The sequence below is a fragment of the Molossus molossus genome, unplaced genomic scaffold (assembly GCF_014108415.1).
Source record: "Molossus molossus isolate mMolMol1 unplaced genomic scaffold, mMolMol1.p scaffold_m16_p_13, whole genome shotgun sequence".
Lineage (NCBI taxonomy): Eukaryota > Metazoa > Chordata > Mammalia > Chiroptera > Molossidae > Molossus > Molossus molossus.
The window spans coordinates 83,881,826-83,953,914 of NW_023425348.1; the positions used below are offsets into that span (position 1 = coordinate 83,881,826).

Sequence of the window (72,089 nt, forward strand, 5' to 3'; positions counted from 1 at the left end):
TGTGCTGGTTATTTGCTGCCTACCCTTGTTAAATTACCTCTTTGTGCCTCTGTGGAAAACATTAATACCATCTCATATGGTCATTATGTACATTCGATCTTAAGTCTTTTTTCACTCATAGGTGGGATATAAAATATAAAGCAACAGACAAACAAATCAAACTCTTAAACACAGACAAACAGCATGGTGGTTACCAGCGGGCCAGGGGTTGGGGAGAGGATGAAGAAGATAAATGGGTCAGATACGTGGTGACAGAGGAGATCCAACTTGGCTGGTAAACACAATGCAATGGACAGATGATGCGCTCTAGAATTGTCCACCTGAAACCTGTATAACCTTATTAACCAATGCCACCCAATCAATGTAATTTAAAAATCCTTTAAAAGTCCTTACCAGGTAGTTCAGTGGTTGAGCATTGACCCCTGCACCAAGAGGTGGCCAGTTTGATTCCAGGTCAGGACACATGCCCAGGTTATGGACCCGATCCCCAGTGGGGGGCATGCAGGAGGCAGTCAATCGATGTTCTCTCTCATCGATGTTCCTCTCTCTCCCTCTCCCTTCCTCTCTCTAAAAAAACCAATAAAGAAAAAAAATAAAGCCCTGGCCGGTTTGGCTCAGTGGTTGGAGCATCGGCCTGCAGACCAGAGGGTCCCGGGTTTGGTTGCCGCTACGGGCACGTACCAAAAAAAAAAAAAAAAAAAAAAACAATAAAGAAAAAAGTTCTTACCATGATTAGTAACAACTCATAATAATTTTTCTCAATTTTTTCAATGACTATTGCTGTCATAGAATTTAAATTATTAGATATAAGGCAAGAAAGAGTAGATCCTGATTCCACTGAGTTATTAGTCTATTGAGAAAATAAGAGAACATTAATATTTAAAACAGACACGCACACACACACACACACACACACCCCTCCCAAAAAACAGAACGAAACTCAGATTGCCCGTGAAAGGAGAATAAAGTGGTCTGGAGAGTTTAGGTATTGGGAGTGTGATGGGATGATTGGGGGTATGAAATGCAGTTGTAAGAAAGACAACATAATGAAGAAATAGGGACATTTAAGTTTGAGCTTAAGTATGTTAAGAAAAGGCTGAGTACCTTTCATATTAATAAATAATTAGCCTTGGAAACGGAAGCAGAGGGAGGCCCTTAAGGAATATAATGAATGTGTTAGGTTTTATTCCCTGCATAGAGAGTCATAAAGCTACTTTTTGTTGTTAATCCTGACCTGAGGATATTTTTTCCATTGATTTTTACAGAGAGTGGAAGGGAGGGAGGGAGAGAGAGAGAAAAACATCAATTCGAGAGAGACACATCGATGGTTGCCTCCTGCATGACCTCAACCAGGGCCAGGGATTGAACCTGCAACCCAGGTATGTGCCTTTGACCGGAAATCAAACTCATGACTCTTAGGTGAATGGGCCAGTGCTCTAAGCCACACCAGCCAGGGCTAAGCTGCTTTTAAGACCTTCTATATTTAATATACAACATCATAGTTTTAAAGCAATTAAAAATAATATATATTTTTAAAAGCCAAAGCAATAGCAAATTAAAATCTCTAGTATATGTTTACTAGCCTTGTCCAAGAATTGCCACAGATCGCCACTGGGAAGGCGTCCATGTGGCTCTCATGCCCTTAACACCGTCCTGACTCTGCAGGTTCTCCAGGTGCCCTGGAGCCCCGTGCACCTGGGAGCTGGACCTTATTGTTCAGCCTTGGAGGGAAAAACAGTGAGAGCCTTTGACGTTTCCCCCGCAGTTTGTGCTGTAGTTCCCAGTCCCGTTCTGAGTATCCAGAAAGCTACTTCCAAGAGATACTTATTTTAAATATATTTCGAAAGCTGGATGCAAACATTGAGACTTTTTCATTGATTTCTTCCCTCCTAAGAGAACTATTTATTTGATTTAGAATCGATTCCCCTTCTCCCCCCTGTTTTTTGTCATGCGTTCAAGACCACAATGATATCCCTTCAAATATTGGGTGGAATTCATTGATAGTCAATATGTAAGTTCTCACTTTTCCCGTTTTTATTTTTGCATGCCCGAGTTTATGTAAAGTCCTGTCTGCGTAGCAATACAATCATCTATCCTCAGCTGCTGCTTTTCTCAGGAAATGATATTTCCATGAATATTTGTTCTAGAAATGTATCTGCTTGGTAACTATTTCTTTTATCACTGTGATGGGCTTCCAGTTCATGCTAAAATTTGGTATTTTAATAGTTTCCAAAACAACTTCAAGAAGTCTGTTCTAACAGGACATAAACAAGGGAAATGCTGTCTTAAAATCTGGTTTCAAACGTGAGACTGTTGGATGCTAGAGCAAGAGGCTCCGAGAAACTGTGCAATGTTTTGTCCTCCTCTTCAGACACAAGAGCAATGACACACAACTATAAAAGTTTGACACATTATCAAATAATTGAAGGAGACAGCAATAAGAATAATAAATATTGTAAGAACAAGGATAATTAATAGATAATTTTGATAAATTATAAGTAATGTAGTAAGTCACTTGACTTAAAAACATTAGTTATTTGCAGCTGAAAGAACCCATGAATACTAATATTCCTTATTTCTTTCAGAGGAAATAGATATCCAGGTATCTATAAAACAGCACCGAGGTTACCTGTTCTTCAAGGGTAGTGAGGGCACTATAATTCTCAGTCCTTTCCAGTGACGAAATCTGTGATTATCTTTGTGTACTTTATTAGATTTTCCACTCAAAATAGATCTTAGTGGCTTATATCATGGTAGATGCGTCATATGGACCCCACATTTAAATTTCTGTCTATTTTCCATAATAAGAACATACCACATCTTATTTCTGTTCTATTTTCCAAATTTAAGTAAGTCTTTAATAAATATACTTCTGAATGCATTCTGGGTAGTTATGCTCATCAAATTTTATATGCATAGACTTTAAAATTTCCTTTTTATGAAGTCGATGAGTGAGAATAGTATTTCATTATTGTATAATTTGCATTTTCCTGATTCTAATGAAGTTGAATATACACATATATACATATAAAATGTGCATAATACATCCAAAATTTCTGTATGACAAATTCCATATGAATTAACAATTATAAAAAGTGACTAAATGGGAGTAGATATTTATGAATCCGGCAAATCAATAATGCATAGGTAAGTAACTCAGTTTTCTAAACGGATAAAACCTTTGACTAGGGAATACACAGAAAGAAAATTCCAACTGGCCAAAAGTATACACAAAATATTCAACTTCGCCCTGGCTGGTTGGATCAGCAGTTACAGCATCAGCCCACGGATGGACAGAAGAGTCACGGTTTTGATTCTCAGTCAAGGGCACACACCTCAGCTGCAGGCTCGATCACCAACGTGTGGGGCCAGTCGATGTTTCTCTCTCACACATCAATGTTTCTCTCTCTCCCTCCCTTCCACTCTATCTAAAAATCAATAGAGAAATATCCTCAGGCGAGGATTAAAAAACAAAAAAGTCAGCTTAGCTCCTCTGTATATTAACTACTTTTGAATTTTGAAATCAGCTTTTTAAATTTTATTAGAATTTGTTTTAATTATTGACTGCATTGGTTAATTTGGAAAGAATTGACATCTTTTTATGTCGATATTCTTTAACCATAAACATGGTATATCTTTTTACTGCTTCAATATTTATATATCTTTAAGTACAATTCAGTATTTAAGTAGGGAATTTAATTTTCAAGGCTGGAATAGGTAACTCACAGTTAAAAGAATTTTTAATGGTTTATTTTAAACAAATCATACCACAGCTCAGGACAATTGCAATTGGAATTTTGCTTGTGGACAGTGACAGTTCCAGAGATTTTGCAAGAAATTAAGTCACAGGATGTGAACTTCGGGCTGATGAATGGAATTCCAATAAAAAGTCCACAAACTCTCAAAAATCCTATTAAAAATCTCTTTGTATGTCAAATGTTCATTTTCCTAAAGCAATTTCATAGGAACTCAGATGAAATAAAAGGCATTGTTTAGTTAGTATTCTAACCCTTCACAAACAGGCTAATTTTATCAATGTGTAGGATTTATTTTTTATAAAACTGAGCTTTGAGTTTAGCAGTTTTGTGATACATTTTAGATCGGGTTGTAGAAAGGAAGTGAGAGATGTCATGTAATATTTTGTACCACAGAAATGCTTCCTTTGACTAAAATATTCCAGGACTCAGGCCCATGAGTGTGCAAGAAAGTGGTTCACTTCAAAGAGCTACAAGGAGGGGAAACAGATGGAGTGAGAAAGACTTTCTGGAGGCAGCTTGTTCCTCCAAGGGTGCTGTTTTAAAAGGAAGCACCAGAAAGGATGACTCAAGAATGCAAATGGTGAGAACTCCTGGGTTGGACTGGGAAGCGCACTGGAAAATAAGGTCAGTCCCAGAAAGCCGTAAATGCACGAAAAGCCCCTACAAAGGGGCAACACTTTACCCAAAGGTCTGCTTGTTGCTCTTTCTCTCTCTGTTAGAAAAAAATGTTCATGAAAAGAATTAACACATTTTTAAGTTGAATTTATTGGGGTGACATTGGTTAATAAAATTAGATAGGTTTCAGGTGTACAAGTCTATAATACATCATCTGTACATTGTATTGTGTGTTCACCACCCCAAGTCAAGTCTCCTTCCATCACCATTTATCTCCCTTTCCCTCTGGTAATCACCACACTGTATCCGCATCTATGAATTTTTAATTTTTATTTTTGCTTAATCCCGGGTACCTTGAAAAAGGTGCAAAAGTTCTGAAGGCACTTTTTGAAATCGTCACCCAGATGTCCAATATTTACAATTATGAGCTCACTGAAGTCTAAGGACATTACTGACCTTTTGGGATTTAGCACAGATCTAGTTACTGGACAGGATTAAGGACTCCAGTGACTTCACTGCCTTTGAAAAACAGATAACCTTAGCGCTAGTATATATACACCAGAGATTTAAAAATCACTCTTAAGACGTAATACTAAAATTACATCTCAAAATTTGCCTGAAAAAGACTGTTTCATCTTTTAAGTATTCATTATGTTGTTCATGGTGCATGTGGGACTTTGGGATTTGTCATGATTACAATCAATCGATTATTTGTTCTATTATTGTTACAGTCTGTTTGTCCCAATGAACTACTCTACTTGTGGGTAGAGAACCTATGTATTTTATACACTGCTTACCCTTAGCACCGATTATTGTGGTTATATCATAATACAATCAATGCATGCTTATTGGATAGATCAGTGACTTTGAAAATGAATGAATCATTTTAGAAAATAAATTAATAAATGAATAATTTTAGATACATTAACCTCCCCCTCTAACTGGTCAAAACCAGTAGAAGCCATGGGCCACGACGACATCATGGAATTCATCCTCCTGGGCCTTTTCCGCGGGAGGATGTGACGGTCACCTGCTCTGTGCTCCTCTCGCTGGGCTGTGCTGCAGTTCTCTCAGGAAACCAGCAGGGGCAGCTGCCCCAGTGAAAAGCCCATGTACTTTCCCCTCAGCTACCTGTCCTTCACGGATGTCTGCTTCACCTCCGTGGTGGCCCCCAAACTGATCACAGACTTGCTGGCCCAGCGGGAGACCATCTCTACAACAGCTGCATGGCCCAGATGTTTTATGCACACTTCTTTGGTGCCACTGAGACCTTCATCTTGGTGGCTGTGGCGTGTGATCCGATGCAGCCATCTGCAGACCCCTCACTACATGGTCATCGTGAGCAGACAGGTGTGCTATGTCCTTGTGATGGCCTCTGTTACCAGGGCATTTATCCATTCAATCCTGCATGCACTGATTATTGTACTGATTATTATCCAACTTCCCTTCTGCGGCCCCACTCAGATAGACCACTGTTTCAGTGCTGTATTCCCCCAGCTGAAGTTGGCCTGCACCAACACCAGCCTGTTGATTATTGTAATCATTACCACCACAGGGATGCTGTCCCTTTTGGCTTTTGTTGCCTTGGTAGTTTCCTCCATCATCATCCTGTCCAGCCTGAGGACACGCTCCTCCAAGGGCTGCCCCAAAGCCTCTCCGTCTGTGGCTAGCACAGCACTGTCACGTTCATGTTCTTCTCGCCCCTCATCTTCACCTATGTTCCCATGACCGAGTCTGGCAATCATGAAAAGGTTTTCACCCTATTTTATACCACGATCACCCCCATGTTTAACCCTCTCATCTACATGCTGAGAAACACGGACATGAAGAGAGCCACGAGGAAAGTGTGGTGCCGAGACAGGTTACTTGAAGGAAAACGAAGCCTGTGGTGTATGAGCCCTCGGCAGGTCTCCTGTGCACAGAACTGTTAATATCAACAAGTACAGTAGGCGCCGAGAGCTGGTGTGCCGCCTGCGATCATCTTTGGTTGCAGGCTCTCAGAGGGAAGTCCATCGGCCACCTTTGTTCTCTCCCTCTACCTCTCCAAACCTGCATACAATGGGGGTGGATTAAACCATCTCCAGGCCCCCTCTAGCTCTGACACGCTGGGATTTATGTCTGGCATTCTGGAGTATTCTGTCCATCATAATCCCAGACAGAGTGAGCCTTATAGCAGTCTTAGCAGGGCGAAGTGTAAAGACTGCATGGCTTGGCAGTCCCGCTCTGCCCTAGGAAAGAGATACCTTGACTGAGACGCCTCTCACAGATAGTCAGGGGTTGTAAACACTTTCATTTTATGAGGTTTCCATTGCAATAAAAATGTAAAGCAATGCCCAAATATTTATGAGTATTGCTGTATCTTTACAAGTGTTGCTGTTTCCATGAACAAATCATACTTCTAAAACAATGCAATGCAATGTAATTGTACTGTTTGCACAATTCTTACAGAAGCTATTGTAATTCATTCTTAGAATCCTACCAGGGGTGTGATCCTGCAATTAGAAGTTTCCAATGGGTTGATGAACATCTTTTTTTCTATCCTATACATGTAATTCTATGATTTTATTTATAACCTCATCTTAAAATTCTCCATGAGTGTATAAACTGATGATCTTTGTAAATGTGCAACATGGAAAATGTCCCATTCTGTGCAAGGCCCTGAGCTTAGCGAGACATAACGCTAAAGAGATGGATGTTTCTGGGTGCATTTTGTTACTCCTAACAGCTCCTTATGCAAATGGAATATGTTGAGGTTTTCTAAAACTATGCATATCTGTCTCATTTCCACTCAGGCAGGTCCTAATACTAGAAGAAATAAAGAAGATTGAACCAAGAAGCAGAGATGGCTAACTGAAAACAGGCATTGACCAAGATCATCTTTGGTTCATTGATGTATTTCCTTCATTTATACAAGAATCCTCCAGCTTTGTGACCTGGAAGGAACTTTTGGCATTACTTAGGGTCATCCATTAGCACAGTGTACACCCAAAGTACTGAGGTCTACAGGGTGGATACACCAAGATCCTAAATATGAGAAACACAGACCTGACATTTTCTGGTGCTCATCTTCACCACAGTCCCCACTAAGAAACTGTATTGTGTATACTTAATGTTTTATTGTTTCTCATGCAACAGGAATCCAAGTTTTCAGGTGAGGATTACCTTTGCAGAGATTAGCCATAGGTCGATGAAGATTTTTTTTTTTTTTTTTTTTTGGTACGTGCCCTTAGTGGGAACCGAACCCGAGACTCTCTGGTCCGCAGGCCAATGTTCCAATCGCTGAGCCAAACCGGCCAGGGCTGATGAAGATTTTTAACAATAGTTTCTCTTTCCCAAAAATACCCTGGCATGTGTTCTGCCTAAAAATTAGGGAGCTTTGAGCAAAGGGGAGGCAGAAAAATAATGACGTATACCGAAAAGGAGGTAAAGACAAAAGCAGATCAAGTCAGGATTTAATTTTGATGTTGACCTTGTGGTGATTACCTCCTGGTGTGATTATCCAAATCGAGAAGGTGAAGATGAACAGAGATGTTTATAGCTGCATGGGCAACTGTCTAATTCTGGTGCTTATTATTTTTAAAAATATATTTTATTGATTTTTTAGAGAGAGATAGAAACATCAATGTGAGAGAGAAACATTGATCGGCTGCCTCCTGCAGGTCCCCGACTAGGGATCGAGCCTGCAACCCGGGCACGTGCTCTGACCTGGAATCCAACTGGGACCTCTCAGTCCATGGAATGATGCTCAATCCACTGAGCCACACTCACCGGGCTCTGGTGCTTATTTTAATAAACCTATTATTGATATGTGTGTAAGCCACATCCTATGGTAATGAATTAAACTTGCTTATTGTGACAAATTTGCTATTTGGTTTCTTTCAAAAGAAGACAGACCATTTAGAAGTTTTTTTGAACATGGCTCATATTTATCTGTTGTAAACTCTCTTCTTATAATTTATCAACCAAAGAGGGGTGAAAATGAATCTAACCAAATGTGGTTAATATTATGTCCTCTTTTCCTACGTGTTGTCCATGGACATAATAGTGGGAGGAGACCGGCTGTGCAGGCAGGTATTGGGAATTTGTGCTTTATGTCCATAACCAAGGTTACATGCTGTCTTCCATGCCCATGGCTTTTCCTACTGCTCCTTTCAAAATAGTAAATACACTGAGGTTTTATTAATTCAAGAATGTGTCTCTGGATTTCCACTTCTACAGTTTGGTCATATTATTGGATCAGTCAGTTCAATAATGCCATGTAGCAAGCCATTTCAAAACTTCTGGCTTACACAACAAGCATTTAATTCCTGTTCATGTATCTTTGGGTAAATGGGTTTAGTTGATCCAGGTTGGGCTTTACTGGGCTTAAGTGTAGACCTCAGGGTAGGTTTGATGTACTCCATGTAGCTCTTATTTTCACATGGGAAAACACAAGTGCTATCTTAGTCTTTGCTGAAATTGAAATTTTGTGTTCTGTATCCGTTCTGTACCATTGACTTATGGGGGTTCAGTGTTGTAGCTAGCTCTCAGTGTTGTGTACTTCACTTGCAAATTTTTTATACTGAAAATGTAGAATAAAGGTAATTTTGAAGATTTGAATAAAGTGATGAGGTGGCATTACACAAAAAAACCCAAACCAAAACAAAAAATCCAAAACACAGCTGGTCACCATGCAGGAGCTGGACACATTGGAACACTGTCAAAATGAGGCTTTCCCACTCTGGCGACTGACATGTGAGAAATTATTTAATATCCTGGATATGTTTAAATGAGAAAAGGGATGATATATGGAGAAACATCAAAGCTGTCTTGACATATTCAATTGAAAAGTGCATGGAAACGTTTAAAATATTTTATGCTACAACCACTGATTAGGAGTTACAGGGAGACGTATTTTTACTTTTTCCACTAGGAAATAAACTAATTTGTTCATCTAGAAAATGAGAAGGGTTGTCATTAATTTCATCAGTAAAGACTCTAATCAGTCATATGTTCCATCTCGTAACAACAAGGTTTTAAAACTACAAAGCTGGCAGTCAGTGTTGTGATCATACTTCTGTGAATTAAAATAGTGTTGACCAGACTCAACCCCACTGAAACTGGGCAGAGTCTGAGATCTCAATTCTTGGTCATCTCTTCCCAAGGAACCAAGAGGAGACTCTCTGAGCTCCTCTGGTTGGAATGGACTTTGAGGAACTTTTGTGAACAAGAATAAGTTTATAAAGTCACCAGTGGAAACTTGAATACTATTTTATATGTTTCACTTCTTGGTCTTTGAGAGTGAGGAGTCTCTCAGTTTTTCCCTTCTTAGGGACTTCATACCTTTAATATCACTAATACTCCTTGATAGTGAAGACTTTAGTACAAAGATATAAAACCCAGAGTATTGTAGAGAAAAGTTATCAGATTGATAACATTTATTTTTTCCATAGTTTTCTAAACTCAGTTCAAGTTTAGCTTCTTTTGTGTTGGTTAGCAGAACAGATAGGGTATCTATCCAAAGGTAGGGCTCTTTGTATTTCACTGAGTCATAGCCCTCTTGTGCTTTAGAACATCAAGTATTATCTAGTCTCAGTGTTTCCAAATCTGAGTGCCCACATGTGCCATGGACTGCATAAATTTACTAGACACCTAGCTAAAAATACAGATTTTTATATACCCTTTAACCAGGCTTACTGCATTGGAAACTCTTAGAATACATACTATTATCTCTTCAAAAATCTCTTAAGATGATTCCAATGATCAGCCAAAGTTGAGAAGCACTAATCTAGTATTCATTTTAAAATTGACAAATGGAGTTCCACAGAGTCCCAGTGAGTATATGTCCAAGCTGGGGCACTGAACAGAGATTTATGTGGTTCCAGAATGAAGGTTTCTTAATTATAGCTTTTAATTCAGATGTCTTGCTGCCTTTCACTCTTTCCTGTCTTTAATTTTGTGAATGCATCAACATCAGAGATGATTTTTTAAAGTACTATGCACGGTACTTCACATATAGCTCACACATGCACAAACATAGACACACACACACACACACACACTCTCTACAACCATTAACACATACACAGGTATGGGCAGTAACTTAAATAATCAGATTTGTGGGAAAGACATTGAAACAGTTGCAAAGATAATTAATGATGTGTTCATTTGCTATAGAAAAATCAAGCTCAGTTTGAGTGAAGAAGAAATGTAATACACAAAAATAAACTCAAAATGGATAAAAGACTTAAATGTGACCGGTGAATCCATAAAAATTCTAAAAGAAAATGTAGGCAACAAAATTTCGGACATCATACGGAGCAGAATTTTCCTGATACATCACCTAAGGCAACAGAAACCAAGGGAAAAAATGAACACATGGGACTACATCAAACTAAAAAGCTTCTGCACAGCAAAAGAAACAATCATCAAAATGGAAAGGTAACCCACTGTATGGGAGAACATCATTGCCAATGATATATCAGATAAGGGGTTAATTTCCAATATATATACAGAGTGCTCATACAACTCAACAAAAGGAAGACAAAGAACTCAATTTAAAAATGGGCAGAGGAGCTGAATAGACACCTCTCCAAACAGGACATACAAATGGCCAAGAGACATATAAAGAAATGCTCAACATCACTAATTATCAGAGAGATGAAAATTAAAACAACAATGAGGTATCACCTCACACCTGTCAGAATGGCCGCCATCAACAAATCATCAAACAACAAATGTTGGCGATGGTGTGGAGAAAAGGGGACTCTAGTACACTGCTGGTGGGAATGCAGACTGGTGCAACCACTATGGAAAACAATATGGTGTCACCTCAAAAAATTAAAAATTGAACTTCCATTTGACCCAGTGATCCCACTTCTAGGAATATACCCTAAGAAGCCTGAAACACCAATCAGGAAGAATATATGTACCCCTATGTTCATAGCAGCACTATTTACAATAGCTAAAATCTGGAAACAACCCAAGTGTCCATCAGTAGACGAATGGATAAAAAAGCTTTGGTACATATACACAATGGAGTACTATGCAGCATTAAGAAAGAAAGATCTCTTATCCTTTGAGATGACATGGAGGGACCTGGAAAGTTTTATCCTAAGCGAAATAAGCCAAGCAGAAAAAGACAAATACCACATGATCTCACTTATATATGGGATATAATGAACACAACAGTCTGAGGAATACGGTAGACCCAGAAACATGGAAGTAGGGCACAGACTGACATCCTTCAGAAGAGGGGGTGGGTGGGAGGAGCTAAACCACAGAACTTATATGCATGTATGCATGACCAATGGACATGGACAACAAAGCCAGGGATGGGACAGGGGTGGGGTGGGGAGAGGGGTGCCAATGGGGTGAAAAAGGAGAAACATCTGTAACAAAAAAATAAATAAAAAATTAAAAAAAACAAAAACAAAACAAAACAAAGAAGAAAAGAAATGTAGCAACAGGGCAAGTATCAGTTCACATAAGAAAGACGTGTCTGTTTGTCAGAATGAGTCTGGAATCCATAGCTGGAAACCAGGTTCTGGTAGAGCTGCTTGGTTCAAACCCTGGAGAAAATGCAGTTCCCAGCCATGCATTTTGGCCAATTGTGCTTCCCTGTCAGCTGAGTCACTGTTACCTGTTCTTCACAATGGCTTCATTTTTATTCAGTTTCTTTAGTTTTTTCCTTTTAGTCACTTTACATGAATAGGATAGCAGGCTACAGACTGTAAGTAAGATTAAAGTCAGTAGAAACATATTCATGGGATGTTACAATTAAAAGAGGAATCTTAGAGGTAATCAAACAATTTATTTCTGCCCTGGCCGGTTTGGCTCAGTGGGTAAGAGCATCAGCCCACAGACCAAAAAGTTGAAGGTTTGATTTCGGTCAAGGGCATGTACCTTGGTTGTGGTTTGGTCCCCGGCCCTGGTCAGGGTTGTGTGGGAGGCAACCGATCATTGTGTCTCTCTCACATTGATGTTTCTCTTTCCCCCGCCCCATCTAAATATATGTGGAAAAATGTCCTTGGGTGAGGATAAAAAAAAAAATTATTTCTTAATTGTTTGGGTAAAGAAAATGAGTCCTAGAGAAAGGAAAAAATTTCTCCAAGACCAGAAGACTAAAAGGATGAAATTGATTTTTTTAGAAAGAGGAAAGGAGAAAGATTGAGGGGGGTGGGGAGAGAGAGAGAGAGAGAGGGAACACACAGAGAGATTATTTTATTGATTGGCTGCTTCCTGTATCAGCCCTGACCAAGACTGAACTGAACTGCAACCTTGGCCTATGGGGCCACACTCTAACCAACTAAGCTACCTGGCCAGGGCCCAAGCCTTTCATTTTTCAAGCCTGTGTTTCATCTCTTTTACCTTCTGCAGACACTTCTCCATTCCAACATTATTCGGTTTAATTTTCACTCTGTTTTGGAGGACTTACATAAAAACACTTTAGTTCAGATCTCTGTCATTTTCCATGCATCCTTTCATTCACACAACATATACATAGTGAGTGCTTAGCATGTACCAATTACAGTTCTAAACACTAGAAAACAGCCTAAAGAACTTTACAATAAACTCTCTTTCTTGAAATAAAATGGCAAAAATGGAGAGAAAATAGTGGTGCTGAGTATAATCATGGTGAGCTTCTGAGTTTAAATAAGATTTCTCTGGTCTAAATATTTCAGAAAATTATGATTATGAAACATTAGAACAAATATAATAACAGTAACGATAAATTGTACCTTACTTTTGTAGAATGTGTTATTCTCTCATTTTTCCTCCCCCAAACCCCATGAGGTTGCTTTTATTGTCTTCATTGTACAGATGAGAAAATTTAAGATCAACCAGCTTAAATGGTTACTTCCAACTGTTATCATTAGCTTCCCAGAAAACCCTCCTGCCCCATAGTTTCCTCATTACATTCTTTACTTCTGCATTTCTCATTGTATAAATCAGCGGATTCAACATGGGGGTGACAATGGTGTAAAACACAGCCACCATCTTGTCTTCTGGAAAGGTAGTATCAGGGCGCATGTACATGAATGTACAGGGGCCAAAAAAGATGATGACCACGGCAATGTGGGAGCCACAGGTGGAGAGAGCTTTGCACCTGCCTTCCGCCGACTGCTTTCTCAGGGACACCAGGATGACCGTATAGGAGATTAGCAGGATAACAAAGCTTCCCAGAGTGATGCTACCAGTGTTGGCTGTCACAACAGCACTAACAACATATGTATCTGTGCAGGCAAGTTTCAGCACAGGGTGGACATCACAGAAGTAGTGATCGATCTCATTGGGCCCACAGAAGGGTAGTTGGACTACCAGGGCCACTTGGATAATGGAGTGTAGGAATCCTCCTAACCAGGTCCCCAGCAACATTTTATTGCATCTGTCCTGGTCCATGATAGTTGTATAGTGCAGAGGTTTACAGATAGCCACATAACGATCATAGGCCATTACAGTAAGGATGAAGATCTCCGTGCAGCCAAAGAAATGTACTACAAACAGCTGCAACATGCACCCTTCATAAGAGATAGTTTTGCTGGTGGCTAACAGGTCCACAATCATCTTAGGTGTTGTGGCTGAAGAGTAACAGATGTCCACAAAAGACAAGCCGCTGAGAAAGAAATACATAGGAGACTTGAAAAGTTTGCCCACGTAAACTATTAGCATGATGAAGAGGTTTCCCAGCAGAATGACCACGTAGAAGAGAGAAAATACCACGCAACAAGCTTCTTCTACCTCTAGGTTTTGAGAAAGACCCCAGAAAACAAATTCAGTTACATTGTTTATTTTTTCCATGGAATTAGTCAAGCAGGTCAAGTTCCCAAGAGACAATGAAATTATCTGAAAGAAAAACATCACAGCCACCAACAATATTTATTTCTAACTCAAACAAACACTCACAGTTGAAAATAGGAAAATGGGTACTTACTGCTGCTTGGCAGGCCTCCGTGAAGATTATGGAGCGTGCACATCCTGAGCATCCTTCCTGGATATGGAAGTCCATTCCTTCAGTTTAGATGAGGAAACAAAATCCGTGGAGGGAATGCCAATTTAACCAAGAGCCTCACCTCCCTCTCCTTTCATTAAGTTTCCTTCTGATTTGTTTCTAAAAATTTACTTACTTCTTATTCTGTAGAAGGCATTCAACCTAATTTTGAAATAAATTTTGTGCTTGGGGATATGGTAACACTGATATATCTGGGAAAGTTTGTCTTATTTTTGACACGGAAACAAAAATGCTTGCCCTCATTTCCTCTCCTGAGTACACCCTGCCATGCGTGTTGCATGCCGTTGAGAAAGGACGACCCCTGCGTCTTGTTCTTCTTATGAAACAGTAATCTTTGTGTGTAGAAATTTATGGTCTCCTATATAATATCATGCTCTTATAGTCAAGATAAGGCTATGAATGTGGTGTAGTAGAAAGAGGACCAAAATTATACAAACCTGATTCTGAGATAATGGTGCTGTAACTCCAGACACATCATTTCGCGTCATGGGGCTTCTGTTATCCCATTTGTGAAATGAGAAGGTTTTAATTTCACTGCCACTGATCATATGAACAGTTATTTTTACCATGATTTAATCTCTTCTGTCAGCCTAGAATAGTCTTAAAATCCTGATAAGGAGTCAGAGATAAAAGAAGATAAAGCAATGAAAGAAACCACTGGAGACAAATCAGGACCCGGTTGATCTGAAAGAAAGGGAAGTGAAGTCTCAGGTAATTTCTCTGTCTTCAAACCCAGTTTTTGAGGATTCCCCAGAAATTACTTTGACTGATATTATAAACATTTGTCTGTTAACTGAAACACACACACACACACACACACACACACAATGAAGGAGGTACTCTGACCTTAATCCCAGCATTCCCTCAAGCATTATTTTTTAAAAATTAAATTAAACCAATGTCACCAGTGTGACATTGGTTATAAGATTTTTCAGATTTCAAGTGTACATTTCTATGGTTCATGATCTGTATATTGCAGTGTGTGCTCAACACTCAAAGTAAAATCTTCTGTCACCATGTATTTGACCTCCTGTACCCTTTACTACCACCCACCCCCTTCCCTCTGGTAACCACCACACTGTTATCTACTTCTCTTCATGCATCCTTATGCTCGTTTATATTAGGTCTCCCACTGTAATTATGTACTTATACATAATTAGTAATTATGCATTATAATTATAAATATGAATTGATTGTTTCTGGAAGAGATCATCCCTGAAAGGTACTTTAAGGGGTTTAGAAAGAGGACAATATTTACTTTAAATAGATGACTCTTCAGTGGTGGAATTTCAGGTACTCTAGTGAGGTCCCTGGAATGTAGGTGTGGAGCAAGTTGGGTGGAATAGTTTTGACTAAAGAGACTTCCAAGGTATTCGTTAAACAGCACCACCGATGAGAAGGATCCCTGTAGTTACAGGTTAGGACAGGATTACACAGGGTCTTAGGTATGCATTAGAGATTTTGTCCATCTGAGGCCACAACCTTCCCACATCTGTCAAGTTCAGTGCTCTCAGCTCTCCCTTTGCAGCAATATAACACTTGGTGTGTCCAGCTTTGGGGAAACTACAGGGATGGCTTTCCTCAGGTCTGTGTATTAGAGTAAGTAGAGCAGTCATTACAGACGTGCCTTCTCTTAGAAAGTGATGATAATGATGATGATGATGATGGTATTAATAGTAATAATAACAATTCAAATCAGACTCAAACACATCTTGCTTTTACATGCTCATTCTCCTTTGAATTTTCCTTCTTAATTAATAATAAAAAAAAGATTAGTTTTCACCAAGAAAGCCCTTCAATTTAAGAGATCTCAAATAGCAGTCTCTGACAACTGTGAATTATATTGTTTGGTGCTCATCTAGAAGAAACTGGGCATGTAAACACAGGCCTGGGAATTGTGCCTGCATTGTCCATACCATAAGGTCCTAGAAGAATTCTTCTTTCTCTTCGAATCAAGACTCGTCTCAAAGAATTCCTTCCTCTACTTTCTGAGCATTTCACACATGATGATGCCTCAAGTGCCTTTGCAATTACTGGCATTTTCTTATTTACAGTCATGCTGCCCTATCTCATAGACATGTCTAGATGCACTTTATTATCATTAGCTTAATAACTTTATTCTCCCCTTATTTCTGAGAATAAGAGTCATGCAATCATATTACATGTTTTCAAAATATAGCAATTTGATTGAATTCCCCTTTTCCACACACTTTTTACATTAGTTTTAGAAGAAAGAAAATCTCACCAGTATGGTCCAGAGATTGAGTTTTACTCCGTTTTCTTGTCTCTCCTGCAATAACTTTGATGTCAAGAATAAGGTGAGAAAGATGCCTTAGAAATTGCTTTGTGAATAATTACTACCCCCCCTCCCCAAGTCAAAGGCTGATAGAAATCAAGTCTTTCTTATTCAGGTTCTGTCTCTTGTCTACTGAAATCTTCCACTTCACAGTATCTTTGGCAACATATGGTCTTTTGTCTACTTTTATAAGGTCTATTTAGAGAAAGTGATGAAAAATGTTAATGACCTTAGGGAAAGCCTTTCCCAGGTCTCCCTCCTTAAGCAGAATTACATCAGAGAACTAACAATGAGCTCTAATTTCCAAGAGCCCTTTTAATTTGTTTAAAAGTGGACATGGACAACAAACTGGGGAAAGGGCAGGGAGGGAGGGAGAGGGGGGAATCAGTGGGGGAAAAAGGAGAAACATCTGTAACAAAAATTAATTAATAAAAAAAATAAATAAAATATATTTAAAACTATTTTTAAATTACTAAATAAAAAACCCGACCAGCCTTTGCATTTAGGCCTATAACACTAATCAAAAGCATAGCAAAAGAAACAACCAACAAAATGAAAAGTCAACTTATCAAATGGGAGAAAATATTTGGAAACCATCTTTCTGATAAGGGGTTAATATCCAAAATATATAGGAATGTGTGTGATTCACTATCAAAAGGCAAATAACATTTTCCCAAAGACACACAAAGGGCCAACAGGTTACATGAAAAGGTGCTCAACATCACTAATCGTTAGGGAAATGAAATCAGAACTGTAATATGTCACCTCACACCCGTTAGAATGACTGTCATCAAAAAGACAAAAGATAAGTGTTGGTGAGGCTGTGCATTGTTGATGGGGATGTAAATTGGTGCACCTACAATGGGAAACAGTACAGGATTTGATTTCTTTAAAAAATTAAAAATAGAACTATTATGATCTTGCAACCCAATTTCTGGGTATTTATCCAAAAGGAAATACAAATAAAATCTCAAAGAGATTTTTGAAGTTCCATGTTCATTGCGGCGTTACTCAAAATAGCTAAGATATGGCAACAATCTAAGCCTCTGTCAAAAGATGACTGGAGAGCCTTGGCTGGTGTGACTCGGTAGGTTGGGTGTCCTACTGTGCACTGAAAGGTTGTCAGCTTGATTGCTGGTCAGGGCACATGCCCAGGTTTCGTGCTTGATCCCAGGTAGGGGTTGTGCAGGAAGCAGCTGATAGATGTTTCTCTCACACATTGATATTTCTCTCTCTTTCTCCCTCTCTCTTCCTCTCTTTCTCTAAATAAAATATATAAAATAAAATATATAAAAGCCCATAAAATATATAAAAAATGACCGGATAAAGAAAAAAAATGTATATGTGACAATGGAATATTATTCAGCCATGAAAAACAAGGAAATCCTGCCACTTGTGATAACATGGATAGAACTTGAGGGGTTATGATAAGTGAAATAAGTCAGAGAAGAACATACACTGCATAATATCACTTATATGTGAAATCTAAAATTGCTGAACTCATAAAAACAGAGCAGACTGGTGGTTACCACTAGCTAGGGTGAGGTGGGGTGGGGGAAATGAAGAGATTCTGTTCAAAGGCTACAAACTTCCAGTTATAAGACAAATAAGCCTGAAGATTTAATGTACAGCATGGTGGTTATACTGTATTAATATACTTGAAATACTGTTAATAATACTGTTATATACTTGAAAGTTATTATGAGAGTAGATCTTAAATGTTTCACCTCAAAAAAGAAATGATAATTATGTGATGTGATAGAAGTGTTAGCTAATGCTATGGTGGTAATCATTTTGCAATATACAAGTGTATCAAATCAACAGGTTGTATATGTTCAACTTATGTATTAATTATGTCTCAATGAAGCTGAAAAAAAAAAAAAGAAATAACACCTCACACCTGTCAGGGTACTAGTCGTTATTATTAAAAAGACTCAAGATAACAAGTGTTGGTGAGGATGTGGAGTGAAGGGAACCCTTGTACACTTCTGAAAGAAATTTAAATTAGTACAGTCATTACAGAAAAAGATTATAGTGCTTCCTCAAAAAATTAAAAATAGAACTGATAAGTTATAATAATCTGGTTATTATGTATCAGGAAAAGTGAAAGGAAGACCAGATAATACAGGCATGCCATTTGTACTGCTTTGCCAGGAAGCTGCAGTTAACACTCTCCAGGTCTGTTCCCTGCAAACCGGGGGAAGGGACTGGACAAAGGCAGTTTAGACGCAGGCCCAGTAAGGTGTGGGTGATGTGGGAAGGTGCTTGCCTGTCAGTCACACCTGGGAACAGATAATTGGCCAGAATAGGCACAGCCAGTACAAGGGCACAAAATCAGAGATACTTAATGCCTGCACAAAGGAGGTTCTCTTTCTCGGTGCTCTCTCTCTTGCTGCTCATGCCAGACCTCTGGCTTGCAGGCCTCCTAATGCCCTGCATTTGCCCATGTAGTTCAATGGCCAGGTGGTCTCCATATAATGAACTGATGGACTGAATCTAGCCTGATGCCTGATACTACATTGGACTTCACTGTGGAATAAATCTCTGGACACTGGTCCTGCTTCTAGCTCTGCTGAACCCCCAGCTACCCATTTTTCAGGACTGCAATAAGGGAACTGGGACTTTAGAACCCAAGGAATGTAACTCCATGCAAATTAATTCTTTTATGATATCTCATTCTCCTGTGGGGGGTCATTGAAAATACTTATTCCAGGGGTACCCCAAGAACCTCACTCCCATGAGTGGCAGCGAGGGAATTTGGACCCACTGATTTCTCTGGCAACAGAACTATCATATGATCCATCAATACTATTGTTGGGTAAATATCCAAGAGATCGTGAAGGGATACCTGCACTCCTAAGTTTATTACAGTATCAGTATTCACAATAGGCAAGGTTTGGATACAACTTCATTGTCCTTGACTAATGAATGGATAATAGAAAATGTGGTACATTTACACAAACTTAAAAACTAGGGAAATCCTGCTGTTTACAACAACTTGGAGCTGAGGGCCATTAGGTTAAGTGAAATAAGCAAGATACAGAACGGGAAATACTGTATGACCTCACTTACATGTGGAAATGATATAGAAACAGAGTCGAATGGTGGCTACCAGGGGCTAAGGGTTGGGAGAAATGGAGAGATGTTGGTAAAAGGGCACAGGCTTTCAGTTATGTGAGATGAGAAAGTTCTAGGAATCTAATACATGGAATGGTGACTATAGTTAGCGATACCACATTGTATACTTGAAATTGCAAAGAGGATAGAACTTAAATCTTTCAACACACACACAAAGCTATGTACAGACAATGGCCCCGGCCAGTTTGGCTCAGCGGTTAGAGCATCGGCCTGCGGTCCAGAGAGACCCGGGTTCAGTTCCCACTAAGGGCACATACCTCGGTTGCAGTTTGTCCCCGGCCCTGGTTGGTTGTGCGGGTGACAGCCACTCGATGTGTCCCTTCACGTCGATGTTTCTCTCTCTCTCTCCCTTCCTCTCTCTCCCTCCCACTCTATCTGTACAAAAAATGGAAAAATATCCTCGGGTGAGGATAAAAAAAAAAAAAAAAAAAGCTTTGTACAGACAATGGATATTCTAAGTAGTTTAATTGTGATCTTTTCACATTATACATATGTCAATACATTGAACTGTACACATTAAATATACACAATTTTTAAGAATTAAATTCAATGGGGTAACATTGGTTAATAAAATTATATAGGTTTCAAGTAAAATTCTATGATACCTCTGTATATTGCATTGTGTGCCTACCACCCAAAGTCAAACTCTTTCACCATAAATATATGCAATATTTGTATGTCAAAAATATATTAATAAAGCTGTTAAAAAGAAGTGTTAGAGCTACCATTTGGCTGTAGGCAGTCTACCTTCAGGGGTCATACTCTATAAAAAAATTTTTTTCTTTATTAATTTTAGAGAGAGAGGAAGGGAGGAGGAGATAGATAGAAACATCGATGAGAGAAAACATCGACTGGCCACCTCCCACATGCCCCCCACTGGGTATTGGGCCCACAACCTGGGCATATGCCCTGACTGGGAATCAAACTGGTGATATACGAGTTGAGGCTCAACTGCTGAGCTATACCGGCTGGGCCAGGGGTCATACTCTTAATTGTTATGTCCTACCCTCTCCCTTGAAGCTAAAATAAATGCAGTTTTTGATCACTGCACCAACTTCTCAATGTTGCCTGTTCTTGGCCATTTACAAAGATTTTGTTTTATTTTATTAATTAATTTGTTTCTGTTACAGATGTTTAAAAGAAGATGTTTGTTACTGACTTAGGAGACATGTAGAACTGTTTTAAAACCTTGATTCTGGGACTTCTTGGCAGAAAAACCTCAAGAAATTTGCTTGTTTCTCTGACCTTTAGATTCTTCTCTATATTTTCAATAGGAACATCTAACTTCGTACTATTTTTTGCGAGACATGAGTATGGTAACAACAAAAAGCTGTGGACACATACCAGATACTACTTGTTCCTAAAATGAAAAGATAATTAAAAGTCATTGTTTCTCTTTTAAGTAAATCTCTTTTGAGAGCAGATGGCCACTTCATAATTATCCCTTGGATGGATATGGCATCCCAGACATGTTAAACCTTTTGCTTCGTTTTCCCAGTTTTCATTTACTTAAAGTCTTTTGAACCACACAGACTCTTCTGATTTTCCTTCCCATGTAGCTTCTCTAATTCTATTTCCTGGCCTTGGTTTTTACATTTCTATATTAGAGTAATTCTTTTTTGCTAAAGTTCCTATCTTCAATTATTTATCTGACATGCAAATCACCATGAGAGCCTCTGCCATGTGTGTGTGTGCTCGCACGCGTGCGTGCGTTGGTGTTACAGAGAAGTAGATTAGGTAAATTTACGATGGATCATGGCATTCCCATTCTGTGTTAATTTCATGACCCTCCTCATGCACAACATGCCAACTTAGGGACACCAGAACAGACAGTGAGCTTCGTAATATCCCACAAAGCAAAGAGAAGTGATAAAACCGAAAACTTGTGTTCTTTACATGCATTTATTTTACAATAATCTTCAATAGGAGAGTATTATTGAAACTGGTAAGGTATTCCAGTGAAATAATGAGAAACACTACTAAAGATTAAGTGGAATCTTTTAACAATGACTAAGGATGTGCTACACTGTAATATGCTGAAATTGATGAACATTAAAAGTTCACATCCAAGGTGCAGGTGTTAACTGGCTCTTCCCTCTTGGAATCAAAATTCTGTTGACAATTCTAACTTGTGAATCTATAATACACTTAACTGGGAAAGCAAAAGAGAAAAATAAGGTGACTTCCTGTTACACCAAGTGAGTTCTCTTTAACTCTACTCACTAGAAACAAGTGTAGTAAGTATTTTCTGAATGCCTATGGTACTTTGTTTTTTCTTTTCTTTTCTTTTTTTTTATTGACACCATCCATCTTTAAATAAGATATCATACATTTTTTTCAGACTAGGTTTTGCCCTTCTGCATTTCAAGCTCAGAAAATATATTGTATTTCTGGTATATTTTAAATTTTTAGTCTTGACAACATACATTATTTTAGTTTCTTACCTATTAGAGTTGGAGAATTCTAGTGTAGTTACTACACACCAATCACACAAATAGCTGACTATCTGAAGGCCTTTGTAACACAACATTTAAAAAAATCCCAAGGGGAGGGGGAGGGGGAAATCAGTGGGGGGAAAAAGGAGAATCATCTGTAACAAAAATTAATCAATAAAAAATAAATTAAAAAAAAAGGAAAAAAAAATCCCAGACATATGTCTGTTATCTTAAAAAATTATTTTAGAATATCATTATATAAAAAAGTCTTTGATTGAATAGTGTGGAATTTTCAAAGACAAACTAATGATACAGTGAAATGAACATCTTGATACACAGAGTTAGTTCCTTTATACTGTGAGTGTTCAAGAGAAACCAAGGTGTCCTATTTGAAATGTTATGTAGAGGGAATTACAACTCATAGAGCTGGATACCCTATATTGATGGATGCTCACATGTTTGAACAGGTGTGATTGTATAATGTCTTTTTCCTTATCAAACCTGAGCATAGATTGTGTTGAGAGGTGTGTTTCACAATCAGTGATGTCAGGACTGAGCTCTCAGGAAAAAGAAGCATGCAATTAAAGATGTGAGGGGAGCTCCCAGTCTGAGGGCAGAGGCAAAGAAAGAGCAAGGAAATCAGGGACAATGTTTTAGGTTGCATGGAAGATAAGAATATACACTATCACGTTTGACGTCTGCACAGATTCAGACATTTCTGCATCCTGTGGTGATTGTGCTTTGCTGTAACTTCCTCATGATGCTTTTCCACTTCTTCATGCCTCAGTGTGTAGATGAGTAGGTTGAGAAAGTGTGTCTCAGTAGTGTAAAACACTGCCACCACTCTGTCCATGGGGAAGGTGTTTTCATTTTTATTTTTTTGGGTGGGCATGTATACATGAATGTACATGGACCAAAGAATAAGATTACTAAAATGACGTGGAAAGTGCAAGTGGAGAGAGCATTTCCCCCTCCCATCTGCACTGTGATTTCTCAGTGAATGTAAGCTAGCCATGTATGAGATCTTCAGAATCACAAGACTACTTGAACAAGTGACTCCATCGTTAGACGTCAAGAGCAGGTTGATCACGTAAGTGTCCATGTGTAAAAATTTCATCAAGGGCTGCAAACCACAGCAATAATGATCAGTCAAATGAGGTCTCCAGGAAGGCAAACGTAACCCAGGATGATCTGAGCTATGGAATGCATGAAGATCCTATCCACGCAGGAACAATAAGGGTGATGCAGACTTGCCATCATGATGGTTGGGCAACGCAAGAGCTTATAGATAGCCACATCGAGATCAATGGCTCTGAGAATGAGGACAAAGATCACCATGAAGCCAAAAATACATAGCACAATGATAAGAGTCATGCACTCATTGGATAGTATAAATTTATTTTCAGAGAGAGCATCCACAATTAGTCTCTGGCCTGTGGAAGTTGGAAAGCAAGAATCAGCCAGGGACAAATAAAATAGAAAGTACATGGGACTCCCAAGTGTTTGGCTGAACTTGATGGTCATAATAATAAATAAATTTCCCTCCATGGTTCCCCCATAGAAAATGAAGAAGATAACACACACAGTTTTCTGCCTCATAGGATCTCATGTAAAGCCTAAGAGTATGAACTCAGTTATATTGTTATTTCCCTGCATTGTTTCAGTCAAAGCAAAGAAAGCACTGGTAGAGACAGTTAATCTACAAAGGAAAGGAAAACTATAGAATGAATACTACATTTGGAGGTCAAATACATATACCCAATCATGGAAGTGCCACTTACCAATGGGTAATCACTTAGCCCCTGTGCTGTTCTTTGAGATAAAATGAAAATCATAATATTTATTTGATGTATGTATTTATCTGCTTGCATATAAAACACAATGAAATACATAAACAATAAAAAATTAAATAATTATTTAGTAGGCATAATAAACATTAATTTAAGAAATTTACTATGAAAGGATAACTTTCTGAGCTGAATGTCTTTCTTTAGTTTTTAGCTAGTATCTATTATGGTAGCATGTTGCAAAAATGTGGAGACCTTATGCACAATTTACCTTAATATGCCTTCATATTACTTGAACCTGTTAGTCCAGTTATAAAATATCTTCTAGTTAATATTTTGAACTTTCAAGAAATGAAATAGAAACATCTGATAGTGTCTTCCTTAGTAAAACCTACACACACACACACACACACACACTCTCAGGGTCAGAGACAGGGTAAGGGATAGGGAGAGGGGGAGGGGAAGGGGGAGGGAGAGAGAGAATGTAATTCTACAGAGGTAATTGTGGTTTGCATACTATTTATAATCCAGATTCTATCCTAGTAGCTGCAGGTCAGATAATTTGGATCTAAAGGAAATCCACCTGGTGAGTTTATGACTTGAGAAGGTAAATCATAAACAACTTATGAGGAATAGTCAATGCTCTAGAATAAAAGAAATTTAGCTTTAGAACATATTCTCTATTAAGTATTTAGTTAATAATGTGAGCAAGGATATCTCTAAGAATAATACAGTGCTGGAAACACAGATTATGATTTGACCAGTTTGGATATTAAAATTATTACACTTGCCTTTCTCTGAGCATCTAACTTCTCATTGTTCATGTGAACATTGGTTGAGTAACAGGTGTCAGCTGTTTCTGAAATAATACAAGTTTTTGTTTTCTATAAATAGTTAATGAACTATGCTGAGTGAAATGTGAATTCAAGAGCTGAAATGATAGATTCTGAACAGCAGTTGAATGACTAGAATTTAATGAGAAAAGAGAGACCAACACCAATAGGAAGGGCTAGAAATAAATGGACAAATTTGAAATAAAAGAGCACTTGTGGTGAATTATTTCTCCTTCCTTTCCATGACCCTGCCTGAATGTGTGATATCAGTTGAACATATTTTTTGTCTTTACTGCATAGAAAGCAGATTAGCTGCAGTTAAGTTAAATATAGGCATCTTCTCTGAAATTTATAGAGTAATGTGTTTTGAGATTATGGCAGCAATAAATTCAAGAAGTTGTCCATTGAGGGTGTGATGGGATGTTCTAAAGGGACAGGAAGACAGTGACAGGTAATTGAGGCTGATCTGGATAACAAATTTCAAATAAAAAGAAATCATTATCTGAAATTTTGATAAAAAATGTACAAAAACATTGACTAAGAATAAAAGTGATTCACAGGTTGCCAAGAATGTGAGAAAACCCAAAATGAAAGGACAAATAAGCTCCCTGTATAACTACTACCATAATTACCATTCACCGCTCCTCAAAAAATACAAAAAGTTGGTCCAAGAATTAAATTAACCAAAGACCCCAGGTAGGTCACTATAAAATCAAATAGAAGTATCTCAAAACTTGAGTTTCTGCTTACTTTATCTCTATTTATTTAGTGGCCTGCAATAATTGTGATGATAATTTCAATTACTGACTATTTTATTTATATACGCTTTTAAATCATTGAAGTTAGTTATTTTAATAATTTAAGAAACATTTACTGATTATTGGCTAAATAAATGGTAGCCTACTGATTATTGGTTAAATGAATGATAGTCTGTATTTGACAAGAGATAGAATAAAGATAAAATAATTGAAAATATTTATTGAGCCTCTACCATGTACTGGGTGTCATACATTTTATCCAGTTAATTCTCACAACAGTGTTGGGAGATAGATGTGCTTGTCAGAAATATGATGATCTGAGGAAAAACAGCACTTGCCAAAAACCACACAGATAAGAGAGAGGTGGCTAGAATTCAAGATTAAATGTAAGTGCTTCTTAATATTTCAAAGCAGAATGTAAGACAATCTCTCTGTCTTTGAGAAATTTAGAATCATGCAAATTGAGGATGATTATAGTTTACTTTGGCATAGATTAAAAATTGACATATTGGGGTCAGTGAGACCCTCTGTTTTAAATATTAATAGTATCACATATTTATTGAGTATATGTTATGCATCAGGAACTGTGCTAAGTGTATTGCTAAGAGAGTTTTATGTCATTTTAAATCTTGATTTTATTATGTCTTAGGTCAATGGTTTTGGCCTAATTAATATCTCTATGATTCACTTTCCTGTTCTGTGAAATGGGTTTACTATTAATATTTACTTCTTAGTATTCTTGTGAGGATTGAAAATGTTTATGCCTGTAACATGTGTAGAAGAGTGTTAGGCACACAGGAATGCTCAAATTGTAAGCTAATATAAGATTATTAGACCTACTGATAGTGTAGTTAAATAACGTACTGAGGCCATATGATTATTCATAACAAAGCTATAGTATAATCCCAAGCAATTTCATTTCATTATGTTCAAGGTTTTTTAAATCTTTACTTTTAACAATTGTACAGAGTCCAAAGGTTATGCAAAGTATTAGCTGAACGTATAAATCATCAAGACCAGGTTCATCATTTTTTTCAAGTTAGCAACACTTTAATCAAATGAGTAGAATCCATTATAACAGCTCTTTATTGCACGGATTCAAATACACAGCAGACCAATCATGTTCCCTGACACTTAATCACGTTCAGTAAAAGTATGTTAGTGCATCTTCAGCACTCTATTTCCAAGGGGTTTCTTTTGAATTTCCTTTGCAAAGCCTTGCACAAAGAAGAGGTGACTAAGCACCAGTAAGAAACACTGTTGTTAGCAATAGTTTTTTTTTTTTTCATCATCTTCCCTATCATAAAAAACATGCAATTTCTTCCTTCTATGTACATGGTATTGTCAAATGGGTGCCACACTCTGCCTATGGTACAAAGTTTATAAATACGAAATACCATTACAAAGTTGAAGCCTTTAAAAAGCGTTGAGTAATAACTAGGTGATAATTAAATCCGGAGTGTTGATGGAACCTATGAAAGAGATTTAGAAACAGCACACAAACTCAAACATGAAACGTTTTGCTTGAGAAGGGGTGACAGAGGAACTTTCTATGTGCTGCTGAAGGGTTTTCTAAGTTTCTCCAACTTTTCTTCCTTTCTGCTATTATCTTTAAATACTGCAAAGCATTGTGGGTGGCACCAGTCTGTGCATTGCCAAAGGAGATCCCAGAGCCATGCACACTATGATGGGACTGGTGGAGAGTTCAGCAAGACACCGGTACTGTCCGTTGGCACTCATTTCTTCCATATCCAAATATGTTATATTAAAACCTTGTTCCTTGGCGACTTCACTAAGCAGTTGGATGTAATCTGTATTTAGACTACTGAGGAGGCTTCTTTTCAGTAGGTTGATCTCTTCACCAGGAGAATTCCTCAAAGAATGCCAAGTACATCCTAAATAATGTCCCACTACATTTATTTTTTTATTTTATTTTTTTTAATCCTCACCCGAGGACATTTTTTTCCATTTTTTGTTCAGATAGAGTGGGAGGGAGAGAGGAAGAGAGAGAAAGAGAGAAACATCGACGTGAAAGGGGCACATCGAGTGGCTGCCACCCACACGACCAACCAGGGCCGGGGACAAACTGCAACCGAGGTACATGCCCTTAGCGAGAACCGAACCCGGGTCTCTCTGGACCGCAGGCCAATGCTCTAACCGCTGAGCCAAACCGGCCAGAGCCTAAATAATGTCCCACTACATTTATTAAAGAAACATAGTTCTCTGGAGAAATATTACGGAATTTGCTAAGAAATCGATCAGCAACCTTTTTCTTGGCTTGTTTTTTTGATGCCCCCTTTCCAGTGTCCATAAATGACTCTATCCTGCAAATTGTGGTATATTCTCTCTGATGAGCAGGTCCTCCCTCCTGAGGCAGGGTAGATTCAGGAAGTCTCCAGACCTGATGAACAGCCAATTCCTGTAATGAACCAATAGGATCAAGCTGGTTGCTTGGAGGGGTCAGGAACGGCGAAGCAAACACTTGCATTGGCTTTCAAAATGTTGATGGCAGCTTCTGCAGTCCTGTGTTTTGCCAGGGTCTTACTTGTATCTGCACTTGTGCAGGTTGTCACCAGCGGTTACTCTGGAGGTGACAGAGGGCATGCGCGTTTGCACATCGGCTCTTTCACATTCACACACCGGGACGTTCTTGGTCTGTATGCCCCGTTCGTGTAATACCTGAACGGGTGTTTTCTCCGGTTTAGCAGTAATCATCTTCCCCAAACTGGAGACCCCGCTGTCCTCGTGCTCCAACAGCCGGGCTGCGGTGTGATGCCCGCCCTGGGCTCTGGCACCTCTGGCGCCTCTGGCGCCTCTGGCAGGTGGTGGGAAGGGAGGGCTGGGTGGCAGGAGGAAGAGGGGTAAGGATCCGTCCTCGCGCCCCCTATCGGCCAGTCGGCGGGAAGAGCGCCCAGGGCTGCCGCTCCCTCCTCCATAGCTTCCCTCCTCTTCTCCTGGGATGCCCCCACCCCTGTTCCCCTCCTGAGCCCCTCTGGAGGGGACAGGCGGGGCCGGGTGCGCTGGATCCACCACTTTAAAGATAGAAACCATAGGATAAGTACATACAAGTCCCTAAAGTCAGTGAAGAGCTATACCAGAGAATAAAAACCAATCTCTCTCTCTCTCTCTCTCTCTCTCTCTCTCTCTCTCCTGTTCTTTTCACTCAGGGACTATTTGTGGCCCAAGTGACATCACTCAGGTCTGAGAGCAGGAGGAGATCCAGTGCATTTTATTCGTGTTTGTGAGCTAATGTTTTCACTCTTTACACATGGGCTACATGTGTAGAAGAGAGGAACAGATTGAGCTGGTAGTTTTGTTTGGGCATGAGCTACATTTTTATAGACTTGGTGAGCTTGGATTGATTTATTACTCATTTTGCCATCTGCATATCAAAATTAGAATGCCCGAAGTGGTTCAAGGATGATAACATTAGAGGTTATCTAGTTTTACATGAAATAATTAGGTTAAAAAATTAGGTAAGCCCTGGTGGGTTTGGCTCAGCCGTTAAAGTGTTGGCCTTCAGACTAAAGGGTCTCAGGTTCCATTCCAGTGGCCAAGGGCAGGTACCTGGGTTGCAGGTTGGACCCTGGACCCCCACCCCCACCTTGTGGTCCTCCTGGAGGCAACCAATCCATGTGTCTCCCTCACATCCATATTTCTCTCTCTCTCTCCCTCTCTTATACTCTCTAAAAATCAATGGAAAAATATCCTCAGGTGAGGAGTAACAAAAAAATTTTAAAAACTTAAAAAAATTCTTAATAATTAAGTGAAAAAGTGGGATTGTTGACATTTATTCCATTGCTATGACTACATTTTTACGTGAGAACTCAGACTCTAGACTCAGAAAACTCCGGTTTGCTAAATAGCAGTTAGGTGTAGGTGTTCTGTAGACAGTGTATCAGAAAAGCCTCACCAAATTTTATCTCTAAGGTATTATTACTCTCGTATGTGCTTCAAACTGAACTTAATACCATATTTGCTTGCATAATGTTTTATTTTTTCAAACCTCTTCATCCAGTTTTGAATTTGAAACTCATAACTCTCTCCCTCATTTAGGGAAAAAAGTATTTCTCTACATTTTAGATAAAGAAAAGTGTTGAAGGATTTAAAGATAGGAGTTCACATTTAGAATTGATGACTGCCTCAAGAACAGAAAGTAGAGTTCTTCTCACACTCCCAAACTGAGAAGCCAGAAATATAGGTGGTAGTTTGTACATGGTGAGCCACATGGGTATGGAGAAGTTGAAATGAAAAGAGAATATTGTCAAGAAGGGAAGTGTTATCTGTGACATTGAGATTAGAGACACAAGACACAAAAGATTCAACACATATTTAGCAAAATTGTTTGGTTAGGAGATCAGACCACATTTAATTGGCAAGAAAATTAATTTTGTGTCAGGTGAAGCCAGAATGGTTGTCTATGCCTGAATATTCTAAAGGCCTTAGTTTCCTCAGAAGTCCAATTTAGGTATGAACCAAAGTTTTCTTGTTTCGTTTTAGGGGAAGGTGAGGGGAAGAACAATTCAGGTGGTTATTTCTATGCTCTTGATTAAAATAATGGTTTTATTTGTGTCCATTCAAATGAACAAGCAATTACTTAAAGAGTAAAAATTAAATAAAAATTGTATATATTATTTTTAAATAGTCTCTATTTATTTGTAAGTAAGAAAGTATTTACATGGTATAACTGGAGGCATAAAACCTCAGTTTCCAATGACTTCTCTATATTCTAATTCTAAATCTTAAAATTGCACCATAGAAATACTTTTTATAATCAAGATTAAAAAAATAAGAAATCATTTGTTTTAAAGCTCCATTGCAAAGGAATTTTTAATTGGAAGGTGACACAATTAATCTTTAAAAGAGTGATGAGGAGAAAATTTAAAAATTAATTGATAAGCCCAGCTGGTGTGGCTCAGTGGATTGAGCGTCATTCCATGGACTGAGCGGTCCCAGTTTGATTCCTCATCAGGGCACATGCCCCATTTATGAGCTGTGGGCTCAATACCCAGTAAGGGGCGAGCAGGAGACAGCCAACTGATGTTTCTCTCTCACACCCATGTTTCTATCTTTCTCTCTATTCTTCTCTTTCTAAAAAATCAATATAAACATATTTAAAAATTAACTGATAAGAAAATATAGCTACAAGATTAGGGCAGACTATATAGCACATATTTTAAGAAAATGTGATGAGTATTAATAATACAATTTGGGTTCAAAATATAGTAAAGAGAATTGGACCATGTAGCTACCAATTATATATATATATATATATTTTAATCAGCATTGACTGAAACTGTTAACAGAAGTTATGATCAGTCCTTACTGAATTGCCTACCCTTTCATCTATAAAATCATGTTGGTTTAACATAACTGCTAAATAATGAAGAAATTCAAACTACCCTTATTATACTGTATATTTCCTATATACTTTTAATTAAAATACCTTTTGTTTAGCACTAGGGGATTTGGTTAGTAAATCTCAAAGTTTCCTTCTTACTCAAAATAATTTTATGATTTTAGAATTTTATTTTCTATATGGAAGTCATAGTCACTGGACTTGATTATTGACAACTTGACTGATTTGGTAACATTAACATTAAGAAAAAAACATCAGCAATGAATACTTCTATGGTGAATAAATCAGTGATCATTTATTGATTTGTTTGAGTTTCATTTTGTGACAAAGTCCAGGCTGGTTTTCCCTTTCACAAATGAGATAACTTAAATTCAAAGAAATAAAGTGATTGGTACCAAAATTGGTATAATTAGTAATAGAACCCAGATATCAACTGTTGGTCTTCACATAAACCTTTCCCACAAACTTCTCATAAACTTTTAAAAAATAAATTATGCAGTACCAAGTTTATTTATGGGTTTTGGCAAAAGGCATCAATCGGAAAAATATAGAACAGAAATTCATACTTTGGTTCAAACCACTGAGAAGAAATTGACTTGCAAATTTTGATACACCAAGTCAGGAGCCAAACCGTGAAAGGATGAGTGCCGTCTGCTCCTCTTTAAAAATTTTAACTATTGCTTTATTGTGTGGTTCTTTTAAATCTATGGTTATTACTGATGTCCCTATAGAAATAACTATGCTTCTATTGAAAATACCAGCACTTTACCTTCACAAATCACTAAGGAAAAAGTAAGCAAGCAATCAAAAAATTATTTGAACCAATTGCATGAGCCCCTTGCAGAGAGTTTTTGTCTTCCACTGTGTAAAGATAGATGTATCACCATATAAATCTTTAATTTTGTTTTCTACATTATTCTACAATTATTTTGAGGTAGGATGTATTACACTAGTGACCACTGTTAAGCTTTACATTTGCTTCTACACCATTAAACAAAAACTTTGTATGACTTGCATCTTTAACAAATATGAGTTTGAAAAGATCCAGAGTAATGTCCTTTCCAAGAACTTAGATGTATATTACTTTAGAATTGGAAAATATTTGATAATAAATATTTTAAAAGTATTTTAAATTGATTGAATGCATTCTTTTTTTTTAAAAAAAGCATTTTTATTGATTTTTAGAGAGAGAGGAGGGTAGAGAGAGAGAGACATGGATGTGAGAGTGAGACATCTATCAGCTGCCTCATGCATACCCTCTTCCAGGGATCGAGCCCAAACCAGGGCATGTGCCCTGACAGGAAATGGAACTCATGCACAGGATGATGCTGAACCAGCTGAGCCACACCGGCCAGGGATGAATGTATTCATTTTTACTACTATCAGGATTGAACATAATGTCCTGAAAGACTGACTTATGGAAATCATCGTGAGACTAATTTTTAAAAATATTAAATATCAGATTTTATTTTCTGAAATGCTGAAATCATATCCATTTACTACACACAGCTTCATAATATTAGTGTCATCATCAGTCTTATCCATGAATATTTCCGACATTGACTGCTGATTTATGCATCATTTCCAGGGAACTGTCAATGCATTTTTACTGCACTGGACCATGGAAAATAGAAATAACATCACTGTGTTTATTCTGTTGGGACTATCTCAAAACAAGAACACTGAAATCCTCTGCTTTGTATTGTTTTTATTTTGTTACATTGCTATTTGGATGGGAAATATGCTCATAATTATTTCTATCACATGCAGTCTGCTAGTTGACCAACCCATGTATTTCTTCCTTAATTGCCTCTCTCTCTCTGACCTTTGCTATACATCAACAGTGATGCCCAAACTAATGACCGACTTACTGGCAAAAAGGAAGACCATTTCCTATAATAACTGCATGACACAGCTTTTTATCCTTCACTTCCTTGGAGGCATCGAGATCTTCATCCTCACAGCGATGGCCTATGACCGCTATGTGGCCATCTGCAAACCCCTGCACTACAGCATCATCATGAGCAGGCAAAAGTGTAACAGGATCATCGCAGCTTGTTGCACGGGGGGATTTGTACACTCTGCCACTCAGTTTCTTCTCACCATCTTTCTACCGTTCTGTGGCCCCAATGAGATAGATCACTACTTCTGTGATGTGTATCCCTTGCTGAAACTGGCTTGCACCGACACCTACAGAATCGGTCTGTTGGTAATTGTTAATTCAGGTCTGATTGCTTTGGTGAGTTTTGTGATTTTGATGGTGTCTTATCTTCTGATATTGTACACCATCAGGGCTTCCCCTGCAGGGAGCCGGGCCAAAGCTCTTTCCACTTGCAGTTCTCACATCACAGTTGTGATTCTGTTCTTTGTACCTGTCCTCTTCATTTACATCAGACCAACCACAACCTTTCCAGAAGATAAAGTGATCGCTCTTTTCTACACCATCATTGCTCCCATGTTCAACCCTCTCATCTATACACTCAGAAACTCGAAGATGAAGAACGCTTTGAGCAAAGTGTGGTGCCAGAAGCCATTTTTGACTGGAAGGCAGATCATCTGAAAGGCACTTCCCTCGCTACATACCCTGTTCAAGGGATATTTGTTCCACTGAAGTTTATTAAACCAGGAACGTTGTTGTACGAAAAATAATCATGACACTGGTGTCATTTCATTAATACTATAATTTACTAAAACATACTTTCTTCTTTATTTATTGACCTGTGTTTCTTATTTACATTTTCCCTTAATAATTTGAGTCATTTTCTTATTCAATTTCTGTTGTGCTTTTCTTTGATATCTCTCTCTCTATTTTTTCCTTTGGATTTCTGTAAGTGCTAACAGGTGGTCATCTTTATAGCCTCTCTGTACTCTGGTTTCATGAATGGGTCTCCAAATGTACATATGGAACACTCATATTGATCATCCTGGACCCAGAGGGTCCGTATGACATTGTTATCCTCCCTGCATTCTCGTCGAAAAGGAGCATCAGAAATTTAGAATCATTTTTGTTCACTCAGCTAATGATTTCCACATTCATTGTAACAATTTAAAAAGCAAAAATCAGTCATGGGGTCTAAATAATAAAAATATTATTTATGTAAAATAATGGTTATATAAAAATTGGGAGGGTTTTTTCTAAAGTGATTTTAATGAAGTCATTGTAAAAAAATCACAAAATTTTAATAATTATGGGAAAATGTGCTACGAAAGCTCTCCTTTATGTGGTAGTGAAATGATGGCATTTGTTTTAAATAAAGTAGCCATGTACTTTGTTGTCCAAACTAAGCCACATTTGAGTGTAAAAATGAGTCTACTTACAATTAGACTGAACTATTAGACATGGATGGGATGGTGTCAGAAGGGGGGTGTCTGAGAAGTATGGAGACCACAGTAGAAAGCTTAGTGGCAGCGACATTGTGGAATCTTCACTTAGTACTACTCAGAGCCAGTGAATTGTAAAAAGAAATGTAAATGCTGGTACTGAAATTACTTAATCTAGAGTATGCTTATATTTATTATTTTTCTATCACCATCAGAATAAGAATGACACATTTCTAGGGAACTTCTATGCATTTAGATAGCGATAGATTTCTATAGAAATAAAAACTTCAAATAATTGATTAAATAACAACTCTGTTAATTATTTAATAAAACTGGAAATCATTAAAATAACATGATGGAGTGGAGTAAGGCATTATAATGCACAGATGAAGGAGAAAAAAATGAAAATAGACTGAATATGCAAATGAATACATACATGGGACGGTGAAATGTCATGATATAGTGTATAATGAACAATTTTAGAGAAGTTTAAATAGACAAATATTTTTGGAGACTTGCCCTTAAAGAGAGCATGTTTGTAGATGTGTTAAAAATTCAAGAGAATTGTCCAGCTGGTGTGGCTCAGTGGTTGAGCATCGACCCATGCACCAAGATGTTGCCGGTTCAATTCCTAGTCAGGGCACATGCTCAGGTTGTGGGCCTGATCCCCAGTGGGGGGCATGCAGGAGGCGTCCAATTGATGTTCTTGCTCATCAATGTCTCTATCTCTCTCTCCCTCTCACCTCCTCTCTCTCTAAAATCAATAAAGAAAAAAAAAATTTAAGAGAATTTTTATTAGAGCAGTTGGTAACTTAACTGAATTTATAGTGAAATTATTATGCAGTCTACCCTATGATGCATACCAATTTGCATTACTTTATTAAAAACAACTTTGAAGCAATGAAAAAATTATTAACACATGTTTTATTCTTAATACTTTATGTTGGTTGAAACTTTAAATTTATCCTCCAATAAAATAATTTTATTATAAATTATTGAGTTATTTTAAGTTAAACTAATAACAGAGATGACAATTACAGTCAAATAATTTTCTCATCATGCTCAAAATAACAGATACAAAGTTGGTACAATTGAACACTAAAATGCAAATGAATAATATCCTAATTGAAGGGCCCTAGGAAAGCAACTTTTCTTATTCTGTAAAAAAAGGAGAATACTAACTACCTCATAAGGTAATTGTGAGGATAAATGGAAAACAAATAGAAACTACTGAAAATAATTTTATTATTGTTATTATTTTAATATATGTATATTAATTTTGTGAAACATTTGAACTAAGAATTTTAACAAATATTTTATATTATACTTTAAGCATTTTATCATATTAGAAATATAAGCATAAGGTTTTCGTGACTTATATCCATATGTGTTTAAGTAACATTGTAATAAAATATGATTTCAATCAACATTTGGTATTTGTGAGAATTTCTTCCTTAAAAATCTCTAACAACTCTAGTTTTGAAATAATCATTCTAATAATCTGCTTTATTTTACAAATGAATAAACTGAAATTCTGAGAATTAAAATTTGTCTAATCATCAAACAACCCAGAGAGGAAGTTAAATAGTCAGGTAAAAACAGAAAAACAAAAAACAACCAAACAAACAAGCAAACAAAAACCCTCAAATAAATTGATGGTAACTGTCAAAGTGTATTTCAAGCTGCTAACAAGGAGGAGGTCTTTGTAAAAATCAGATCAAAGATTTGGCTCTTGATAGTGACACATACAGGAGAAAAAGTAGAAGGTAGAGTTGATGAGATTTTTGGACAAGATACAATGCAGGAATGTCTGATTAAAATTTTATGCAAAGTTTATAGTTGGGTGAGTGAATTAAATTCCCCAAAGATGCTCTTAATTGCATTAAATTTCATCAAAGCTTTGCTCAAATGATTTTTCTCCCCAGAAGGCTCTCTAAAGATTGTCAAATGTCCTTCCTCAAATTTGAGAAATTTTCCTTCTTAGGAATCTTCTTTGGTAAAATCCTTGAAGGTGCTTCACCAAGAAAAATGTTTTTATTTTAATTAATATTATGAATTATTGATGTCCAAAATGCTATTTACATTTCTATGTTTGTTGAATTTATCATGCTTTACTCATGGGATAAAATATAGTCAATTTTTATAACTGCTTGTGTGCAATTGAAAAAGAATTGTATTCCTCATTATTGGATTTCTTTGAGATACATGTGATTACACTGTTTGGGATTATAGCCCTCATTTCTAAGTATTGTTTTTTCTCTTTTGCCTTGATTGAGAATCTCTACGTATTTCCCTTCTCATCTCCTATAGTTTATGCTTAGTGGCTACTGTCACTCGGTATATACATATTAATAGTTGCTATACTTTATTGTGGATCCTAGCTTATAGTAACCTAGTATTTGTTTCTTTTAATACAGTTAAAGTTTTATGGTCTGAGTTTTCCTTTTTTCACGTGTCATCATTTTAGCATCATGTTTCTTTCTTATTTGATTTGTCTAATGTCTTTTTTTTTTATCCTCACCCGAGGACATTTTTCCATTTTTTGTTCAGGTAGAGTTGGGGGGAGAGAGAGGAACAGAGAGAGAGAGAGAAACATCGATGTGAAAGGGACACATCGAGTGGCTGCCACCCGCACAACCGACCAGGGCCGGGGACAAACTGCAACCGAGGTACATGCCGTTAGCGGGAACCGAACCCGGGTCTCTCAGGACCGCAGGCCGACGCTCTAACCGCTGAGCCAAACCGGCCAGGGCGACTTGTCTAATGTCTTTATCCAATTATATATATATATTAACATGCATATAGAAAAGGGCAAAAACAGCACCATGAGTTTTAACAAAATGGCCACACACCTCTAACCAGCCCAGGATCAAGAAGCAGGACATTAACATAACTCAGAATCACACTTGATTGTTTTTTCAGCCTCCTCTCATGCAAGTAAAGTTAATATTCAAATGTGTAACACCAATATTTTGCCTAATTTTAACTTTATATAAATAAAGGTATACAGGATATGCTTTTTTGTATCTGGCTTCTTTTGATAAGCAGTATGTTTATAACCTTTATTCATCTAGTTGTTTGCAGATTTTTTTTTTTTTAATCCTTACCTGAGGACATTTTTGCATTTATCTTCAGATAAAGCAGGAGGGAGAGAGGGAGAAAGAGAGAGAGAGAAACATCAATGTGAGAGAGACACATTGACTGGTTGCCACCCACACGACCCCAACCGGGGCCGGGGACAAACTGCAACCAAGGTACGTGCCCTTAGCAGGAACCGAACCCAGGACTCTCTGGTCCACAGGCCGATGCATTAACTGCTGAGCCAAACCGGCCAGGGCATGTTTGCATATTTCTTTATTCTCTTTGCTGTATAGTATTCACTGTATGAATATATCCCATGTTTTATACATAAAAATGTTGATAGCTTTCTAAGGTTTTTATTATTATTATTTTTTGTATTTTAATTCTTGAATATTATCACAATCTTTTCATATAGTTTGGTAAACATGAATAATGTTTCTGTGTTGTCTAGACCTGGGTACATTTTCTTATGGATGTTTTAATCTATTTTAGTTATACAAAGCAAACTATCTCTAAAGGGAGTCCATGAGTGTCTGGCCGGTGTGGCTCAGTGGTTGAGCATGGACCCACGCATCATGAAGTTGCTGGTTTGATTCCCAGTCAGGACACATGCCCAGGTTGTGGGCCTGATCCCCAGTGGGGGGCATGCAGGAGGTGGCCAGTCGATGTTCTCTCTCACCAATGTGTCTATCTCTCTCTCCCTCTCACTTCTTCTTTCTCTAAAAATCAATAAAAGAAAAAAAAAGCCTATGAGGTTACAATAAAATGAAGTTTTATGTAAAATAGAATTACTAAGATTATTTCATAATGACATAGGAGTTTACCTAATAAAAATATTACAAGTCAAATGTTTGTGCACTCAATAATAGATCTCCAAAATGGGTAAAGAAAAAAAAATCCAGAGCTAGAAGAAGGATAGACACATCCTTCATCATCATGGGAGACTTTACCACACTTGTCCGTCGATAAGTAAACAAGCAATACAATGTCTAAGGATAGAAGTTCTAAATGACGTAATTAACGTATTTGACTCTGTTAGTGCTTATAGAATTTGACTCCCAAGATAGTCAGCATACACGTTTTTCAGTGCTATAGAAAATTAGCCACAATTGAGCATTTGCTGCATTATAAAGCAAGCCACAACACATTCAAAAGGACTCAAATGATTCAGAATATTTTCTGTGGCAACAAAGAAATGGATATGGAAATAACCAGCTCATTCTTTAACTTTACTGAATCTCTTTGTTTCTGAGCTTCTCATACATATAAGACAGTGTTGGATTTAACTTTGTCATTAAATATATTAATGTAATTAAATGTTCTGTTTCAATTTTGTAATATTTTATGTTACATACATGACACTTTACATCTTATACATGCATACATATATACTATATATACATGTAACACTTATGTGTATATCATATAAATAGATAAATGGCTTTTCACCATTTAGTTTGTTTTATTTGCTCTTTGCTTTTAGGAAGGTTTGCATTTTAAAAAATATTTTTATTTTCATACTAATATCTGTAGATATTATTAATCCCCTTTTTATTTGTGCATTTATTTATTATAAGTGAATTGAAATAAACTGTTAATGCTTTTTATTCCCCAAACTGTGTGATTGTGTAAGTGACCAAGAGCCAAACCTGCTACACAACATTACTCGTAGGTCAAAATTAATAAATGGAGCCCAGGCTTGTGTGGCTCTGCAGTTAGAGCGTCGGACCACAGACCAGAGTTGTGGATTTGATTTCTGGTCAAGGGCATGTACCTCGGTTGCAGGTTTGATCCCCAGCCCCAATTGGAGTCATGCAGGAGGCAACCAACAAATGTGTTTCTCTCACATCGAGGTTTCTCTCTCTCTCCCTCCCTTTCACTCTATTAGAAACAAAATCAATGAAAAAATATCCTCACGAGGTTTCTCTCTGTCTTCCTCCCTTTCACTCTATTAGAAACAAAATCAATGAAGAAATATCCTCAGGTGAGGATTAAAAAAAAATTAGTAAATGAAAAAACAAAGATAAAAATTAAAGGTGAGTTGATGCTTGAATGTGGTCAAGCAATTTACCATCTTTGGACATTTGTTCCCTTATCCTTGAAAAAAAGGAGTGTGGAATGAATATATTCAAACTATAAACATTTTGTTTTCTACTTGTTTCTTTGTTGCTCTCTTTAAAGCAACAAATCTGGGATTTTTGTGTCTTGATTTAAATTATGGTATCATCCTGCCATCTAGTGGTGCTGTATGTGTATTGTTGCAAGGGAAAGAAATTCAGACTTTCTGCTACAATTTTCACAGAGGGATTTTTGTATTGGGCTACATGAAAAAAAATCTAATTACTATGTAATTCTGTTGAGAATATGACCACGAACAGATGAGAGCCTAAGTTTTAATATTGGGGGAAATTAAAAGCAACAGTTTTCTCATTATGTCAAGCTAAATTAAATTAAATTAAAACAAACAAAAAAGTTGCCTCTTGGGTAATAAGAAATAATACTAGACTGGATGCCCTGGCCGGTTTGGCTCAGTGGTTAGAGCGTTGGCCTGTGGTCCTGAGAGACCTGGGTTCGGTTCCTGCTAAGGGCAAGTACCTAGGTTGCAGTTTGTCCCCGGCCCTGGCTGGGTTGTGCGGGTGGCAGCCACTTGATGTGTTCCTTTCACGTCGATGTTTCTCTCTCTCTCTCTTCCTTCCACTCTATCTGAACAAAAAATAGAAAAGCGTCCTCGAGTGAGGATAAAAAAAAAAAAAGAAATAATACTAGACTGGAAATTAAGAGATCCATATCATAAGAGATCCAAATATAGATATCCATATTTATCTCTATCTATCTATCATCTATCTATCTATCTATCTATCTATCTATCTATCTATCTATCTATCTATCTATCTATCTATCTATCATCTATCTATCATCATCTATTCATTATCCATCCATCACACTGGATTTGGGATGCTATTTTGAATTGCATTTCTTATTTCTCATAGTATGCTGCATTTATGTACATGTATATGTTTGCATGAATGGTCTCATTTACAGACAGGAATTAATAAAGCTTGAATTAAACCAAATCCTTATTGATTCGTAAGGCTAGAGTATGCCTATTTAATTACTATAATAATAACTTATATTGGTTTTTTTTTTTTTTTAATCCTCACCCGAGGACATTTTCCATTTTTTGTTCAGGTAGAGTGGGAGGGAGAGAGAGGAACAGAGAGAGAGAGAGAAACATCGATGCGAAAGGAACACATCGAGTGGCTGCCACCCGCACAACCGACCAGGGCCAGGGACAAACTGCAACCGAAGTACGTGCCCTTAGCGGGAACCGAACCCGGGTCTCTCAGGACCGCAGGCCGACGCTCTAACCGCTGAGCCAAACTGGCCAGGGCGATAATAACTTATATTGAATGGGCAATTCAACTAACCTGTCAGGTACGAATATGTTCTAGGTTTTGAGAAGCATAAAGATCATTTAAAAACAACAGAGTTTTTCAGGCTTCTTAGGGTATATTCTTAGAAGTGGGATCACTGAGTCAAATGGAAGTTCAATTTTTAGTTTTTTGAGGTAACACCGTAGTGTTTTCCATAGTGGCTGCACCAGTCTGCATTCCCACCAGCAGTGTACTAGAGTCCCCTTTTCTCCACACCCTCGCCAACACTTGTTGTTCAATGATTTGTTGATGGCAGTCATTCTGACAGGTGTGAGGTGATACCTCATTGTTGTTTTAATTTGCATCTCTCTAATGATTAGTGATGTTGAGCATTTCTTCATATGTGTCTTAGCCTTTTGTATGTCCTGCTTGGAGAGGTGTCTATTTAGTTCCTCTGCTTCCATTTAACCCAGTGATCCAACTTCTAGGAATATACCCTAAGAAACCTGAAACACCAATCAGAAAGAATATATGTACCCCCATATTTGTAGCAGCACTATTTACAATAGCTAAGATCTGGAAACAGCCCAAGTGTCCATCAGTAGACAAATGGATAAAAAAGCGGTGGTACATATACACAATGGAGTACTATGCAGCTGTAAGAAAGAAAGATCTCTTATCCTTTGAGACTACATGGAGGGACCTGGAAAGTATTATCCTAAGCGAAACAAGCCAAGCAGAGAAAGACAAGTATCATATGATCTCACTTATTTGTGGAATATAATGGACATAACAGTCTGAGGAATGGGGTAGTCCCAGAGATGTGGAAGTGGGGTACAGACTGACAATCCCCAGAAGAGGGGGTGGTGGGGGAGAGATAAACCACAGAACTTATAGGCATGAACAGTGGACATAGACAACAAAGCTGGGGACAGGGCAGGGAGGGAGAGGGAGGGGGGAATCAGTGGGGGAAAAAGGAGAAACATCTGTAACAAAAATAAATAAATAAATTAAAAACAAACAACAAACAAACAAACAAACAAAAAACAACAGAGTTTTTTGAAGAAGACCAACAATGAAGTGATCTTATTGAGAGTTCTATACAAACATAAAGATTAGTCACAAGTTGTGGGAAATGAAGAGAGATACTGTGAAGTTCATTGTTTCTCTATTCTCTCTCAAGGGCCACCCCCTTCTTTTTACTGAAATTAAAGTTTATATCTGTGTAGCCCTTATATATATTAGTGAAACTGAGCAACCCAGTGACTATAAGTGTCATTTATACTATTTTGTTTTTGGACACTGTGGAGAGAAAGTTTTTCCTTTTTGTTCTAAAATTGTTTTTTTCTGTGATTTTTGAAGTAATGGAATAAATTCATTCTCTTGAAGACGCAGGCAACAAAGCCAACTTTTCCCATTTTATCCTTGAAACATTTGAAAACATTCAGTTTCCTTTTGTTTTCCTTCTGTGTTTGAGACATCTTCAGGCCCTTGATTAGGTTATTAGATGTTAGATGCTGTAGCTCCCACATATGATATCACTGTTGATTACTTGATATTTTAAGATACCTATACAATCATCCTTAGTTATTGGGACCATTGGCTTACTTGCAGTGAAATGCTGTAAAGAATATAATGCTCCCTTTCAAACTGAAATGAGAATAGGAGTTATCTCCTTCTGTCTACACAAACTATTAACACAGCAAAATTAAATGATATGATTATAACATTAGAACTAAATTTCATTCTCAATATCTGTACCATTTTACAACCACAACCTCTTCATTATTCAATACTTGTCCTGTAGCATGGAACTGTATTACAAAGTACAACAACGAACACAAGCATTCCTTACAAAGGTCGGCTCCCCTGAGTCTCCAACCTCATCTGATTCTGCTACCTGCACAAACTCTACTTGTAATTGATAGAGACATGGACTTCCAAATTCTTACCTTGGATCTCACTATCTTCTCTGCTTAAAAAGTCTTTTGTTTTTCGTTCTCGTTCCTGTAATCTATCTTAACATTGTAGTTTGGGCCCAAGTTCAAAGTCATATTATGATTTTGCCAATCAGGAAAAATCTTTGACTTTATTCAGTTATATCAACTTCTGAAGAGTACCCTTAATATGCTTAACTAAAGCTTAAGTAAAAAACTAAACAAAACAAACAAAACAATGTATGCATAGTGAGAATGCAGAAAAGTGTACTGTCTTTTAAAGCAAATGATTGTTTCTCCTACTATGTTATAATTACATTATTATAAACCAGGTTCCTGTATTGCCACTCAAAGGACACATGCTTACTGAACCGGAAATAATTTTGGACCTTGCACAACAAGAAATTAATTCGCATTGCATGGGTTGACAAACTGAGTCACAAATCAAATCTGGTCTACTGTCTTTTATTATTTATTTTAGCTACTTTAAAAAAATATGTTTTTATTGATTTTTTTAAAGAGGAAGGGAGAGATAGGAATATCAGTGTGAGAAACACTGATCTGCTGCATCCTGCACACTCCCTAGTGGGGATCGAACCTGCAACCTGGGCATGTGCCCTGACTGGGAATTGAACCGGGACGTCTCAGTCCATGGGGTGATGCTCAATTCACTGAGCCACACTGGCCGGGCTCTACTGCCTTTTTTTTTTTTTTTAATTCTTTTTATTAATTTTTTTTTACAGATGTTTTCCCTCCCCCCCCCATTGACACCCTCCTCCCCATGCCCACACCCCTTCTCCAGCTTTGTTGTCTATGTCCATTGGTTACGCATTGTTTATGAATATAAGTTCTGTGGTTTATATCTTTCCCCACAATACCCCCCCCCTTTTCTGGGGTTTGTCTGTCTGTACTTAACCTCTATGTCTCTGGGTCAATTTTGTTCATCAGTTTGTTTAGTTCATTATGTTCCACAAATAACTGAGATCATGTCATATTTGTCTTTCTCTGCTTGGCTTGTTTCACTTAGCATAATACTCTCTAGGTCCCTCCATGTCATCTCAAATGATAAGAGATTTTTCTTTCTTACAGCTGCATAGTATTCCATTTTGTACCCGTACCACTGCTTTTTTATCCACTCATCTACTGATGGACACTTGGGTTGTTTCCAGATCTTAGCTATAGTAAATGGTGCTGCTATGGTCCATATATTCTTTCTGACTGGTATTTCAGGCTTCTTAGGGTATATTCCTAGAAGTGAGATCACTGAGTCAAATGGCAATTCAATTTTTAACTTTTTGAGGTAACACCATAGTGTTTTCCATAGTGGCTGCACCAGTCTGCATTCCCACAAGCAGTGTACTAGAGTCCCCTTTTCTCCACAGCCTCACTAACACTTGTTGTTTAATGATTTGTTGATGGTGGCCACTCTGACAGGTGTGAAGTGATACCTCATGGTAGTTTTAATTTGCATCTCTCTGATTATTAGTGATGTTGAGCATTTTTTCATATGTCTCTTGGCCATTTGTATGTCCTGTTTGGAGAGGTGTCTATTCACCTCCTCTGCCCATTTTTTAATTGGGTTCTTTGTCTTCCTTTTGTTGAGTTGTATGAGTACTCTATATATTTTGGAAATTAACCCCTTATCTGATGTATCATTGACAATGTTCTCCCATACGGTGGATTGCCTTTCCATTTTGATGGTTGTTTCTTTTGATGTGCAGAAGCTTTTGAGTTTGATGTAGTCCCATGTGTTCATTTTTCCTTTGTTTCTCTTGCCTTAGTTGATGTATCAGTAAAAATTCTGCTGTGTATGATATCTGAAATTTTGTTGCCTACATTTTCTTCTAGAATTTTTATGAATTCACAAGTTACATTTAAGTTTTTTATCCATTTTGAGTTTATTCTTGTGTATGGTATAAGTTGGTGGTCTAGCTTTATTTTTTTTCAAGTAGCTGTCCAATTTTCCCAACACCATTTATTGAAGAGACTGTCTTGACTCCACTGTATGCTCTTGCCACCTTTGTCACATATTAGTTGGGCATATTGTCTTGGGTCAATTTCTGGGTTCTCTGTTTTGTTTCATTGATCTATCTGTCTGTTCTTGTGTCAATACCAGTACCAGGCTGTTTTGATTACAGTGGCTTTGTAGTACAACCTGATTATCTGGTAATTTGATCCCTCCTACTTTGTTCTTTTATTTTAAGATTGCTATGGCTATTCAAGGTCTTTTTGGTTCCATATAAACTTTTAAAGTGTTTATTTTAGTTCTGTGAAATATTTCATTGGTGTTTTGATGGGGATTGCATTGAATCTATAGATTGTGTTGGGTAGTATGGACATTTTAATGTTGTTAATTCTTCCATCCATGAACAAGGTATGTGCTTCCACTTTTTTTATATCTTCTTCTATTTCTTTTTTTTTCAATGACCTGTAGTTTTCTGTGAAGAGTTCCTTTACTTCTTTGGTTAAGTTCATTCCTAGGTATCTTAATTTTTTTTGCTCAGGTGGTAAATGTGATTTTTTTCTTAGTTTCTCTTTCTGTGAGTTCATCATTGGTGTATAAGAATGCTGTCGATTTCTTGACGTTAATTTTGTATCCTGCTACTGTGCCAAATTTATCTATTAACTCTAGTAGATTTTTGATGGAGTCTTTGGGTTTTTTTTTTATGTACAATATTATATCATCTGCAAATAATGACAGTTTTACTTCCTCCTTTCCAATTTGGATCCCTTTTATTTTGTCTTTATGTCTATTTGCTGTGCCTAAGACTTCCAGTACTATGTTGAATAAGAGTGGCGAAAGTGGGCATCCCTGTCTTGTTCCCATTTTTAAGTGTAACGATTTTAGCTTTTGCCCATTGAGTATGATATTGGCTGTAAGTTTTTCATATATGGCTTTTATTATGTTGAGATATGATCCCTCTATTCCCACATTGCTGAGCCTTTTTTATCAGAAACGGGTGCTGGATTTTGTTGAATGCTTCTTTACCATCTATTGATATGGTCATATGGTTTTTATCTTCCATGTTGTCTGTTTGGTGTATCACATTTATTGATTCGCAAATATCGTACCATCCTTACATCCCTGGGATGAATCTCACATAATCATGATCAATAATTTTTTTTGATGTATTGATGGATTTGATTTGCTAATATTTTGTTCAGGATTTTGGCATATGTGTTCATGAGGAATATTGGTCTGTAGTTTTCTTTCTTTGTAGTGTCTTTATCCGGTTTTGGAATTAGAAGTATGCTGGCCTCATAAAATGAGTTTGGAAGTGTTCCGTCTTCTTGTTTTTTTTTTTTTTTTAAATAGTTTGAGGAGAATGGGTATTAGATCTTCTTTGAATGTTTGGTAAAACTCCTTCATGAAGCCATCAAGGCCTGGGCTTTTGTTTGCTGGGAGTTTTGCAATTACATCTTCAATTTTCTTTGTTATTATTTGACTATTCAAGTTTTCTGTTTCTTCCTGGTTCAGTTTTAAGAGGCTGTGTTTCTAGAAATTGTTCATTTCTCCTAGATTGTCTAACTTGGTGTATAATTGCTTATAGTGTGTTTCAAGGATCCTTTGTATTTCTCTGGTGTCAGTTGTTACTTCTCTTTTGTTTCTGATTTTGTTCATTTGGTTTCTCTCTCTTTTTTTAAAAAATTAATTTATTTATTTTTGTTACAGATGTTTCTCCTTTTTCCCCCACTAATTCCCCCACCCCCTCCCTCCCTGCCCTGTCCCCAGCTTTGTTGTCCATGTCCACTGTTCATGCCTATAAGTTCTGTGGTTTATCTCTCCCCCACCACCCCCTCTTCTGGGGATTGTCAGTCTGTACCCCACTTCCACATCTCTGGGACTACCCCATTCCTCAGACTGTTATATTCATTATATTCCACAAATAAGTGAGATCATATGATACTTGTATTTCTCTGCTTGGCTTGTTTTGCTTAGGATAATACTTTCCAGGTCCCTCCATGTAGTCTCAAAGGATAAGAGATCTTTCTTTCTTACAGCTGCATAGTACTCCATTGTGTATATGTACCACCGCTTTTTTATCCATTTGTCTACTGATGGACACTTGGGCTGTTTCCAGATCTTAGCTATTGTAAATAGTGCTGCTACAAACATAGGGGTACATATATTTTTCAGGTGACCACTACTAATCTTTTTGTTTTTTTTTTGTTAAGTCTGGCTAAATGTCCATTGATCTTGTTTATCTTTTCAAAGAGCCAGCTTTGTTGTTTCACTGATCTTTTGAATTTTTTTTTTTTTTGGTTTCTGTCTTGTTTATTTCTGCTCTGACCTTTACTATTTCCTTCCTCCTACTAGCTCTGGGTCTTTCTTTCTTTCTTTCTTTCTTTCTTTCTTTCTTTCTTTCTTTCTTTCTTTCTTTCTTTCTTTTTTTTTTTTACTTTCTAGTTCTTTAAGTTGTAGGGTTAGAAAATCAATTAGGAATTTTTCTTGTTTCTTGAGGTAGGACTGTAGTGCTATGAACTTACCTCTCATGACTGCTTTTGCTGTGTCCCCTAGATTTTGTGTTGTTGTGTGTTCATTTTCATTGATTTCCAGGAAATTTTTTCATTTTTTTTTTTTTCTTATCCTCGCCCGAGGACATTTTTCCATTTTTTGTTCAGGTAGAGTGGGAGGGAGAGAGAGGAACAGAGAGAGAGAGAAACATCGATGTGAAAGGAACACATCGAGCGGCTGCCACCCGCACAACCGACCAGGGCCGGGGACAAACTGCAACCGAAATACGTGCCCTTAGCGGGAACCGAACCCGGGTCTCTCAGGACCGCAGGCCGACGCTCTAACCGCTGAACCAAACCGGCCAGGGCGATTTCCAGGAAATTTTTAATTTATTTCTTGATCTCGTTAGTAAACCATTCATTGTTTAATAATATGCTATTTAGCCTTCAAGTGTTTGCATGTTTTCTTGTAATTGAATTTTAGTTTCATGCCACTGTGATCTGAGAAGATACTTGATATGATTTCAATCTTCTTGAAATTGTAGAGACTTGCTTTGCGTCCTAACATGTGGTCTATCTTTGAGAATGTCCCATGTGAACTTGAGAAGAGTGTATATTCTGCAGCTTTAGGGTAAAATGTTTTGTAAATATCAATTAAGTCTAACTGATCTAGTTGTCTTGTAAGGACTCTGTGTCCTGTTAATTTTTTGTCTGGAAGATCTATGCAGTGGTTCAGTGGTGTGGTCAAGTCACCCACTATGATCATATTACTATTGATCTCTCCCTTGAAGTCCCCCAGAAGATTTTTAATATATTTTCGTGCTCCTGTATTTGGTGCATATATGTTTACCAGGGTTATATCCTCTTGTTGGATTGGTCCTTTTAATATCATGTGTAGTGACCTACACTTTCTCTTATTATGGCCCTCGTTTTGAAGTCTATCTTGTCAGATATATGCATTGCTACACTAGGTTTCTTTATTTCCATTTGCTTGGAAAAAGTTTTTTTCATCCCTTCACTTTCATCCTGCGTGAGTCTTTTGTTGTGAGGTGGGTCTCTTGTAGACAGCATATATATATGGGTCGTGTTTTGCTATCCAATCAGCTACCCTATGTCTTTTGATTGGAACATTTAAGCCATTTACATTTAAGGTAATTATTGATAGATAGTTATTAGTTGCCATTTTAGTTTTATGTCCCCCCCCCATCCCCCTGTGTGTGTGTGTGTGTGTGTGTGTTTCTTCATCTTACAACAGTCCCTTCAGCATTTCTTGCAGTGCTGGTTTGGTGGTGGCAAGTTACTTTAGCTTTTTTTTAATCCATGAAGCTCTTTATTTCTCCTTCAATTTTGAACGATAGCCTTGCTGGATAGAGCAGTCTTGGATTCAGAACCTTACCTTGCATTACTTTGTACACTTCATGCCACTCCCTTTTGGCCTGCAGCATTTCTATTGAGAAATCAGCTGACAGTCTAATGGGAGCTCCCTTGTAGGTAACTTTGTCTATCTCTTGCTTCCTTTAAGATTCTTTCTTTGTCTTTAATATTTGCTGTATTTATTATGATGTGTCTAGCTGTGGGTCTTCTGGGGTTCATCTTGCTTGGGACTCTGTGTTTCCTGGACTTGTGTGACTTTTTCCTTTACCAGTTTAGGGAAGTTTTATGTCATTATTTCTTCAAAGAGGTTCTCTGTTTCTTTCTCTGATTCTTCTCCTTCTGGTACCCTTATAATTTGAATGTTGTTACGTTTTGTATTGTCCCACGGCTCCCTTAAACTCTCCTCCAGCTTTTTAAACTTTTTTTTCCATTTCTGCTCTATTTGGATGTTTTTCTCCACCTTGTCTTCTAAGTCACTGATTTGGTCTTCACCTTCTTCTAATCTACTATTATACCCTTCTAAGGTATTTTTCATAACATTCTTTATTTCCTTTTGATTTTTATGCATAGCGTCTACCTCTTTATGTGTAGCTTCTATCTCTTTTTTAAAGCTGAAGTAGTTCCAAGTGAGCTCTTCATAATTCTTATTACATTGCTTGTAGTTCTCACCAAATTGTTTGAGTACCCTTAAAATCATTGCTTTGGATTCTGACAAGTTTTCTTCCATTTCTTATAGTTTCTTTTCCAGTGATTCGTCTTTTTCTTTCTTTTGGCTGTTGTTTCTTTCTCTCCTCATTTTCGCCATCTGGTTCTCTAGACCCAGTGAGGGATGTTTGGATGTGTAGGCAGCTCACTGTATATCAAATAATGCTACTGTGCCTCCCAGACTGTTCTGTTGCATGTTGCCTCTTGACCGCTGTGGATCCCGGAGAATTGACTACTGGGGGCTGGTATTGTTGTGTCATAGTAGGTGCTGCTGCTGGATTGCGTGGGCCCTTCTGAAGCTGTGTTCCCCGCTGGTCACTAGTGCCACCTATAGTTGTATTGCTCAGACCCTGCTGGAGCCACACTCCCTGCCTGCACCTTGTGGGCCACTGGGTTGCACAGGTCCCTTTGGCACCCTGGCTCTGCACCACTCTTATGGGCCGCTCGGTCGCACTGTGCCCTAGAGATCCCCAGCTTCCCACTGCTCTTATGGGCAGCAGTGTTGCACAGGCCCCAGTGGAGCCCCAGGTCCCGCTGCTGGTGGCTGGTAGCTGAAAGTGCTGCTGCCCAGTGGGGCTCAGGTCCTGCTCAGCATTTGCTGTAGTTTCTGGGATGGTTTCCTGTGCTGATCTGTGCTTCTGTTGCCTGGAAATGGATGTCTGCTACTTAGCCTCTGTTGCTAGGGGTATATTTCTACTCTGATGTGGCTGCTACTATGGGGGATGGTGCCAGGCTCCCGGCCTTTCGGCTGTTGGGCTGTTCATGGTTTCTGCAATCGGCACATTGACACTCCACTACTGTGCACTGGCCTGTGTTGACACAGGGTGTCCACTGGTCCTGGTGGGCTCAGGTTGCAGGGCCCTGTTCGCTCCCACTGCCTCCTCCCAGGGAGACCCAGGATCTTCCAAAATGGTGGGAACTCCCCGTGGTGCAGAGAGAAGCACCCTGAAGAGCTGCTTACCATAGTAGCTGGCTGCTCCCCATCCACAGCACAGAAACTTTCTGCTCCACGTCTCTGCACTGCACGAGTTTGGTCATCCACCTTAAAGTCCACTCACACTCTCTCACATACTAGCTCACTCTCTCACACACGCACCCTCCCTCTGGTCCTGCCTGCTGCCATCTTTTTCTCTCTCTACTGTCTTTTCATAAGGAAAATGTTATTTGAAAAGAGCCATGCCCATTGATTTATGTATTGCCTAGGGCTGTATGCATGGTACAATATGCAGAATCAAAGAGTGAAGTTTGAGACTATGTGGTCCACAAAAGCCTAAAATATTTATGAATCTTTACAGTAAAAGTTTGCTGACTTCTTTCTATTATATCAAGTAACTGAGATTGAGACATTTACATGTTAAGATATGGCAGCTTCGTAAATAATATATATATTATTTTTCAATTTCAATAATAAATGTAAGCCCTGAGTAGCATTGTGCTCATATTTGGAAGAGTAATGCAAACAGCATTATTTCAAGAAAATTAATTATTTTCATATAAAATGAAGCTAACAATACAATATTAAATTAAAGAAAGGATAGTAAGCAATATAATTGTAATATGATACTTATTGTGTAAGTTTTATATCAAGATACACAGTAGCAGCCCAGCCAGTGTGGCTCAGTTGGTTGAGTGTTGTTCCATGCACCTAGAGGCCAGTAATTCTATTCCCGGTCAAGGCACATGCCCAGGTTACCGGCTTGATCCCCAGAAGGGGGAATGCAGGAAGCAGCCGATCAATGTTCCTTTTTCATCTCTGTTTCTGTCTGTCTGTCTCTCTCTGAAAGCAATAAAAACATATTGAAAAAAGATACACAGTAATAAATATATATTTGTGTAGAGAGGTAAAACCAGAAATACAACTAGGATTAACTATAATTCTGTCTGAATTTTTGCCAAATAGTTGATTTTTCTTTGTACATTTCTGTATTTTACAGGTATTTAAAGACAAAATATTTTAAACCTGGTTTAACATTTCAAAAAGATTGATAGATTAAAGTTGATGATGAAAGTATTCCCCAGTCTTTAAAAGAAATTATATGAAACCAAAATGTCACATGAGACATTACTTCATTTAATTGCTCTCTCTGTGGCCTCCAAGGCAATATTTCAATGATATTCCTTGGGGCTAACATCCCTAAAGTCTTGGTGGCATATGTATGTAACACAGTTTGATGTGATGGATTCAGCTTTTTGGTCTCCCTTTCTCTCTGTCATCTCTAAATCTATTTATAATAGAATAGAGGAAAAGAATAATTTTCCTTAAATATTGCAACACCCTGTAGACTCTTGCTAATATTTTTTACAGGTTTGTTACTATACATTTTTTAAAAGTTGAATTCTCAGCAGGAACTTTCCTGGAGTTCATTAATTTTAGCAAAGAAGCTTTAGTAAATGAGTAAGTTAAATTCTTCTGCATTCAGGTGAGTTGATTCACTCTTATTTTATTTCACTTTAGAAGAAAAATAATGTATTCCACTAATCTTTGCAGGAGGCAAACACATGTGTCAATCTAAGTGCCAGGATACCTACTTAGCCAACTGGAAGTATTTGAATAGTCACTGACCTGTATCACTAGGAAAGTTTCAATTCTTACTGATCACAATATTCTATCTTTCTCTTTATATACACAAACTTCAATTTTAATAACACACAAGAGTTAGTTATAAGTTGTAATATGTCATCATTTGCAATTCTATCATCTATCTATCTATCTATCTATCTATCTATCTATCATCTATCTATCATCTATCTATCTATCTATCTATCTATCTATCTATCTATCTATCTATCTATCTATCATCTATCATCTATCTATCTCTATATAATCCCTCAAGACAATTCTCAGATGGGAAATTATTTGAGGGTGGGCCCATATTTTATAATTTTGTAGTTTCCTAAATGCCTGCCACAGTGCTGAGCACAGAATGGCTATGCAACGAGAAAGCCACTCCAGGTGAGATGCCCCTGGAAAGAAGGAAAAGAGTGTGCACAGCACCTGGAGCTCTCAGTCGACTGGACATGGTTGACACTTTGTGTACTAAACAGGGCACTGGGAACTGTGGCCCCAAGCCTGATGGTGTAAGTACAGAGGACAGGAGCTGGAGTGAAAAGCTACACGTGCAGAAAAGATACGTGGGTGAGAATGAGATGCACAGATATCAGAAATTAGATTTATCTTTCTTTAAATTAAAGTATTGGGGTCACAGTGATTAGTAAGGTTATGTAAGTTTCAAGTGTACATTTCCATGCTACATGATCTGTATATTGTATTGTGTGCCCACCGCCCAGTCACATCTTCTTCTGTCACCATATATTTGACTCTCTTTACAATTTACTATCTCCCCAAACCTGTTTCCTCTGGTAACCACCAGACTGTTGTCATCTATGAGATTATGTTGGTTTATTTTCTTGTTTTTTACACTTGTTGTTTTCAGGTCTATATCCCACACATGAGTGAAATCACAGGGTTCTTAACTTTTTCTGTTTGATTTACTTTGCTTATCATGGCATTCTGAAGGTCCATGCATGTTGTCACAAATAACAGTATTTCATCTTTTCTTGTGGCTGAGTAGTATTGTGTAGCACATCTTCTTTATCCAATCATCTATCGAAGGACACTTTGGTACCTTTCAATTTTGGGATGCTCAGACATTGTTACAACAGCCACAGAGAATAAATACACATTTTGGAAAACGTGAGCAAAGAATATACTTAGTTATGGAATTTGCATTCAATGAGTTTTAAGTGAAGATGAAAAATACATTCAAGAAATTATAATAAATGTGGTGGATGATCAAACCACAAGTATCAAATCAAAGGAGTTTGAAGGAACAATGAAAGAAAAAAAGGTACAAAGACGTGAATGATATGGTTATATATGCAGGAAACTTTTATGTTGTGTGTGATCATGGAGGATAAAGCATAAAAACTGAGTGAAAACTGTGGTGCTTAATTCCAGCTCATAATAAAACCTGGAATTTTACAGAATTCTAGTTGGAATGACTTTCCCTTTCCAGCTAGTGCCATTTTAGGTTTTGGTAAGCAGTGAGGAAATGACTTGGAGAATAATTGCTTATACTGACAGAAAAAGGCAGTTGAAGAGTTTTAGAAGAGCACAAGACATTTGAAAAAATCCAATGCATCCCTTCTCCCCCTAAATGTCCTCATTTTATGCTACTTTGGGAAGATTAGGACCCCTGGGGTTTCACTATGTGACTTTATGTCTCAGTGAACTGTGAGTTTACAGAGTGAACCTGATTTCGTAGGCAAGTCTAACTTTATTATTTTTGTTGTCAATCCACACCCGAGGATATTTTTCACACTGATTTTTGGTTGCCTCCTGATTATACCCTGACTTTTGCTTGGGATTGAACCTGCATCTCAGGCATGTGTCCTTGATCAGGAATCAAACCTGTGACTTTTTGGTGCATGAGCTGATGCTCTAACCACTGAGAACACCAGCCAGGGCATTTCTAACTTCTTTTGTATTATTATATTTTTGTAATTATTTTTAAAAATTATTTTTATCAATTTGTTTTTGTTGCAGATGTTTCTCCTTTTTCCCCATTGACACCCTCTTCCCCATCCCCCTGGCCCCTTTTCCAGCTTTGTTGTCTATGTCTATTGGTTATGCATACATGCATACAAGTTCTTTGGTTTATCTCTTCTCCCACAACCTCCCCTCTTCTAAGGTTTGTCAGTCTGCACCCTACCTCTATGTCTCTGGGTCAATTTTGTTCATCATTTTGTCTAGTTCATTATATTCTACAAATAAGTGAGATCATGTGATCTTTATCTTTCTCTGCTTGGCTTGTTTCACATAGCATAATACTCTCCAGGTCCCTTCATGTCATCTCAAATGATAAGAGATCTTTCTTTCCCATAGCTGCATGGCATTCCATTGGATACATGTACCACAGCTTTTTTATCCACTGATCTACTGATGGACACTTGGATTGTTCCAGATCTCAGCTATTGTAAATGTTGCTGCTATGAACACAGGGGTACATATGATCTTTCTGATTGGTGTTTCAGGCTTCTTAGGGTATATTCTTAGAAGTGGGATCACTGGGTCAAATGGCAGTTTAATTTTTAACTTTTTGAGGTAACACCATAGTGTTTTCCATAGTGGCTGCACCAGTCTTCATTCCCACCAGCAGTGTACTAGAGTCCCGTTTTCTCCACACCCTCGCCAACACTTGTTATTTGATGATGTATTGATGGCAGCCATTCTGACAGGTGTGAAATGATACCTCATTGTTGTTTTAATTTGCATCTCTCTAATGATTAGTGATGTTGAGCATTTTTTCATATGTCTCTTGGCCATTTGTATGTCCTGTTTGGAGAGGTGTCTATTTAGGTCCTCTACCCATTTTTTAATTGGGTTCATTGTCTTCCTTTTGTTGAGTTGTATGAGTACTCTATACATTTTGGAAATTAATCCCTTATCTGATGCATCATTGGCAATTATGTTCTCCCATATGGTGGGTTCTCTTTCCATTTTGATGTTTCTTTTGCTGTGAAGAAGCTTTTTAGTTTGATGTAGTCTCATGTTTCATTTTTTCCTTTGTTTCTCTTGCCTTAGGAGTGGTATTAGTGAAAATTCTGCTGCATATGATGTCTGAAATTTTGTTGCCTACATTTTCTTCTTGAGTTTTTATGGATTCACAAGTTACATTTAAGTCTTTTATCCATTTTGAGTTTATTCTTGTGTATGGTGTAAGTTGGTGGTCTAGCTTTATTTTTTTGCAACTGGCTGTCCAAGTTTCTCAACATCATTTATTGAAGAGACTGTCTTGACTCCACTGTATGTTCTTGCCACCTTTGTCAAATATTAATTGGGCATATTGTCTTGGGTCAATTTCTGGGTTCTCTGTTTTGTTCCATTGATCTATCTGTCTGTTCTTGTGCCAGTACCAGTACCAGGCTGTTTTGATTACAGTGGCATTGTAGTATAACCTGATATCGAGTAATGTGATTCCCCCCTACCTTTTTCTTTTATTTCAAGATTGCTGTGGCTATTCAAGGTCTTTTTGGTTTCATATAAACTTTTAAAGTGTTTATTTTAGTTCTGTGAAATATGTCATTGGTGTTTTGATGGGGATTGCATTGAATGTATAGATTTCTTTGGGTAATATGGACATTTTAATGATGTTAATTCTTCCAATCCATGAACAAGGTATGTGCTTCCACTTTTTTTTTTTATATATATATATCTTCCTCTATTTCTTTTTTTAATTACCTGTAGTTTTCTGTGAAGAGGTCCTTTACCTCTTTGGTGAAGTTTATTTCTAGGTATCTTAATTTCTTTGCTGCAATGGTAAATGTGATTGTTTTCTTAGTTTCTCTATCTGTGAGTTTATCATTGGTGTATAAGAATGCTATTGATTTCTCGACATTGATTTTGTATCTTGCTACTTTTCCAAATTCATTAACTAACTCTAGTAGATTTTTGATGGAGTCTTTGGGATTTTCATATCATCGACAAATAATGACAGTTTTACTTTCTCCTTTCCAATTTGGATCCCTCTTATTTTTTCTTCATGTCTAATTGCTGTGCCTAAGACTTCCAGTACTATGTTGAATAAGAGTGGCGAAAGTGGGCATCCCTGTCTTGTTCCTGTTCTTAAGGAGAATGCTTTTAGTTTTTGCCCATTGAGAATAATGTTGGTTGTAGGTTTTTCATAAATGCCTTTTATTATGTTGAGATATGATTCCTTTATTCCCACATTTATCAGGAATAGATGCTGGATTTTGTCAAATGCTTTTCCAGCATCTATTGATATGATCATATGATCATTTTGTTTATGTGGTGTATCACATTTATTGATTTGCAAATATTGTTCCATCCTTATATCTCAGGAATGAATTTCACTTGGTCATGATGAATAATTTTTTTGATATATTGATGAATTTGATTTACTAATATTTTGTTAAGGTTTTTGGCATCTGTGTTCATCATGGATATTGGCCTGTAATTTTCTTTCTTTGGAGTGTCTTTATCTGGTTTTAAAATTAGAAGTATGCTGGCCTCATAAAATGAGTTTAGTAGTGTTTCATCTTCTTGATTTGTTTGGAATAGTTTGAGGAGAATGGATATTAGATCATCTTTGAATGTTCGGTAAAACTCCCCTGTGAAGCCATCTGGGCCTGGGCTTTTGTTTGTTTAAAATTTCTTAATTTCTTCAATTTCCTTTGTTGTTATTAGTTTGTTCAAGTTTTATCTTTCTTTATGGTTCAGTTTTGGGAGGCTGTGTGTTTCTAGAAATTTGTTCATTTCTCCTAGATTGTCTAAGTTGTTGGCGTATAATTGTTCATAGTATGTTTCGAGGATCCTTTGTATTTCTTTGGTGTCAGTTGTTACTTCTCTTTCATTTCTGATTTTGTTTCTTTGGCTTCTCTCTTTTTGTTCCTTGGTGAGTCTGGGTAAAGATCCATCGATCTTGTTTATCTTTTCAAAGAACCAGCTTTTCGTTTCATTGATATTTTGAATTTTTTTTTTTTTTTTTGGTTTCTATGTTGTTTATTTCTGCTCTGACCCTTACTATTTTCTTCCTCCTACTTGCTCTGGGGTTTTCTTTTTGATTACTTTATAGTTCTTTAAGTTGTAAGGTTAGAAAGTCAATTAGGAATTTCTCTTGTTTCTTGAAGTAGGCCTGTAGTGCTATGAACTTCCCTCTCAGGACTGCTTTCACTGTGTCCCCTAGAATTTGTGTTCTTGTATGTTAGTTTTCTTTGGTTTTCAGTAAGTTTTTAATTTCTTCCTTGATCTCGTTAGTAACCCATTTTTTGGTTTAATAACATGCTATTTAGCCTCCAAGTGTTTGAATGTTTTTTTTTTTTTTTTATTGTAAATGAATTCTAGTTTCATGCCACTGTGATCTGAGAAGATGCTTGATATGATTTCAATCTTCTTGAATTTGTAGAGACTTGCTTTGCGTCCTAACATGTGGTCTATCTTTGAGAATGTCCCATGTGAACTTGAGAAGAATGTATATTCTGCAGCTTTAGGGTAAAATGTTTTGTAAATATCAATTAAGTCTAACTGATCTAGTTGTCTTGTAAGGACTCTGTGTCCTTGTTAATTTTTTGTCTAGAAGATCTATCCAGTGGTGTCAGTGGCGTGGTAAAGTCACTCACTATGATCGTATTGCTATTAATCTCTCCCTTGAAGTCCTCCAGAAGTTTTTAAATATATTTTGGTGCTCCTGTATTTGGTGCATATATGTTTATCAGGGTTATATCCTCTTGTTGGATTGATCCTTTTAATACTATGCAGTGACCTTCTCTGTCTCTTAACATGGCCCTCATTTTGAAGTCTATCTTGTCAGATATGAGTACAGCTGCACCAGCCTTTTTTTCATTTCTATTTGCTTAGGAAAATTTTTTCCATCCCTTCACTTTCATCTGGTGTGAGTCTTTTGTTGTGAGGTGGGTCTCTTGTAGACAGCATATATATGGGTCATGTTTTGTTATCCAATTAGCTACCCTATGTCTTTTGATTGGAGCATTTAAGCCATTTACGTTTACAGTAATTATTGATAGATAGTTATTAGTTTCCATTTTAGTTTTATGTCTCTCTCCCCGCCCCCCCTCCCCCCCCGTGTGTGTGTGTTTCTTCATCTTCTTGCAACAGTCCTTTCAGCATTTCTTGCAGTTCTGGTTCGGTGGTGGTAAATTACTTTAGCTTTATTTAATCCATGAAGCTCCTTACTTCTCCTTCAATTTTGAATGATAGCCTTGTTGTATAGAGTAGTCTTGGATTCAGACCTTTGCCTTGCATTACTTTGTACACTTCATGCCACTCTTTTCTGGCCTGCAGAGTTTCTATTGAGAAATCAGCTGATAGTCTAATGGGAGCTCCCTTGTAGGTAACTTTCTGTCTCTCTCTTGCTTCCTTTAAGATTCTTTCTTTGTCTTTAATGTTTGCCATTTTTATTATGATGTGTCTAGCTTTGGGTCTTCTGGGTACATCTTCTTTAGGACTCTCTGTGTTTCCTGGACTTGTGTGTCGTGTGTCTTTTTCCTTTACCACTTTAGGAAAGTTTTCTGTCATTATTTTTTCAAGCAGGTTCTCTATTCTTTTCTCTGATTCTTTTCCTTCCAGTACCCCTATAATGCGAATGTTGTTACGTTTTGTTTTGTACCACAGTTCCTCTTCAGCTTTTTAAACATTTTTGCCATTTGCTGCTCTATTTGGATATTTTTTTCTACCTTGTCTTCTAAGTCGCTGATTTGGTCTTCAGCTTCTTCTAATCTACTATTGAACCTTCTAAGGTATTTTTCATAACAGCTATGTCATTCTTTATTTCCTCTTGATTTTTATGCATATCTTCTATCTCTTTATGCATAGCTTCTACTGCTTTTTTTTTTTTTTTATCCTCACCCGAGGATATTTTTCCATTTTTTGTACAGATAGAGTGGGAGGGAGAGAGAGAGAGAAACATCGACGTGAAGGGACACATCGAGTGGCTGCCACCCACACAACCAACCAGGGCCGGGGACAAACTGCAACCGGAGTACGTGCCCTTAGCGGGAACCGAACCCGGGTCTCTCCAGACCGCAGGCCGACACTCTAACCGCTGAGCCAAACTGGCCAGGGCTTCTACTGCTTTTTTAAAGCTGAAGTAGTTCCCAGTGAGCTCTTCATAATTCTTATTAAGTTGCTTGTAGTTCTCACCAAATTGTTTGAGCACCCTAAAAATCATTGCTTTGAATTCTTTATCTGACAAGAGGCTTTCTTCCATATTCTGTAGTTTTTTTTTTTTTTTTTTCCCCCAGTGAGTCCTCTTTTTCTTTCCTTTGGGTGTTGTTTCTTTGTCTCTCCATTTTAACCATCTGTAGCTCTATACTCAGTGAGAGATGTTTGGATGTGTAGGCAGCTCACTGTATATCAAATAAGGCTACTGTGCCTCCCAGACTGTTTCTTTGTGTGTTGCCTCTTGACTGCTGTGGATCCTGGAAGATTGACTGGGGGCTGGTATTGGTGTGTCCTGGTAGGTGCTACTGCTGGATTGGGTGGGCCCCTCTGAAGCTGTGTTCCCAATTGGTCACTGGTGCTACCTGTAGCTGTATTGCTCAGACCCTGCTGGAACCGCACTCCCTGTCTGTACCTTGTATGGCTGGATCACACAGTTCCCTCTGGATCCCTGGTTTCCCACTCCTCTTGTGGGCCACTGGATCGCACAGGTCCCTCTAGATCCTCAGTTTTTCACTGGTCTTATGGGCAGCAGTGATGCTCAGGCCCCGATGGAGCCCCAGGTCTTGCTATCGGTGGCTGGTAGCTGGGAGTGCTGCTGCCCAGTGGGGCTCAGCTCCTGCTCAGCCTTTGCTGTAGGTTTTGGGGATAGTTCTCTGCTGCTAGTCTTTGTTTCTTTTGCCTGGGAATGGATGTCTGCTCCTTAGCCTCTGTTGCTGGGAGTATATCTCTTCTCTAATCAGGCTGCTACTGTAGGGGATGGTGCTGGGCTCCCAGCCTTTGGGCTGTTCGGCTGTTTGCAGTTTTTGCAACTGGCACCTTGACAGCTCCACTACTGTCCACTGGCCTGTGTTGACACAGGGTGTCCACTGGTCTGATGGTGCCCGGTGCCCTGGTGGGCTCAGGTTGCTGGGCTCTAGCAACTCCTACTGCTTCCTCCCTGGGAAGACCCAGGATCTTCCAAAATGGTGGGACCTTCCCGTGGTGCAGTGAGAAGTGCCCTGAAGAGCCACTTACCAAGGTAGCCAGCTGCTCCCCGATCACAGCACAGGAACCTTCTGCTCTGGGTCTCCGCACTGCTTGAGTTTGGTCGTCTACCTTCAAGTCCACTCACACTCTCTCACACACTAGCTCAATCTCTCACGCACTCACCCTCCCTCCAGTCCTGTCCGCTACCATCTTTTTTCTTTAGTATTATTATAAGCTTTTTTTTTTTTCAGTACAAGTACATTATATACCCTGAGTTTATTCATTCACATAATCACATATACATTTCTCCAGTAAATGTTATTGAGTACTTACTCTTTCTATTGTCTCATATTTGGTTTTGTGAATTTTATTTTATTGTGGTACAGACAATGATAAAATAATAAATGATAAAAATATAAGTAAAATATATATTATGTTACTGATGTGAATAAACTTGGTATTTCTGGGGGCTTATAATTGTTGATAAAGGCATAGTTAAGAGTATGACCATGGCCATGAAGAATGAGTCAAGGGGAGGTAAAATATTGGAAGAGAATAGGAAATTGGAAGGGTTATCTTTATGTCTATCAAAAGCACCTCAATTCCTAACCAAATAGAAACTCTTAGGTAATACCTCAGGAATGTTGCCACACGTTTGGGAGGTTTGGTAGACTAAGTTGACCATATAATGATGATGTGGTAGAAATCAGAATAATAGACTGAACATATTATAATTAAGGTTATTTCTACAACAAATCCTTATAAATGCCAGATATTGCAATACATCAAGAAAGGATAACAGATTTTGACAATTTTCAGTAACTAGGTTAATACCTAAAATATGGGGGTTGAAATATGTGACCAAGTATAAAACAGTCTCTAGAAATGGAAATTCAGACTTAGCTATAGCAACAATAGAGAGAGAAAAAAGAGAAATTGTAATGACAATTTTGCAAGGTCATTAATTTCCTTTTGAGTACTAACTTCTCCTTGTTAAATGGGTTAGGCATGGAAGAAACTATAAAAACTTATGATACATATTTTCTCTAGGACAAGCATTTGAACTAAACTTGTATTCAGGCAAAAAGCTAGACTGGTCCTCCTCATGATGATAATATTCTCAGAGAATATTGAGTCTGATCATTTAACATATAACAGAGTCAACTCTATTTTTGTTCCTCCTCTTTTAACTGCCTTATTTTATTTTTCCACCTGCACAAATTCCATATTCACTCTAGAACTGTGATATTTATTAGTCAATTCTAGCTTTTGAAGTAACGTAACAAGTGAAAGCAAGTATTTCCCATAATACTGTGTGTATTCACCATGTTTCTTACTTCTGCTCATTTTAACCTGCCAAAGTTTGCTTCTCATTTATCTGAATCAGCTTTTCTAACTTGTCCACAGGAATCAAGACAACGAGAGTGCTGAAGTCACTTTCATTCTGTTGGGTTTCTCAGAATATCCAGAACTCCAGGTGCCTCTGTTCCTGCTATTCCTGAGCATCTACACAGTCACCGTGCTGGGGAACCTGGGCATGATCATGGTTATCAAGATCAATCCCAAGCTCCACACCCCCATGTACTACTTTCTCAGCCATTTGTCTTTTGTTGATTTCTGTTACTCTACAGTGGTTACACCCAAACTATTAGAAAACTTGGTTGTGGAAGACAGGACCATCTCCTTCACAGGATGCATCATGCAGTTCTTCTTTGCCTGCATATTTGTGGTGACAGAAACCTTCATGTTGGCAGTGATGGCCTATGACCGATTTGTGGCAGTGTGCAACCCTCTTCTCTACACAGTAGTCATGTCTCAGAAGCGTTGTTCCCTCTTGGTGGGTGCATCATACTCTTGGGGTATAGCCTGTTCCCTGACTCTCACCTACTTTCTATTGGAATTATCCTTCAGAGGAAATAATATCATAAATAACTTTGTCTGTGAGCATGCTGCCATTGTCTCTGTGTCTTGTTCTGACCCTTACCTTAGCCAGGAGATCATTTTAGTCTCTGCCACATTCAATGAAATAAGCAGCCTGACTATTATTCTTACTTCATATGGTTTCATTTTTATCACCATCATGAAGATGCCTTCAACTGGGGGTCGCCACAAAGCCTTCTCCACATGTGCCTCCCACATGACTGCCATTACCATCTTCCATGGGACAATTCTTTTTCTCTACTGTGTCCCTAACTCCAAAAACTCATGGCTCATGGTCAAGGTGGCTTCTGTGTTTTACACAGTGGTCATCCCCATGCTGAATCCACTGATCTATAGTCTGAGGAACAACGATGTGAAGGAGACAGTCAGGAAGTTAATCAATAACCATTTATTATGTTCGTTAATGTAAAATAGCTAAGATTTACTTATTCATTTCCAAGAGCATTGTGGATATTTGTCCAATTCTTAGTATTGTTAATACTCCAAATTCTTTTTTCTATAAGTGAAGAGTGCATGTGTTTTTTTTTTTTTATCCTCACCCGAGGACATTTTTCCATTTTTTGTTCAGGTAGAGTGGGAGGGAGAGAGAGGAAGGGAGAGAGAGAGAGAAACATCGATGAGAAAGGGACACATCGAGTGGCTGCCACCCACACGACCAACCAGGGCCGGGGACAAACTGCAACCGAGGTACGTGCCCTTAGCGGGAACCGAACCCGGGTCTTTCAGGACCGCAGGCCGACACTCTAACCGCTGAGCCAAACCGGCCAGGGCAAGAGTGCATGTGTTTAATGTAACTCCCCAGTTGATGGATTATTCAACTTCTGTTCAACTTAAACTTTGGTAAATTAGCTATAAAATAATAAATAACAGTAATTAAAGGTCAGGTTATTTAAATTAAGTCATTACACACATAATTTATCCTATAAAGATTTCTGAGTTAGTACACAGTACCATTGGCTTCCAAGAGGAATCTTCTATTCTTTCTTAAGTCATTGATGAATGAGTTTAAAAAATTAATTTGAATTCTAGAGCATACCATGAGGAGTATATGCAAATGCAATAAACTAAACCAAGAGTTGTTCTCAGGCACTAAATTTAAAACAAATATTTAATTTCACACAGAAAGCATTGGCACATTATAAGTGCCCACCTCCACTCCCCAAATCCAGATTATTGTTTGGCTAAATTGTATTTATTATTATAAATTTTATTTGATTTTTGTGTACCAAACATCAAAAAATAACCACTGCACACTTCAGAAATAGCTATTACCAAATCTAAAGTTGTTATTCATGCCAGTCTTGAGTTGTGTATAGTATATCTGTTGATGCATAATAATAAAATTTCAGCAATATGTAAGGCAATTTTTTTTAAATTGGTGGATTGATTGGGAAGCCCTGCTAATATCAGCTAGAATTTCTTGCTTAACCTGATACAATAATCTTCTTGTATAACTGGCAAACTCACCTCCAGTCTGTAAATCTGCATGATAATTGGGGAGCTGTTCTCTGTGTACCATGGAACTGGTTATTTTTTTGCATTGTCAATGGTTGAGTTACAAGACAGAATGTATTATAACACAAGCTAGTTCAAGTTCCCTTTTATGTCATGTCTGTTAACATTCTATTAGACAATGCAAATCACAGAGCTGAACACAAAGCAATGGTTGAGAAAGTATATTTGCCTCATTCAGAACTGAAATATTACATGACAATGAGCATAAATAGAGAGGAATGAAGAATTCCTTAATATTTCAATATACCTAGAGCTTATGGTCAAGTTTACTTCATAAAACTGTTTTTTTCTATCTTTCAGATAAATATAACTGTTCTTGTTTGATAGACTTCTACATAAATGGATGGGCCATTGGATTAACTTAATTAAATGACTCTTTGCTGGTGTTGCTTGCTGATCATGGTTGATGTCTCACAGAATAGACCAAGTCTTGGTAAATTTCCAATCTAATTGCAGACTGTGAATTATGTTAGTGGTTTTACCCAAATCATGAGTTTTTTCTTTTCAAATAAAATTTTAAATTTTTATTACTGTAGTATTTGCTATCAAACTTTGCAATCTAATCTAGTTATCTGCTTGGTTAGCAATACATAACAATATTTTCAACAATCCAGGATATATAATTATGTGGTTTATTACTTTTAATTTTCTGTCAACCAGATGTCACATTCAACTAAGTGTTCCAGACAACAAACACTTTCATAGACTACATATGTTAATAAAAATATTTTAATGGCAGAATAAGTGTAAGGGGGCATGAACACAGTATGGAGTGAACCACATTGCTAGATGCTATAGGTCCTTGGATTTAAGATCCTAATCTTTAAAAAAACATAAATGACAGAAATTAGGTAAATTACAATTTTAAGAGTGTAATTAGGCTTCTGCCTTGCAGGAGAAAACAAAGCAGATTATAAAGAGCAGAACACTTTAGAAATTAGCTAGAGCTGGACAATTGTCTTATGATATGAATATCCAGGGGTGGTACGTGGTCTTTTTGTTACTGCACGACTGGTCTTTCTTAATATTCATCCTCTTAGAAGAAGATTGCCCCTGACAGAGAAAGGAAATCGAGATGGGCAGTTAGGAGAGGGGTTGTGGAACTCCTACATCAGTGCTCAGAATGTCTTGGAAGTGGTTGCCTAGATACATAGTTTATTTAAGCGTTAGGCTAGTCTTGTTGATAAAAAAATAAAAACAAACAAACTTGCATTCTAAGCACAAGGATAAAGGCCAACAGAAAATATATGAAAATAGTCCCGTGCTTGTGGATTTGAGAGAAACAACACCTAGGAATCATTTCCTGTATTTCTTGTTCATTTCCCAACTGCGATCATCAAAATTCCAGGAAGGCCTTATGAATAAGTACAGCGCTGTCCACCATGTAGATGGTACATTAGAGAAGATATAATTCCAATCTTATGTAAATGTACCCCAACAACAGTATAAGAAGGAAATACTTTCGATTCATTTTATGAGCCAGCAGCACCAGATTAAAAAAAAAATTACAGAGCAATATATCATACATATACATAGTTAAACACTTAAAATCAATTCATTGATAAAAAATCTCCTATGATAATCTCCTATGGTAATACATCATATCTAAGAGGGATTTAATCTATGAATTAAAGTTTGGTATATCATTTCTAATCTATCAATATAATTAAACAAATTAACAAAATAAAGTAAAAATGCATATAATCCTGGCTGGGTGGCTAGGTTGGTTGGAGTGTTGTCTTGTACACCAAAAGGCTGTGGGTTTGTTTTCCAGTCAGGGCACATATCTGGGTTGCAGGTAGATCTTCAACTGGGGTTTGTACGGGAGGCAACCAATCAGTGTTTCTTTCTCACACGTATGTTTTTTTTTTTCCTCTCTCTCTTCTTCCTCTCTATCTAAAATCAATAAAAAACATATCTTCAGGCGAGGATTAAAAAAACCTACCTATAGTTACCTCAGAAGATGTACAGAATAGTTAATGAAATTAAGCAACTATCCATAGTAAAAATTTTCAGCAAACTAGGAACAGAAGAAATAAAGTGCTAAAACTAAAGACTCATTTACAACCTTCTTTCTGGATAACACATCAATAGTATGGAAGACTAAAGGCCAACTTCTCTTTGCGCAAGGCCACATTTTTTTTCTTTTACTATGCATTGGGACTAATAGTTATTTCAATGTTTATCTTTATTAGACACTATCAAACTGATTTCCCCAGTGGCTGAACCATTTTAGATTCCCACTAACAATGTGTATTTTACCTCTCTATATAGTCAAAACATATACAGTCTTGTTTTTCTTAAGATTAATTGAGTAAAGTTAATAATACAAATTCCCCAAGGTTTCAGGGAAATAATGCGCAACCAAGGTATCACATGGGATGGTGTTAACATCGAATTGCTTGAATTGCAGTCTTCAAAGCAATACTTCAGTGATGTTCTCTAGTCCACACATTCCTGGGGTCTTGATGCCATACATATGTGGCAGCTGGGTGCCAGAATTCAGTTTGCAGGTGTGACCTCTATCTCTGGTATCTCTCAGTTTTCTTATAACATATGAAACAGTTAATGAAATGTACTGTTCACTCCTCCAATGATTTCAGGTCTGTTTCTACCAAGTAAAATACTAAGCAAGAGCATTCCTGGAGTTCAGTAATCCTAGCAAAGGGTTCTTCAGTAACGAGTCATGCAAATGCTGCTGTATTTAGGTGTGTTGATTCAGTCTTTTACTTTACCTTAGAAGGAAATCATGAGGTTCCAGTAATCTTTGCAGGAGACAAACAATGGGTAAACAAAAATGCCCACAGATCCACTTAATTCGGCTGGGACAGGGCTTATAGTTAGTTATATTATATTCCGTTTCCTTCTTTCTTTCAAATGATGGTCATCCTGGTTTTCCTCATTGGGTATCTACCATATAACCACCAATGAAATAAACATTTGGTAAATAGAAAATTATTTTAAAAATGGGCCTTGTCGTCACACTTTCAATATTCTCTAAGGAAGAAAGTGACAACAATAACCATATTTATAAATGATAGAAGATAATATATAATAACTGTGAGTTGTAAACACTAATGTTTGTATGTATACCAAAGAGAAGGAACCATGAACAAGACTGATAATAATAGGTGGCAAAATAAAGCAGTATAAGAGTGAGAATAAAATGGGAAAATGAACTGTACGCAGATTAGCATGCTCAATGTAACAGTTTGATAAATTTACCATGACTAAAGAAGATGTTAAGTTGTAGTGAGGGTGAATTTATAGATCCAAGCAGTTTTGAAAAGCCAGGCTGAATGATGTAAATGATATGCATTCAATAATAAAAAGTATTTAGGATCTTAAAATTCACTGACTGTCAGGTTAAACTAGTCATGGGATATTATTCTGCAATGTTGTGTAGAATATTTTTATTTTATTTTATTTTTTCCATCACCATTTATCCCCACTTCCACCTCCCCTCTGCCCGCAATCACCACACTGTTGTCCACAAGTTCTCTCTTTTTTTCTTTTTTACTCAATTCCTCCACCCCCCCCCCAACACCCACTCACCCACCTGAGCTGTTGCCTGCTCTCCATCTATGATTCTGTCTCTATCTTGCTTGATAGTTCAGTTTGTTCATTAAATCCCACCTGAATGAAATCATGGCACTTGTCTTTCTTTGACTGGCTTATTTCACTTATTGTGATGTTCTCTAGGCCCATCCATGCTGTCTCAAACTGAAGGAATGTGGCTGAGATATACGGCCATAGTCTAGCTTGCAATGCTAAGAATTAATAAAGAATTGGTGCAAAGGATCTGTTGTGGGATTGACTTTTGGGAGATAGCTTTCCTACACATGCAAGCATATGGGACATAGAGAAAGCTACAGTGTGATAAGAGAACATACAGGATAATGGGGAAAATATAATTTACATCTTAGACTAAGTGCCCAACTGAAATCTTACAGTGTTTCCATTGTGTGGGTTCTGGAGGAAAGAATTTCTGCACTGCATTCCCAAATGTGCTCATTTGTTGATTACTGAATATCTAGTATGTATCACACTATGTCTTATAGTCTTTGAATTCATTATCAAAGTATCCACTTTCATTCTAGTAATTTAAATTTTATATTATTAATATTCTCATTTTACTATTGGGTAAATGTCTAGTGGCGTCGAGTAATATTCAAGAAATACTATGGTGTCCTGTTTGAGATGCCTCTTTATCCTGACATTCGTTCTTGAAAAGCTTTAAACCTAATTCAAAATGGCAGAATGTGTTTTTGCTGCAGCCAGAACTTATTTTATTGTCACTCATCCAACTTCCAAAAGTGCCACATTGGGAAAAGGAGAGCTTTTATTTAATATTGTCTCAGCTATTATTCCTGCAGACACAGCAAATATTTTGTTGTGAACACTTCCTGATGAATAATGTAATATGTCATTAAAAGTAAAGTTTAAATCATTTTTCCAAATTAGTTCAGCATGAGTGAAAGGTTAGTAAACTTGTACAGCCCAGCTCTAGAATGTGCTGAGAGTATTGGGTTACTAGGAGTAAGAAGGGCATTGAAAAGGAAGTAGAACAACCAAAGATATATGTTGAACATTTTGCAGTGATGTTAGCATAAAAATTATTATTATTATTTTTATCCTTACCCAAGGACATTTTTCCATTTTTTTTCTTCAGATAGAGTGGGAAGGAGAGAGAGAGAAACATCAACGTGAAAGGGACACATTGAGTGGTTGCCACCCAGACGACCCAACCAGGGCCGGGGACAAACTGCAACCGAGGTACGTGCCCTTAGTGGGAACTGAATCCGGGTCTGTCTGGACCGCAGGCCAACGCTCTAACTGCTGAGCTAAACCTGCCAGGGCTAAAAATTATTTTTTTTAGCAGTTATAAATTGTCTCATTGTTTAAGATATGAGGCAGGCAAGAAACTTTAGAATCTTATAATATGTATTTCCTCCAATGCATCTATTTTTAAGCTCAAATTCATGCAAAGAGTTAGAGTGGGCCATGGAGTCAGCTACTTATGATAATTTGAAATAAAGCAAGGACTACTCTATTTCTGTTCTTTCTGTCTTAACCTTGCTCTTGATTATCCCACCCCAACAAAAATTCTTCTTCACTGTGGAATTGTATCCAAGTGAATAGTAACTTTTGAAATAATGTAACAGTGGAAATATAGCATTTTTCAGCAGCGCTCTTAATAGGAAATAATCGAGCCTCTGAATATTTCTGGTGATCTCTTACACAGTTAAAATTTTGGTTCTTACTTCTCAGGATCAACTTTCATCTTTTGTCCACAAGAACAAAGAAAATCAAAGTGATGAAGCCATCTCCATCTTCTTGGGCTTCTCAGAGTATCCAGAACTCCAGGTGCCACTCTCCCTGCTATTCCTGACCATCTCCACAGTCACTGTGCTGGGGAACCTGGGCATGCTCATGACCATCAAGATAAATTCCAAACTCCACACCCCCATGTACTTTTTTCTCAGCCATTTATCCTTTGTTGATTTCTGTTACTCTATGGTGATTACACCCAAACTATTAGAAAACTTGGTTGTGGAAGACAGGACCATCTCCTTCATAGGATGCATCATGCAGTTCTTCTTTGCCTGCATATCTGTGGTATCAGAAACCTTCATGTTGGCAGTGATGGCCTGTGACTGATTTGTGGCAGTGTGCAACTCTCTTCTCTACACAGTTGTCATGTCTCAGAAACTTTGTTCCTTCTTGGTGGGTGCATCATACTCTTGAGGTATAGCCAGTTCCTTAATAATCACATACTTTTTGTTGACCTTATCCTTTTGTAGGACTAACTTCATAAATAAATTTGTGAGCATCCTGCCATTATCTCTGTGTCTTGTTCTGACCCTTACCCTAGCCAGGAGATTATTTTAGTCTCTACTACATTCAATGAAATAAGCAGCTTGATGATCATTCTTACTTCATATGGTTTCAATTTTATCACTGTCATAAAGATGCCTTCAACTGGGGGTCTCCACAAAGCCTTCTCCACATGTGCCTCACACCTGATTGCCAACAATAAAATGGGTACTTTAGTCTTATAACTGCAATAAGAAGTTCTACCAACAACTTGAGAATCTTAGAAAGAGATTTTATCCCAAGTTAATCCTCTTATGAGACCACAGCTCTGGCATCACCTGATTTGTCCCTTAATGACACCCTGGAGAGTCCAGAAAGCCCAGCCAAGTGGTGCCTGGACTGCTGCTCTACAGAAAGTGTGCTATAAAGTATGTGTATCAGTTTAAGCCACCGAGTAGGTGGTAGTTTGTTAGAAAGCATAGAAAACTCATATACCAGTTACAGAAAGCTGGTAGCTTTGAGTGACTCTGGTGCAGAAATTGGCTCCAGAGCTGGTCCAGGGTATAGAGAGGTGTCAGTGGTGAGGAGCAGATGCAGTGTGGAACTCAAGCCAGTCCCAGGGGGAGAGTGACAAAGTAGACACGCCAGGATCCTGGAGCAAGGCCATGTCACCTACAGTCAATAATTCTATGCCATGTGATAGAGAGCCTCTGTTGCTATCAGATTGGGGAGGGGAGGTGGCTGAAAGAAAGAAGGTGAAGAGATTAACCAAAGAGCATACTGCATAACCCGTAGGCACAGACAACAGTGTGGTGATGGCCAGATGAAAGGGGGGCAGGGGCTGGGTGGAGGGGGGTAAAGTGGGGCAAGTAAGGACATCTGTAATAGTGTCAACAATAAAAATAAAGTTAAAGAAATAACTTCTGTTGTGTTAGGGGTTCTTGGTAGAGACTGTGATGATGGTTAGTTGGCTGTTGGGGGCCCAGGGAAGACTTGTATGAATCTAATTGAGTGGTATTTGGGTGTAGCGAGACCAATGGATTGGTTGGTACTCAGTGGTTTTAAAGAGTTAAACATGCTTCTAAAATATATTTTTCATTTTTGAGATGGTAGGGACACAAAAAAATTATTATATTAGTCAATTATATTAATATAAGCTTGAAAGAGTAGAATGCCCATATTTGGAAGAAAATGTATTAGTTTCAAAGAAGTGAACCAGTGTTTCCAAGAAAATGATTATTTTATATGAATTGAAAAGTCCAGAATAAAAGTTGTATTGTTTTTATGTCTCAACACACACACACACACACACACACACACACACACACACACACACACCCCACATATAGAAAAAGACAGAAAAATCACACAGCAAATGTTAACAGCAATTATCTTTGAATGGTTGCATTTTAGCTGATTTATCTTTTCTTTTGCAGTTCACTGTAGCCATGTTTTCTAGGTCAATTTGTATATTTTATGTAATTACATTTAAAAAAATTATGAAGTAGGCTTGATGAAGCATTGTCTCCAGTGATTTAGAAGAAACTACATTCTTATAAAAAAGACACATAGGAGAACATTTAGTCTAATAACTGAGTTTCTGATATAATTTAGTCAAGTTTCTCTAGGGTATAAATCCCTAAGGGCGTGGAGGTATGCGTAAACTCTACATAAGTTTCCAGGAGTCAGATTCAACTTCCAAACCAGTTTCAATTCCTCTCTCTCTGTTTTTCTGGGACAACAAAAAAGAAATATGTTGCCATCACATCAATTAAAATTTATGTGAACTCCTTTTATATTTACCAACTTAGTATTCTGAACAATTTTGAATTCTGAGTGGGAACTTTTTTGGAGACTATTAATAACAAAAACAAGATCTTCAGGTGAGTTGCTTTCAGGTTCGGTGATCTATCTTGTGTTATCTCTCATTTGCTTGGTGGACATTGAAGTCCTGCAACCTTTGAGGCAGGAAACACTCTTTTTAATCTAGATGCCATATTATCTCCAGAGTCCAACTTTCTGAGGGCTCACATTACTGAGCTATATGACCTCTTCTTCCTTCCTTGGGGTACCATCATTATTTCTGCTTTGAGAATATCCACCATTTACCTAGCATAGTACAATAACACTACACAATTAAAAATATATATATATTGTAAAATATGACATTTCCTTCAATATTGTAAAATCTTATGGAAAAGAGATAAGAATAATACGTATAAAGTAATAGTGAACAGGACACATCACGAAATCTTGATTTCATGATAGTGGTGTCTGTAAGGATACCAAGAATGTGAAGAATATGCTGGAGTGAAAAGGGAAAATTTCTTTGTGATAGTAGTTTTCATGCAACACCTTATTTTGCAAGTGCTGCACCACTATACTAACAAAGAGGGTATTGCAGGTAAAAGGAAAATCAGATAAAACCAAGAATAAATATGCATGTATTGTTCCTTAGAAAATAAGAGTATTGGCATGAATAAGGAAGGTTGATGACTAGGAAACAGCTAGGGCAGAGCTTTAGGTAAAACTGAGCAGAGGAATTTAAATTTGATAAATTAGAAGAGATCAAAGTTTACAGAGCCAAAGGCTGCCATGATAACCACAGTCATCAAGGGAAGAAGAAACCTATGCCCTCACAGTGCAGCCCAGCAGCAGGGAGGCTGGCTGTCCTCTGCTACCGTAATTCACCTAACGATTCTGTTTGCTAAGCCTCCCAAAGGCACTGACCTGGGATTGGAAAGAGAGGACAAGAAAGAGTCAGATAATAATTAGAAAGCAAAGGAGAAAACAGACAACTGGATGAAGCAACAGTAAATTGGAGAATTAAGACAAACAGGGCCAAAGGGAGATCCAGGGAAGAGCTGAGCTAGACTTTGATGTCCCAAATTGTACCCACTTATTGCTCCCCACTTTGGTCTTTAATTTGTTTC

The 72,089-nt window shown here is 37.7% G+C and overlaps 3 protein-coding genes and 4 pseudogenes across 3 annotated transcripts; 4 read left to right on the forward strand and 3 right to left on the reverse strand.

Moving 5' to 3' along the window:
* Window positions 1-5,336: 5,336 nt before the first annotated feature.
* On the forward strand, window positions 5,337-6,304 carry LOC118628662 (annotated as a pseudogene).
* A 6,904-nt stretch (window positions 6,305-13,208) lies between these two features.
* LOC118628663 (olfactory receptor 4S2) lies at window positions 13,209-14,153 on the reverse strand. Its single transcript, XM_036259608.1, has one exon. It carries the CDS (start codon window positions 14,151-14,153, stop codon window positions 13,209-13,211), a length of 945 nt encoding a protein of 314 aa, XP_036115501.1.
* Window positions 14,154-22,918: 8,765 nt separating this feature from the next.
* On the reverse strand, window positions 22,919-23,889 carry LOC118628664 (annotated as a pseudogene).
* A 3,226-nt stretch (window positions 23,890-27,115) lies between these two features.
* Window positions 27,116-28,371, reverse strand: LOC118628665 (annotated as a pseudogene).
* Window positions 28,372-32,591: 4,220 nt separating this feature from the next.
* LOC118628666 (olfactory receptor 4P4) lies at window positions 32,592-33,530 on the forward strand. Its single transcript, XM_036259609.1, has one exon. The coding sequence runs from the start codon at window positions 32,592-32,594 to the stop codon at window positions 33,528-33,530; it is 939 nt and encodes a 312-aa protein (XP_036115502.1).
* Window positions 33,531-61,288: 27,758 nt separating this feature from the next.
* Window positions 61,289-62,233, forward strand: LOC118628667 (olfactory receptor 5D13-like; the record flags this gene model as incomplete). Its single annotated transcript, XM_036259611.1, has 1 exon — window positions 61,289-62,233. A coding segment is annotated over one exon (945 nt), but the record flags the coding sequence as incomplete, so codon positions are not given.
* A 5,576-nt stretch (window positions 62,234-67,809) lies between these two features.
* LOC118628668 lies at window positions 67,810-69,401 on the forward strand (annotated as a pseudogene).
* Window positions 69,402-72,089: the final 2,688 nt, after the last annotated feature.

Bases quoted from the DNA above. Each gene is read 5' to 3' on its own strand.
- LOC118628666 (XM_036259609.1), top strand. From the start codon at position 32,592: ATGGAAAATAGAAATAACATCACTGTGTTTATTCTGTTGGGACTATCT.
- LOC118628663 (XM_036259608.1), bottom strand. From the start codon at position 14,153: ATGGAAAAAATAAACAATGTAACTGAATTTGTTTTCTGGGGTCTTTCT.